General features: G+C 35.6%; 4 protein-coding genes, 1 long non-coding RNA gene, 1 other non-coding gene and 1 pseudogene across 6 annotated transcripts; 3 read left to right on the plus strand and 4 right to left on the minus strand.

The window, feature by feature from the left end:
• Positions 1 to 16,303: 16,303 nt before the first annotated feature.
• Positions 16,304 to 19,954, minus strand: LOC120283789. Its single transcript, XR_005543347.1, has 4 exons — positions 19,757 to 19,954; positions 18,906 to 18,965; positions 18,363 to 18,522; positions 16,304 to 18,251 (listed from the first exon to the last, which is right to left on the minus strand). It is a non-coding gene; the product is annotated as an uncharacterized LOC120283789 (long non-coding RNA).
• A 3,567-nt stretch (positions 19,955 to 23,521) lies between these two features.
• Positions 23,522 to 24,894, minus strand: LOC120284112 (annotated as a pseudogene).
• A 12,396-nt stretch (positions 24,895 to 37,290) lies between these two features.
• On the minus strand, positions 37,291 to 39,875 carry LOC120283698 (kinase-interacting family protein-like). Its single transcript, XM_039290414.1, has 3 exons — positions 39,458 to 39,875; positions 38,803 to 38,964; positions 37,291 to 38,252 (listed from the first exon to the last, which is right to left on the minus strand). The coding sequence occupies exons 2-3, from the start codon at positions 38,888 to 38,890 to the stop codon at positions 37,321 to 37,323; spliced, it is 1,020 nt and encodes a 339-aa protein (XP_039146348.1). The 5' UTR covers positions 38,891 to 38,964; positions 39,458 to 39,875; the 3' UTR covers positions 37,291 to 37,320.
• A 3,531-nt stretch (positions 39,876 to 43,406) lies between these two features.
• LOC120284113 (uncharacterized mitochondrial protein AtMg00810-like) lies at positions 43,407 to 45,242 on the plus strand. The gene is made up of 4 exons (XM_039290916.1): positions 43,407 to 43,519; positions 44,284 to 44,369; positions 44,710 to 44,978; positions 45,057 to 45,242. Exons 1-4 carry the CDS (start codon positions 43,407 to 43,409, stop codon positions 45,240 to 45,242), a joined length of 654 nt encoding a protein of 217 aa, XP_039146850.1.
• A 7,554-nt stretch (positions 45,243 to 52,796) lies between these two features.
• LOC120284114 lies at positions 52,797 to 53,882 on the plus strand. Its single transcript, XM_039290917.1, has 2 exons — positions 52,797 to 53,057; positions 53,172 to 53,882. Exons 1-2 carry the CDS (start codon positions 52,797 to 52,799, stop codon positions 53,880 to 53,882), a joined length of 972 nt encoding a protein of 323 aa, XP_039146851.1.
• Positions 53,883 to 54,316: 434 nt separating this feature from the next.
• On the plus strand, positions 54,317 to 59,661 carry LOC120284115. The gene is made up of 5 exons (XM_039290918.1): positions 54,317 to 54,806; positions 54,909 to 56,761; positions 58,468 to 58,680; positions 58,838 to 58,977; positions 59,115 to 59,661. Exons 1-5 carry the CDS (start codon positions 54,317 to 54,319, stop codon positions 59,659 to 59,661), a joined length of 3,243 nt encoding a protein of 1,080 aa, XP_039146852.1.
• Positions 58,976 to 59,081, minus strand: LOC120250828. Its single transcript, XR_005533162.1, has one exon. It is a non-coding gene; the product is annotated as a small nucleolar RNA R71 (small nucleolar RNA).
• Positions 59,662 to 71,020: the final 11,359 nt, after the last annotated feature.

The raw sequence follows: 71,020 nt of genomic DNA on the forward strand, positions 1-71,020 counted from the left end.
CCACCTTGAGATGGGTACATCATCCTCTGAGACTCACTTTAGATTAGTTTTCTTTGTTCCATTTGTAAATATGACTTATCAAAACTTAGAATGTTTTTTGATTCTAGTGCTAACATCCACGTTTGTGCTGATCATTTCTGGTTCTCCACTTACCAAGTCTCAAGTGGAGGATGTGTGACTCTAGGAAATAGATCAGTACCACACATGCTATGGAGAGTGCAATTGACTTGAAGATAATATTTGGGAAAAGTCCTCATCTTATTAGATGTTCAGCATGTACCTGACATTAGGAAAAATCTTATTAGTTAAATCATCTTGTAATCTCCAAGGGAAATCTATTTGTTGGTAAAGGTTTTGTAATTGGTGGTTTGTTTAGACTCAATGTTTGTGAACCCTCTGATTTATTTTTTAATAAAAGTTTTAATTGCTCCTTTTCTTCATTTGTTGTCTTGAATGTTGAATCCTGTGAAGTTTGGCATGGAAGATTAGGTCATGTAAATTTTGGAACTAATAGAGGGTTAATGAACCTTGACTTGATTTCTACATCCAAAATTGATCAAGGTTATAAATGTCAAATTTGTGTTCAAGCCAAACTACCCAAGAAACCTTTCCAACACATTAACCGAAATTATGATTTACTTGATTTAATTCATAGTGATATTTGTGATTCTTGTAGACCTCCTATTAGAGCTGGAAATCAATATTTTCTCACATTTATTGATGATCATTCTAGATTCAATTATACCTACCTTATTAAATCAAAAGATGAAGCTCTTAGAAAATTCATGATTTTCAATGCCGAAGCCGAAAACCAATCAGGGAAAATCATTAAGAGTACTCTTAGATCCAATAGGGATGGAGATGTTGTACCCTGTCCTGATTTTAGACCTCGGGCCTCTTTAGATTCTTGTGTATGCATTAGGGGTAAAATGGTCATTTAGCATTAGTGGCATCCTTACATGATTGCATAGTAGCTTTTGTGTGAGAATTAGCCAAAAAGCTAGAGGCAATTCAGTCTTTTGGACCTTTTTTCATCTTTTTCTCTATAGGAGGGCATTTTGGTCTTTTCTCTCATTTTAAAAAAACAAGGATAAGAAGCAACCAGCTGGCTTCTCTTTCTTTCTTTCTTCTTCTTCTTTCTTTTCTTCTTCCTTCTTTTAGCAAAGCATACAAAACTTTGAAAAAAAATTCTCCGTCGAGCTTTTCCGGTGAATCAAAGCATCCACTCTCTTCCTCTCATCCTTTTGAGCTCGATAAGGCGTCGATCCAGGGTTTTTCTTTCATATTTTTCTTGTATTTAATCATTTTTGAAAAAATTTGAAAACCTAGAAATACCCCCATGGATTGGGCTGTTTTGAAGCTTAAATTGAAGCCATTGTCATTGTTATTCATTTGTGTGAATGTTGGTAAAAAAAATTTCTTGATTTGGTGACGTAAATCAGGATGAAACTATTGCACAAGGGCCGGTTTTTACTGTAGCATTTTCTCGGTTAGCGTAGTTTACTGTAGCACCAAAAATTTTCATCTTTTTCTTGTATTTCTTTGGTCCAAATTGAAGCCCTTTTTATTTGGAATTCATTAGAACTAGGTTTACTCTAGTTTGAGGTCGTTTAGGTCCAAAATGACGTTTTGCTCTAAAACCCTAGAGTTACATGGCCGACATGTAACATTGCATTCACATGCATTTTAGTTTTTATTCTTGTGTTCATTGGTTCTTGGATTCCCTGCTTGTATCTAGGTGGTCAAGCATCCTCCAATGGGCCGGGGACGAAGACAGGGACGTTGGGGATGCCTTTCAACTTACTCGGATGTCGGGGTCATCCGGGTGAAGTAAAAGTTAGGGTGGAAGCTTACTAAGAAGAGAGAATAGTAGGATGCATGAACACAAGAGAGAGATAGAGAGAGAGAGAGATGGATATATTCACAAGAAAGGGACTTCTTTATTTCATTGTACAATTGGGGAGGGATCTTACAAGGGTGAAGGATGAGATTTGGGTGAGGGATGATATGTGGGGGAGTGATGCCCCTCTTTACAAACTAAGGGGCCTTATATAGGCTGCAAGACTTAAGCCCTAAGGAACTAATAATGGACATGACATAATTGTCATGTCACTTTACAAAACCACTCATAAAACCATGGGCATAAAACCATGAGCAAGCCCAAGTAAAATCACTGTTGCTACAGTGACATACCTATTTTACACACTAAAAAAACAAACATTGACTTCTTTACATAATAAAAACAAACAACACTGCTTCAATTTACCAAAAGATGTGCAATGGTTATATCATCCATTGGGTTGAGTATGGATTCATATGGATTCAATTTACCTAAAGGAAGGTCTTCATCTGGATCTTCAATGATTGGGAGGTAGCTTGAAGAATAATCTCCCAAGTGTTGGAGTGAGATGATATCATTGACGTCTTTGAAGTGTTGTACTGCTGGGGGATTATTGTACTTGAGGTTTACAAATGGAATATCTATAGGGAGTACCTCTTTTCTTGCATAGACTTTCATAGTAGAATCCTCCATTGCTAAAGGATAATAATAAGATTGTTTGATGGAGATGAAGGTGAATGCTCACCACAAGGAGAGTTTTTCAGTGAGTGGAGTAGTAAATAATTGTAGCTCTTCAGTGAATACTTCAGTGGGAATATGAATCTGATAAGGAACGGACTTTATAAATAATTCCGCAGTGATTTAATGTCTTGCGTCTTCCAAATATCCTTCTTCATAGCCTGGTGGAATAGATTTGATAGATAAATTTATAACTGCAGGTAACTTCAACTTCTTGAATATTTTGGCTAATAAATATGAGTGTTTCCAATGCTTCTGAAGGAACTTGATCTGCTTTGGCCTTGTGAGTATTAATCTGCTAATCATGGCATATTGTAGTAATTTTTCAACACTAAGAGGTATTCCTTTTACTTCTTTGTCAATCCAGGAGGATAGCTCGAATAATGCTTTGACGATAAAGAATCTTTTTTCACAATGGCAGTCTTGATGGCGGTGTGCAGTATCTTGATATAGATCAACAGAGAGTGCCATACCATGAGGATGTATATTATCTTTAGCCATTTTTCGGAGAAGCATCTAAATCTGAACAAAGTCTTCATATGCTGTCTTCATGACTTTTTGTAAAATAATTTGTTGTACTTCTCGGATAATTGGTAGGAATCTTTCAAGAGTTTTTTCTTTTTGTTTTTGATTCTGGATCACATGCTAGGACTTTTCCTTATAGTCTTCAGTCATTTTTTGAGTTTTTTGTTGAGTTCTTCTATTTCTTTTTTCTTGACTTCAATTTTTGTTTCCAGTAATTCCAAAGGTTTGATATTGCTTACAATATATTTAATTTTCTGTACTAATTTGATGTTTTCATTATTAAATTTTCTTTCACCATTTTTTATTATATAGAGGTCCAACTAATTTGCTTAGATTTGGTATGAAATTTCTTGCATAATTTAATTTTCCTAAAAATGATTGAATCTGTTTTAATCCTTCCAATTTATCAAGCATTTCTAAGATACTACTTGCAATGTGTTTTTGTAATTCTATTTCTCCTTTTCCAATGATTACTCCTAAAAATTCTATTTTTCTGCATCCTATTTTCATTTTTTTCTCTAATAAGACTAGACCATGTTTTTTACATTTTAGAAAGAATATTTTTAAGTGATTTATATCTTCCTTTATATTATTACTGAATACTAAAATATCATCAATGTAAGTGACAATTATTGAATTATTTCTAAATATATTATCCAGTTTTCTTTGAAAAATTTTTGGAGCATTTTTAAACCAAATGACATGACTTTCCATTCATAATCTCCATTGTGTGTTAAGAATGCTGTCAATTTTCTACTTTCTTTTTCCAATTTTACTTTCCAAAATCTACTTTTTAAATCAAATTTACTATAAATATTTGTGCCTTTAATTTTATTTAATAATGCTTATTTATTTGGTAAGGATATCTATCATCTTATGTGTTATCATTAAGTCTTTTATAATTAAATACCATTATGCTTTTTCCTCTGACTATTTCACTATGTTTATTAACTATAAATGCTCTGGTTCTGTGAGGACTTTTCGTTGGTTCTATTATTTTTAAATCCATTAATTCTTTTATATGTTTGTTAAATTCTTCTTGTTCATATGGGGTTGCTTTTGTTACTGGACAAGTTATTCTGATATCTGGATTTATTATTTCTAATTTACAATCTTCATTTGTCCTGTTTATATTTCTAATTGGATTTTCTCCTATGGTTCCATCTTTCTTTAAATCTTCTAATATGGGTTCAATTTTATCTTTTAAAGGAGATCTTTGATTTAATTCAATATAATTTATAACTTCTATTTCCTCATCTAATGGGATATCTAATTCTGATAAATATTCTAAAGATTGTATTTTTGTTGTTGTTTCTAAATGATTTGCTTTATTAAATCACATTACTTTTTCTCCTTGAATAAATATTCCTCCTTCTTGAATTTTAATAAAATTCATTCCTAATAAGAATTTTATAGAATTTTCATTTGTTATTGGTTTTATCCATGTGTATGGTAGAGTATATTTTTCATTATTTAAGATGATCGAGCAGTCTACCAAATTTTCATTTAGGATTAATTGATTTCCAAAGGCATCACTTACTAATGCTTTTTGCATTATTTTTTCTTTATATTTTAATGGGATAATGTCTTCTATTATGTAAGTCTTACTTGCTCCTGTGTCTATTATTCCTTTCCCTAAGATTTTAAATCCATCTTTGAATTCTAAGATAAAATCAATATTAAGTAGATTATTATCTTTGTAATAGATAGTCATTGCACTTTCTATTGGTATCAAATTATTATCTTGGATTATTACATCATTTTGATAATTGGTTATTTTCAAATTGTTATCTTTATTTTGTTTTTGAATGATTATATTTTATCCTTTTTCTTGTTTTTCTTTTAAATTATTAACTTCTTTTTCTAAGGTATTTATTCTTTTTAATAGTTGTTTTATTATATCTTTATCTTGATTTAATTTATTATTTAAATTTTCTATTTTTTGTTCTTAAAATGTGAAATTATATAAATCTAATACACATCTTCTACATAAAGATAGATCACATTTTAAACATGTTACTCTATGTTTTGTTATATGATATTTATAACATTTATCACATTTTGTTTTATAATTTATTTTGAATGGTTCAAATTTATGTGTACTTTTGTCAAAATTTTCCACTTGATTATATTGTTCTAATAAATATTTTGGATTTATATCTAAATTATATGTTTGATTGTTCATTTTATATTATAAGAATTTTCTGTTTCTTCTAGGAAAAAGTTTGTTCCTTCATTTCCATCAAATATACTACAAATATCACTATCATTTTCACTATCATTACTGTCTATACTTACTATATCAATTTCATCATGGATTTCTAAATTTTGATACATATTCAATCTTTCTTTTTTAACTTATAGATTATTACATTCTCTAGCATAATGTCCTTCTGTTCCACATAAATACCATTTACATTTTCCTGGTGGTTTATGTGTTTTGAATTTTTTAACATGATTTGATTTAGGTCTTCCTTTTTTAAAGTATTAGCTTCTTTTTTAATCCTTTTTGTCTTTTCCATTCATTATTTAGAGCTGGTACATATATTTTACTACAATAACTGTAATTTGAAATTTGTCTATTTGCTTCTACTTCTAAACATTTATCTTTTAAGTAATTAAATGTGAACATTATTGCTGGCCCTATTCCAGTTAAATTTTCATGTCCTCTTTCTATCAAATTTTTTAAAATGATATGATAGAAGTTAACATTTGGCAAATAACTTTACTTGATCCATATTTATTGAAAGTAAAAGCTTGTTTTTGATTTTTGTTGTTTTTTAATTTTTATGATTTTTTGAAAAATTATCTTCCTTTCACCATGGACATTCTCCTTGGCTACTTTAACCTTACCGTCTTAGAGTTACCGTCTTAGAGTGTACTAACCTTTCTCTATCTGCGGTACTAGGGCACCCTTATAGAGTCTCTAGTTTTTAAAGCCTGAGTGTTCCACTTTGCATAATTACTTAGAAGAGTAATTTCTTGCAAACATAATGATTATCTTTTCATATGCGAGAGTTAACCTTTTCCAACTTTCAGAGTTCAGACTTACCTCCACACTCTTTTTCCCCTTAACGAACCTCCTATCCTTCTCATCGGCGGGTACTTTTGGTGCTCTCTAGTTTGTCTTACTCCTTATATTAGTTAGATCAACTCTTTTCCATATAAAAAAAATTCATTTTAAGTTCAATTTTTCTTTTTAAAAAGCAAAACTCATTTTTACACAACTCATTTTTTATATTTTTATAAAAGTTTATGGATCAATAAAGCTATAATACCAAGATAAAACTTGCTATCTATATGTTGGGGACCCTGTTAAAGGTTTTACCCCTGCATGATAAATATTACCTTGTACTCGTTGTTGAGGAAAGTAACTATAGCTCTGATACCACTAGATCAACACCTTCGCTGATGCCGGGGACGAAGACGGGGACGTTGGGGATGCCTTTCAACTTACTCGGATGCCAGGGTTATCCGGGTGAAGTAAAGGTTAGAGCGGAAGCTTACTAAGAAGAGAGAATAGTAGGATGCATGAATGTGTGTAGAGAGAGAGAGAGAGAGAGAGAGAGAGAGAGAGAGAGATGGATATATTCACAAGAAAGGGACTTCTTTATTTCATTGGACAATTGAGGAGGGATCTTACAAGGGTGAGGGATGAGATGTGGGGGAGTGATGCCCTTCCTTATAAACTAAGGGGCCTTATATAGGCTCCAAGACATAAGCCCTAAGGAACTAACAATGGATATGACATAATTGTCATGTCACTTTACAAAACCACTCATAAAACCATGGGCATAAAACCATGAGCAAGCCCAAGGTCTTGCAACAGTAAAATTGCTGTTGCTATAGTGATCAACACCTTCACCGTTGCTGGGGACGAAGACGGGGATGTTAGGGATGCCTTCCAACTTACGCGGATGCCGGGGTCATCCGGGTGAAGTAAAGGTTAGGGTGGAAGCTTACTAAGAAGAGAGAATAGTAGGATGCATGAACAAGAGAGAGATATATATATATATATACATATATATTCACAAGAAAGGGACTTCTTTATTTCATTGGACAATTGAGGAGGGATCTTACAAGGGTGAGGGATGAGATGTGGGGGAGTGATGCCCACTCCTTACGAACTAAGGGGCCTTATATAGGCTCCAAGACTTAAGCCCTAAGGAACTAATAATGGACATGACATAATTGTCATGTCACTTTACATAACCACTCATAAAACCATGGGCATAAAACCATGAGCAAGTCCAAGGTTTTGCAACAATGAAATCACTGTTGCTACAGTGACAAACCTATTTTATACACTAAAAAACAAACACTGACTCCTTTACATAAAAACAAGCAATACTTCTTCAGTCCTCAAAGCATTGAGATCTGGAGTAAAGAGTCTGGAATAGTGAAGATTTTCTAGTCTTCCATCATGTTGGCTAGATTTTGTTCAGCAATTTCATCCAAGCCTTCTGGAGATCCGTCTGGACTTGGTAGCACTAGAATGCGTGCTGGTATACTTAATCTTTAATTATCTCCAAAACGATACTCTCTTGCCCATGAGTAAACCTTCTTCATGTGGAGTTCAGTGACTGCCATTTGTGAAATTAAATTTGGGAAAGATCAGTATATGGGGAACATGTACTTTTCAACATATACCTTTATAACTTTTGTTTCCAGCACCATTTGGCATCTTTGGTTATCAGCAATTATGGGACAAGTTCTCTTCCAATTAGTGGAGATTGCATATGCTCGCCATAACTTCATTTGTCTTTTGATATCTCCTGGAATGACTGTGAGCGTGTCTCGAGGCAGGACATCTAGTTCTGTGAGTGGTTAAATTCATACATGCATAGATTTAATAAGAGTATAACAGTATTTCTCTATATATTTTTATAACATATTTCTGATGACAAATCGTATTTCATTTGATATGTATATTGAGAATGAATTTATTTGGCAGATTTGAACCTAGAATGCTCATGCGTATTTATTTTGCAAGAAGCATGTTTGTATGTGTATATATTCACATGCAAATGGAATATGATTTGATGTATATATATTTAATTGGACATTTGGATGTTGGATTCCTTGAGATGGAATCGGAAAGAATTTTATTTGTATTTGGCTTTGATGGTGACTATGGACTTTAGTTCGACACTGTAGTGGGGTTTCCACTGTTCGACCTGATAGGAGGTGGGGAGATCAACTTTGAGTTTACCTAGGTCAAGAGGTGCGTAGAGCCATTGACAGGGATTCTTTTATGTGAGAAACCCGGGGTCACCACATGGGGATCTCAATAGCCAGCACCAAGGAAGGAAACATTTTGAATTTTAAAAGTTTTAAAACACCTTAGTGGTCCCGGATTTAGTCACGGCCACGATTAGTTCAAAAATTGTTTGAGAGCAGACTGTATTTTGAGCTGTGTTCAATGTTTTGAAAAATGTTACTGACCTATATTATTTATAAATCATTGTGTTAACTATTCTTGGAGCTACTTTTTTCTATTATTATTGTGGTAATTACTATATGAAATGGTTTATTATTCTGTTATATCTATGTTGTCACCACTCACTGGATAACATATGTTGCTCTCTCCTTTCTTCTTTCTTTGACTGCGATGTTGGACTCGGTTGTGTTGGGTAGGCAGTAGAGTGACCTATATTTTCTCCTTGTCTAGGTTAGTTTGCAGTGTGCATGTAAACTTTATGGATCCACTAGACTTGACTTTTGTGTAATGTTCTTGTGTTTTGTATTCTCCGGTTGTATTTGGAACCCTAACTTGCACTATTGTGGATATTGTCTCATTCTTTAGTAAGTTGTGTTAACCGGTTTATTTTAAGCCTTACGGTGACTAGGAGGTGGGATGCTGTAGGGCTCACTCCTTGTTGTCATGGCGATTGTCATGTGTCAGTCTAGGGTCGTGGCGAGACAATTTTAGTGGTATCAGAGCTAGAGGTTTAGGTTGATCTTAGTCCAAATCCTAAACCTGTTGATTTCGCTAATAATTAGTGGATCCAATTACTGATTTGCATTTAGCATATATGCATATAGGAGTTAAGTTTGAAATTGTCGTTCTTTGTTCCTTTTAGTTAGTAATGGCAGCACAACGTCCACGTACGTGTCGAGGAGCTGGTATTCCTTCTGAGAAACCCCCTCCTGTCTAACCTTCTTCTCCCCCTAGGCAATAGGTCAGTTCAGGATATGAGCTTGCTGTGGCAGTATCAGTACATGCTCCCAGAGTCCTAGACCCTGTGTCTCACTGTAACTCCAGGAGTAGCACATTCACCTGAAGTTCTCCAAGGCTTTAAGGCATATTGGGATGCCCAAGGTCACCAGCTACATACCAGGAATACCACAACTTCTTGGGTTATTAAAGTCTGTTCAGGGGATAACCCCATATTGAGCCAGTATCTGTGCCACCACCACCACCTCCAATTCCTTCAGTTCAACAAGCATCAATAAAAGACAATAAGATCAGTCATAGTCTGATATTGTCTAAGTTACTGAAGGAAGCAAGGCAGTTAGAATGTAATGCTTTTAATGGCTCAAGTAACACTCTAACTGCCAAAGAATGGTTGAAAAAGTTACTTGCTACTTTTGAGGACATGGGCATAGAAGATGAGTTGAAACTAAAGGTTGTGATTAGACTTCTGAAAAATAGAGCAAGGATCTGGTGGGAAACTCTCAAGAGTTGTTTAGATGTACCATTAACTTGGTCAGATTTTATACAAGAGTTTGATGAAGAATACTACTTTCGGTTTCATCGTGACTAGAAACGACATGAGTATATGAGGTTGGTTCAAGGAAACAAGGTAGTGACAGAGTATGAAGCAGAGTTAAAGGACCTGGATAATTTTGTACCTGAAGTTATTGGCGGTGAAGAAACCCTATGTTCCAAGTTCAATGCAGGACTGAACCTCAGTATTCGAGAGAAGATGGCAGTTACTAAAAATCAAAGTTTCAAGGAAGTGGTCCAGTTGGCTTTGAGGGTTGAGAAGTTGGTTATTGAAGGTAAGCGCCTTCGTGAGAATCTATCTAAGAGAAGAAACCTAGATTTTTCAAGGTTGTCCAAGCGCAGCAAGAGTGAAGACACTTCTTCAGGTTTTTGTAGGGTGAGAATCTAGCCAAGAGAAGAAACCCAAAACTCAACTACTTCAAAGTAAGGGGATGTCTAGCTAAGGTGAAAATCCCCGACCCTAAGCAAGGAAGATAGGTTCCAAAACCCTTGACATGGTTTTGTAGGGTATGCTCTAAACAACAATGTTGGTAGATTCATAGTTATTAACTCAGAGGTGAGTGAGATAGCTAGGAACACCATCATTGAATCTAGAGATGCATTTTACTTTGAGAATATATTCCCTTTGAAATCAGTAATCTGTCCCACTCCCTCTATACCTATGGCAACTAGCTCCACTTCTAGATCAGTTCCTAATCCTGTAGAGGAGCCTAGAAGGAGTAAGAGGAGAAGGGTTGAAAGGAATTTAGTTGTTGACTTTGTTTCCTTTATGGTTGAGGATACTTCTACAACCTATTAGAAGGCTATGACTTCTATTGGCTTAGTGTTTTGGAAAGAAGCCATAGATGACGAGTATAACTCAATCATAAGCAGCAATACCTAGATCCTTACATCCCTCTTGGGAATAAGCCATTGGGCTATAAATGGGTCTTCAGGAAGAAATTGAGACCTAATGGATCCATTGAAAAGTTCAAAGCTAGGTTAGTTGCCAAAGGGTTTAAATATAAGGAGGGATTAGATTATTTTGACACTTACTCACGTGTAGCTTGCATTACCTCTATTAGGACCCTTGTAGCTATTGCCTCTACCTATGGTCTTGAAATCCATCAGATGGATGTAAAGATTGCTTTCATAAATAGTAATTTAGAGGAAGAGATTATATTGAACAACTTGAAGGCTTTATTATCCTTGGATAAGAGCATAAGGTTTGTAAACTTGTAAAATATCTCTATGTACTTAAGCAAGTCCTTAAGTAGTAGCATGCTAAGTTTGACTCTACAATCATCTCTTTTTGTAAACAACTTTGATCAGTGTGTTTATTGCAAATTGGTAGATGGCAAATGTGTGATTGTGTGCCTATGTCTTGAAGACTTGCTTATCTTTGCTCATGACCTAGATCTTGTGAATGATGTCAAAAACTTCTTGAGTGGTAAGTTTGACATGAAAGACCTAGGGCAAGCAAATGTGATCGGAATCAAGCTTAGTAAATCTGTATATGGTATCATTTTATCCCAATCTTACTACATTGAGAAAGTGTTGGAGAAATATGGATATCTGGATTGCAAACCTATTGCTACACCTTTTGATTCCAGTGTGCACCTTAAGAAAAACAAAGGTGAACCTGTTGATCAAAATCTCTATGCTCAAATCATAGGATCTCTCATGTACCTTTCGAACAGAACTAGACCTGACATTGTGTACTTTGTATCTTGGTTGAGCAGATATACTAGTAACCCAAATCATGAACACAAGACTGCTCTTGAGAGAATTCTTGATTAGTAAAAGGTACCATGTCTTTTGGACTGAGCTATACTGGATTTCCTAGTGTGGTAGAGGGATATACATATTTTAACTGGATATCTGACTCAATTGATCTAAAATCAACCTCAGGCTAAGTAGAAACTCAATGCTAGGACCACCATGAAAGCTGAATTGATTGCACTTGATTCTACATGTACTGAGGTTGAGTGGATTAGAAATTTGCTTTCTGAGATCCATGTTATTCCTTCTCTTATGCCACCCATTGCTATACACTGGTATTCAAAATCTGCAATTGAACTGTGCAAGCGTGGAAGCACTAAAGACAAGATGAAAAAACATATGTGGATTCGTTACAAGTCAGTGTAGAGACATCTGAAGCACAACGTTGTGAGTATTGACTATGTCAAGTCAGAGCTAAATCTTGCAGATTGCATGACTAAAGGGCTATCGAGACTAGTGATAGTTGAAGCATCAGGGAGAATGGGTCTTAACCCATAAATGTCAATACTGGTAGTACCCCTATTTCTTTGAATGGAGATCCTAGGATAGAAGTTCAAAGGGAAGCTATTGATTGGTTGACTGGGAGAGCACCATACATATTTTTGAGATATATATTATCACCCCATTCCTAGGACGTGTACTCTCATATAGTGGTTTAAGATTAAGTTTAGCTCTTAATTAGATCAAAGGCTATTTTAAGCAAGATATTACACTATAGATATCTTTCGAGATCTCATATATCTGGAGATAGTTGTAAGGTCGCAGTTATGAGAGTATTTAGGAGAACTCTCTAATAATCTCCATGACACGATATCGAGTGCATGGTCAAATAACGAGCCAACCCTATTTATTTCAAGTGTCACATGAGATTCTCATTAAAGTTGAATTCTGATTAAAAGGACTATAGTTCAAGACCTAATTCACTACTATTCCTATCAATTAGAAGGTTTAATGGAAGGTCAAGGTTCAAATCTTTAAAGACACCTTAGCTTGATCTTGTAATAATCCAAGGCTCAGGTCATTCATTTATGTGTCTTCTTGTATGTTCATGACTTTGATTCATCTTTTTACTCTATTGTTTAAATTAGTTATGCAACTGAATTTATTTTTTTCAAAAATTTGCTTCAAAGCTTCACGAAAATTTATTGTTGTCTTCATACATATCTTAATTCCTAGGTTGTGGGTGTAGTGGGGGATTGTTGGATACGAGCTAACCCAAGCCCATCTCGTACACCCAAACCTTGTTATAACCAGTATTCACTGTAGCAGTCTGTCACTGTAGCACCCCAGCACTATAGCAGCTAGAAACTATCCTTTAAATCCATTCTTTTCCCTTCTTCTTTCCTTCTCCTCCTTTGCTTCTTCATGTCGGCTGAGCACCTAAACCCTAGAAAATTCCCCGACGAGCTTTTCCTTCGAATCAAAGCCTCAAACTTCTTCCTCTCAAGCTCCTGAGTGTGGTAAGGCTTCGATCCAAGGTTTTACTTTCCTATTTTACTCATATTTTTCTCATTTTCGAAAATCATTGAAACCCTAGAAATACCCCATGGATTGGGTTGTTTTTAGGTTTAAATCGAAGCCCTTGATCTTTTGATTCTTTTGTGTGGATGCTTGTCGAGAAATTTCATGATTTGGTGTTGTAAATCAGTGAGAAACCATCGTTTTAGGGAAGGCTTTACTATAGCAATTTCTTGGTTACTGTAGTAATCCCGAGGGTACTGTAGCACCAAAACTTTTGGTCTTTTCTTGTATTTCTTTGGTCCAAATTGAAGCCCAGGACATTAGGAATTCATTGGTAACCTAAAAATCAAGTTTTCAGCCAATCCTAGGATCGATTTAGGGTTGTTTGATAGAAGTCAAACTTGGGTTTCTTGTTTGGCTTTTATATTAATATTTGTTATGTTTTGTTGTGCTTTGGCAAGGAGGTGAAGCGTTGGCTCGAGCCTAGGATTGAGTAGAGGATTAGTGTTTGGGTAAGTTGTATCATCAAAGTTGTGAGTGGGATTAATTATGCACAATTATACTAGGAGAATCCTATAATTATTCTATATTGCTTAAGTAAAGTTTTATTGGGTATTATACTTGCATTGAGATTTTAATGGAATTGAAATGAGTTATTTATGTATATTTCATACTTGAAAAGCATTATTGTTCAAAGGAAAGGATTTTTGGATTGTTACTTGATTCATAAGTTGTGCCTTGATTTATGTTAAAATCTTTGGATATGCTTATGTTTATCATTTCCATGGAGAAATGACAGATATTTTGGATATTGATTCTTATCCTAGTTATGGACTCCTCATTGCGAGATGCATGTTTACTTGGTTGATGACATCCTACTGCAATAGGTGGTTTTTCACGGCTAGCCTCTTGAGGTGGCGTGGAAGACCAACAGACTTATTGGTCTTGTTCAGGTTTGAGTTAGAACCCTGACTGGGTAGTCATTGGGAAGCGTGGGTCACCACACGGTGGATCGATGAGTCAACGTCAATGACATGATTTCCTTGACTGCTTTGAACCTAGCCGCAGCCACGACGAAGGTTTAGAGAAGTTTCTAGACCATGTTGCGTTCTTTTTGTAGTGTTATATTAAATTTGTGGTTTTGGCGGTGAGTATTTGTTTTATGGATTTGAGACTCATATTATATAGTTGTTCTATATATATATATATATATATTTATAAGTGGAACTGTTATGATCCATTTGCATTATTATAAAAGTTTGGTTTGATGTTTAACTTGTTTTGTAGTACAAACCCTGTATATAGTCTTTCATGGATTGTTTGTTGTAAAACCCTAGTTGGGGTAATAAAAAGCTTTCTTGACACTATCTTTTGTTATATTGAATCGATGATTTATGTTATATTTATCTATATTCTAAATTGTTGGTATTATTACTAAATCATTATTTTGGTGAGTTATACCGTGTATTTTGGCATATTCTTGTAGTATTATGCTAACCCACTCACTTAGTAACTTTAGTTGCTCACCCCTCTTTTCTCCTCTCAGGCTTTTATAGGCAGTAGTGCGGTATTAAAACAGTGTGCTAGGCATCCACTGTTTGTTTTTATTCAGTACCACATTCATGTATGTTATCCTTGAGCATGTATATGTTGTAGTCAAGCATGGATCCATTAGTGTGATTGAAACTCTAAAAGCATGGTTTGTATGTTTGTCTAATCTCTTGGAAACTCCGTTGTACCTGTGATCAGTACAGTTCTTGAACTCTGTTATCTTGTCTTGTGGTTGATGCTTCTTTTGTGTACCTGTGAATTTCCTTATTTTATCCTTGTTTGAGGTTGTTGGTTTTCGGTATTCTATCAGCCTTGCGACAACTCGAGGGTTGAGTTGTGGGGTATCCCTCCTCGGGTTGTCGTTGCGGTTGTCGTGTCCTAGGGCTCGCGGGTCGGGGCGTGACAAACCTAGTCATGTGATCTCCTTGATTTATTCTCTATTTTATTTTGGCAATAATCTTAAATAATCATGAAATCAATCACTTCATTTATTTGACTTGATTTAACATTTCTAATTTATTCTTTTCAAGGATTAATGATGCTAATTAACTCTTTCCTTGGATTGTTGATCATGAATGTTTCTTTCCTTAGATTGTTGATCCTTGATTTATTCTTTCCTTGGATAGTTGATTCTCTCCAATGGCACTTTGTCAAATCGTTGGATGATCTCCTATTATAAAAGGACTGAGAAACCCTAACCCTACTGAGTGTGACTTCTTCTCTTCCTCAACTTTCACATCTCCACATTTTCTAAGATCATTGCTACTTGAGAAGCCTAAACTTTGGTGACACTTGAATGACAGCTCCTCGCCAAACGTGCTACATGACGAGTAGATCTTCCTAGAGGGTTAGTGTATCCTAGCATTGGAGTGAGGTCGTTCCATCTTGCACGAAGGAGGCCAATTCAGTGTTAGGGTAGTGCCTTTGCATGCCTAATCCTAGGCTAGATCGTTTTAACTCTTTTGTTAACTTTAATTAGATTTTGTGTTGACTACTTGCATGCTAATCAATATTTTTCCCAACACAATTAACAACAACAACAACAACAACAACAACAACAACAACAACAATAATAACAACATTACAACATGAAAAAAATTAAGAAAAAAGATCTCTTATATTTTCAACATCACAATAACCATAATAATAATATTGTCATGACTATTAGAAGAACAATTAACAATAGCAATAATAACATTAAGGTTTTGCAACATCATAACAACCATAGAAACAACTAACAACACAAATAATAAATTACAACCTATACAAAAGACAAGGGACAAATATTTTTTTGACATCATAACAACCATAATAATAATTTATAAATACTACAAAATCAACTCATATATTAATTGGATAGTTGATCCAGAATATTGTTCCTAAGTATGATCATTTGTTGAGTGTCATCATTGTTTGGTTGTTTCCATACAAGTGAACTTTCACCATCATCATCCTCAAAGACACGTTATCCTTCTTGAACTTGGTTGATGTCTTCAAGGCTCTCAAGCACATCCAAATCCTTACTACGCTTTCTTCGAATATAATTATAGAGAGCAACACATGACTATATAATTTGGAATAATACCTTCGGTGTATACTTGGTCATATTTTGTAGGATCCTCCCAAATGCTCTTTCTATAACACTCCTCAAACACAAGTGATGATACTTGAATACTTCATTTGGAGACCTAAAAGCATGAAACATTGTTTCTTTTGATTCTTTATCTGAATCGGACAAGAACTTCATTCTAGATTTACACCCTACCTAAACCTCAACAAATGTTTAATGCAATGTTGAATACAATAAAAAAATCAACACATAAAGCAAATAAATAGAAAATAAGTGCAACATATCTAAAGGTACGAAGAAACAAAATCAAATACAAAACAAAAGTTTAGCATAAAACATAGGCATACCAAAAGTTTAATAAAATATTCAACACATAAGTTCAACATGTAAAAAGTTTGACACAATGTTGAACACATAAATAAAAGGCATAACACACAAGTTGAGGACATAAACAAAAACATAACAAAGAAATTCAAACATTCCCAAAATAAATGAGCATTCATCAAACTCAAAGTTGAGTGAGGTCGTCCATGCTGAAAGTGTTACATCAACCGGTAGCAAGTGATGGATCTTTTTCCACTGGTGCCACAAAAGCCTCCCTATGATATTTCCTTGCAAACAACCTCAATATGATAAAGTAATGTGGACTTCCTTGTTCAATCCCCGACATTGTGTAAAATAAATCCACACATTTGGTTATTCTGCAACGATCATCATTCTTAACTCTTACATTACCAATATAAACATATTATCCATCCCATAGATTAGTCAGTCAAATGATTTTTGTGATTTCTCATTTGCACTTTTTTTCAATTCTCTATGTAGACATGGCCATTTTGAACCAAAACCGTGGAACCGAACCGGAACCGAACCGCCAAAAACCATAATCGAAATCGGAAAAACCATAACTGTCCTAAAACTGGAACCGAAGCCTTCATATAAGGTTGGGTTCAGGTTTCAAAATTTAAAAACCGTGGAACTGGTGGTTCAACCGGCACTTCAAACCGCCGGTTCCACTTGAATCAAAATATTCAAAATATCAAATTACTTAGTTACATTTATGTTATTATATTATATAAAATAATGTTATGATTTATTATATCTGATTAGGTTTGACCGTTTAAGGCTTTAGGTCATGTGAATAGTCTGATTAGGTTAGGTCTGGACACTTGAATTAAACCAGTTAATTAAGTTTTTATTTTATTGATTTGTTCTCTCTTTTGGCCGACCCTTTCTTGAAATCTTAAAAATCCTAAATCCCCTCTGATGAAATCCTAATCCTAGATCTCTATCTGAGGGTGGCGGGATGGATCAATCTATAGATGTGGAAGCCTGACCTGATGGTGGAGAAGGTGGGGAGGAGCAAACTCGAGCGGAAGAAAGATGGATGGGAGTTCATCTTCAATGGATTATTGGAGATGGTTCTTCCTTAGCTCGATCTTAGATATCTTTGACGTGATAGACAAGGTGATCATCGTTGCTGCCTCCGATCATTATAATTTCTAAAGAGTTCCTTCTAAGATGGGATGGAATCGTTGTGACTTTCTTCGCTCATCGAACTGTGGAGGTGAACGACATAGACAAAAAAAATGGCCCGAACTGTTTGAACCGTCAAACCGGAACCGTTGAACAGTACCTACAGAACCGAAACCAGAACCGAAATCGGAACTGAACCGCTAGGAACCTTGCCTAGGCAGTTTGGTTCTAGTTCAAAGTTTTTTGGAACCACAACCGACAATTTAGGAACTGTAACCGGCGGTTCCTGAACCATGGCCATGTCTATTTCTACGTGATGTTTTTTTGTCACTTTTTATCTTGTGTTGTACTAGTTTCTTCCATTGTAACATCATTATATTGTTGAGGATTATTATCATCATCATTAAAGTTATCTAGCTCTATGTCTACTTCATTCATCCAAGCATAAGCATTTTGGTTAGCAACTTCATTCTCAGTTGATGGGTCAGCATATGGTTCCAATGCCATGTAGCCTGTCACCACTACATCTTGAAGCATATCTCCATCATGTCCAAGAACTTTGGACAATCATTTCTCCATTTCAAATACTCTGGGCTTTCCTATTTCAATTAAATTAATAAAAAAAAGACAATGTGTTATTATTTTTTTGAAATAAAAATTACAAATTAAATAAATGAATACATTATTATATAAATAGTTCATAGGCTTACTTGTCATTTTCTTTCCCACCAATCATCACTTGCCAAAACTGTCCTCTTAATAGTGTCCCAACTAAGCCTTATCTGGTGCTCCACTAACTTTGCCCATATAGCCAACACTTTCGGATGGTAGTTTTGAAGCCATGTTCAAAAATATCTATGATCTTGAGCCCTTAGTAAAAAATAGCATAAGGAAAACAACCTTATTTAGTAAATAAAAAAATGATACAAAACAACCTCTGTAGTAAATAAAAAAAAAAAATACTAATCGTAATATGGTTTGTGTCTCAATTTAAATTTTAAAAGCTATGTTTTCTTAAAACATACATACTGTGATAACAAAAAGCTCTGTCTGAGCATATTGTTTAAAAGCTCTGTCAGCTATGTTTCTTACTTATTGATAATTATTTGACAAAAAGGTTCTATGTGATAACAAATGGTAACAACAGAGGATTACACAGCATATATCAAGATATTAGGTTCAAAAAACTAAAATAAATTTATGTTTTAACATTAAAAGGCAATGAGGTATATTCAATAAGAAAAAGTTAATACTTATCGAATGATGCAAATTATTGATTTGAACAATGTCATTGTCAACAATGCTAATGCATCCTGCAAAGAGAAAATCATAACTTTAAAACTATTCCAAGGAAAATGTCAAAGGTACCAGCTACATAATAAAAAAGACATCAAGGAAAAAAATTATAGGACAATTGTGAAATAAATAAAAGCAAAAAATTGAAATTCAATGAACTAGAGCTAATAATTTCAAGAGACGAAGAGCATTGAACATGCACAGCATTGCCAAAACCAAAAACTCCAAAGTAAATCTAGTGCCTGATAATTAATGGATCTCCCAATTAATGATAAGCAATAGCATGTACATTCTCTTTAAACAATGATTTTGAAAAGAAACTAATGCCATGGCATTAATACACACACACATACATACACTTTGATATGCGGGCAAATCACCCAAATAATAGTCTTTCGAGTAATAGATAAATTGTTGTGAGATAAGGCAAACAAATTTTAAGTAGCAATAATTAGAAGCTATAGCTAATACACAGTAAGCATTAACATTAATGGAAATTAGATAGCATTAGTTTTTCTTTAAAGAGCAATAATTCATCAACCACAACCTAAGATCTACATCAATCCAACCAAAATCCCTCAATTTTATCTCTTCATTCCACCAAGCACAAATAAAAACTAAGAATCTCGTTTGATATGTGAGGCTAAAAACAACCAGAAGATCTAAAATCAAAGAATCAATGAGAAGAGAAAAGCACGAAGCAAAGGAGCAAGATCCTGAGAAGCAACACCACTGACATCCCATTTTAAAATTGATCTCCAATCAGAGATCAATCAAAGAAGTAAAAAAGGGACTTAGGATTCCTCACCTGAACCTAAAGATGAGGGAGAATGCAAGCAATCATGGGCCATCAGGATCCCATGCAGCACCATAAGAGATGAAACAAATGGCATCATGCTTTTTTTGTCCCTCACTTTCTTCCTTTCTCTATCTTTCCTTTGTTTAGATGAAGGGGGTGGAGGCAAGAGGTAGGAGAAGACTTGGAAGGGAGCTTGGAGATAGCGAAAACTATAAGGATTGTGAAAAGGCTGAATGTGGGGGAATATAAAAACACATCCAATTATTTATTTCATAAGACCAATTTAGTAACTTTTTAACACCCAAAACAACTTCTAAAAGTGCTTTTCCCAAAAAGCACCACATGACCATCTTATGAAAAAAATAGTATTTTAGATTTTATCATCTTCTGATTTTGAAGAAAATCCAATACAAATAAGTTTTTCAGAACCCAGAAGTGCTTAACTTATAAAAAAAACACTTATGGGTTTTGTAGAAGCTAATCAAAACAAACCCTATGGTGATAAATGTAATAAACTGGATGATTTATATTGTGGTTTTTATTTACTCTATGGTAAGCATACTTCTTGTATCATTTTGCTTTGACAAGAATAGGTTGGGTTAGGACCATCGAAAAACTAGATATCTAATTAATTAATTTCGCAACCAATTTCGTATAGGTTTTTCAAAACCCGACAGATTTGGGTGGGGTAAAAATTTTGGGTTCAGCTCGATTACCAAACTTATGTCCACTCATACTTGGTGCACTTCATTATTTTCTGAACCAAATGTTGTAGACTGATAAAGGCAGACATACATCATCCTCATTGCCATTACTGGCAACAACCATTAACATCACTTGGTGCATTTTATCATTTTTTGAACCAAATGTGCTAAACATGTCCAATGCTTTTTTAGTGGTTCTTCTAAGTGGATAGATGGACTTTTTGAATAAATCGAGTAGTGAGAAAGAGTTGTGCAAATAATATCTCAAGGTTGGACCATTGCTCCGGTTCTTGAGGCTTCATGTTATCTTCCCACAAATGGTTTCACCTACTCTATATTTGCCTCTCTAGAGATTGCCAATGATTTACATACGCCCCAAGTGAATAGCTATAGTGCATAAAGTTGTGATTGCTCTAATTGCAAACCTATCCATCAGCTAATTCGGTTAATCTAGCAAGGATGTCAACTCTCGGAGTACCTCAATCATGTGTCAGAAGTACCTAAAATGAGGAAGACAAAAAAAAAAATCAATGGAAAGAAATAGAAACAACAAATAAGAGTAAAAATGGCTAAAATAGCGAAAAATTAAGATTTCTTAATATTTTGATCGTTGGCAATAACTCCATAAATTTGATGTACACCGGCCGAATGGTCATGCCTACAAGTACACGGGGTTGCTCAAGCAATAAAGTGGTGAGTGTGTGTCATATCCCTCGAGGACCAAAACTACTGCTATTGCTCTACACTCATTATCTAGCCTAAAGATTGTGGTCAACAAGAACTAATTGAAAAAGCAAAAAGATAGTGCTCCACTAACTGTATATGAGAGCTTAAAGGAGGCTACTATTGGATGAGAAGCACACCTGGATATAACTGCTCCCTGGGCAGGTGACAAGATTAGATCTAGAAGGGCATGTAGATTGAAGTATTGGACCAAGGAAATTCCTTAGTTATGTGAAAGTGTCTTTCCTGTAAATCGACCACAAAGGTTGGGAAGAAATAACTTTATCACCCAAATTACTTTAAAACCTATGAGGGATTAGGAATTTGACTCGTGGAGCGCCGCTCTTGCATCTCACTTTATAGGAAGAGTTTTGACACCCTATCTCTAAGTGTGCTACTAAGTCCCTCTACTTGCGTCGTATATTCGGTGAAGTGCTTCTCACCTATAACACATACAATCAAGGGAATTCAAGCTCTCACTATGTTATTTCCACAATCAAGCATCACAAGTAAATCCAAACTAACAATGCATAGAAAAAGAGAAAATAAAAGATCCAATACAAAGTCATGAAGCCGTAGGCTTCACCAGAATCTATTTACCCAAATGGTTTTATGCTATCATTTTTGACAAGTTCAACACATGGATAATGATTGAAAACAACAAAGGATGCATTATAAAAATATCCCTTGTGCTTCACTATTGATAATAAACTCATTGTCTCCTCCTCCTCCTCCTCCTCCTAAGTCCTCGCCAATGTCAAGCTAAAGGTGCGAAATATCACCATTGATCTGTCACACAACCTTGTTGAAGCAGCCTTGCCCAATGGGTCCGGCTTCCCCGACGGTGACAAGCTAATACCTCTTCTGTGGCTTAGGTAGCAAAAGTCCCCTTCAAAATCATGTAGTGGCCTTTAATATTTTCCATAGCTTAATGATACACTGAATCTATCCACGACCCCATGGATTCAGGTGAGGATTATTCAAATGTGCCTTTAAGAAACTACACGAGCGTGGTCCGACCATTCATGGGTGATCTATTGATGTGGATAACCTAGTGGATCTGGTATACTTCTACCTTTTGGGTCCTGATCGTCCTTCTTCTCCTATGTAATCCATGAGTGTTGATGGCAATCCATGAGCGTGGACCTGCAATAGATGCTAACTTTCAGCTTGTACTTGCCAAAAGAGTGTCTGTTTTCCACTCCTTTCTCTCCCTTAAGATGTTTAATACCTGCTACCAAGGAGTGCAAGTAGTGAAGGATCTTACAAGTTCTCCAGCAACTAGAAGGAGCATATGTGAATGTTTGGAGTTAGAGTTGGCTTCAGCTAGGAGTATTAACTCTGCACATGCCACCGCACTCTCCGGCATTTGTCGCATCGCCATCAATATCATTCCTTTAAGCTCATCTTTTAATTGCAATAAGTAACAAGTATATAGTTTGGTTATGATGTTATGGATATGAATGAATTTGGATCAGTTGATAGTAGGTGTTATTTTTGTTGTTTCTTTGTAGGTTTGCATGAATTTGGAGAAAAGGGTGTAGTAACCAGTTGCTTGAATGCTTATGATTGAATGAATAAGATGAAGTTTATGGAATTTGAATAAGATCTTTAAAAAATCTCAAAAAAATAACTATTTGAAATCTTTAAAAATCTCTCCATTTTAGAAGATTTTTTTCTCACCTACATTCTAAACAAAAAAATAATGAATACTAAACAGAGATGAGGAATACTATAAAACTATACTAAAGAATAAGAATGAGAGCATAAGATTATGATGGGACCAAAGACACAAAGATATTGATGGACTTATCCATTTTCAGGGATTAATAAATGATTTCAGGCTTGTCTCACGCTTTTCATTCCCAAAAGCCTTAGTCCAATGTTTAATTTGGTTATATATTTATTATTGTTTGTGTAGCTGGACATTGCTTTTTCATATGAAAGGTAAAGACTCCTTGGATGTCTTTCATCTTATTTTCAATTAGATGATGAAATTTTCTCTTGTCCAATGTGACAATTGCTAGTTGAATGTCATGTTCAAAACATTACTTTGGCGGTGCCTCATTTAATGTTTAACATTTGGGTATGTTTGTTGCACTCAAACAGCAGATTATTGTTTATTTATAGATCTACACAAATATGATTTGCAGATGAACATTCACAAACACACACACACAAAAACAACCTAAATGCATAATCTCATCATGGCATCTGATCTCTAAATGGAGATATCTCTTCAATAACAGGAATCAAATGGAGACCATTCTCCCAGCAGGTGCTCAATTCTCACGATTTCGTCATTTGTGGTTCTTTGGCATCATGTTAACTAAGAGAAAAAAATTTGTCATTGTATCTCATCCATCAATTCCTCTATTCTTTTCAGGGTCCTGCTATCATCCAAATGCGGTAGTTTCCCATGGAGGATTTCCTGCAGTAAACTCCAATTTTCATCAAACCGGGCCTGCTTCATGAGGTAGAGAGCAAGGTTGAAAGCCTTGTTGGCATCGGTATCGATCATTTGTGTTTTCTAGTACGCTGCCTCCACTGCACTATAATTGGTTTGTTGCATGTATGCCCAGCCAAAGTTCCCCTAGGATCAATAAGTTAGATCACTTGTCTGCTATCAAGGTACCAAATGTCTTTAGAATCATTCAGAAATATTTATTTCATTCACACAAAACCTGCATGCATTTATGTTAATTGACTAGTAAAAATGTTGAAGCTTACCGGAAGGCAAGATATCTCTTGATGGATGGTAACTTAAAATTTCTTTCCATGTCAGCGTGCAGCGCAGTCTTTGTTGTCTTTCCACTGAAAGTCTCCCCCAGGTATATCTTCTGTAGCTTTTGCTTTAACAAGTCTATTTGTTCCGGTATATTTCCACATTTCTGAGCACCAAAACAAATGGTAATTATATGAATATTTGGCAACCTATTTGTTCTAGTGTTTCCACTGAAAGTCTCCCCCAGGTATATCTTCTGTAGCTTTCGCTTTAACAAGCCTATTTGTTCCGGTATATTTCCACATTTCTGAGCACCAAAACAAATGGTAATTATATGAATATTTGGCAACCTATTTGTTCTAGTGTTTTCAATACTAAGCTACATTGAAACTACTAGCTTATTGCTAGAATTGAGAATTTTAAAAAGAAGAATGTTTGAATTATATTTTTAGACAAATACATCTTGCATTAAGGCAATGAAATATTATCTACAGATTGTTAGACTTGTTTTGGACCTAAACTTTTGTGTCCACACTAATACGATTAGATCATTTCAGATTAAGGGTTCATGCTTGACTTCTATCCTAGATGAATATGTGTGTCTTTTGTATTACTAGTATTGACATGTATTTTTAGATAAATTAATATATCTTGCATTAAGGCAATGAAATATTATCAATAGATTCTTAGACTTAGATAAATACCATTAGCTTGTTCAAATTAAAGGTTCATACATGGTTAATGACTTGTATCCTAGATGAATGATCTATATATTGGAATACCTTGTAGAGGTCAATGAGAATGTTATCAAAGGGTTCTTGAGCTTGTTTGGAACAAAGATGGCGAAAGGACTTGATAGCCTGCACAGCTTCCTCTGCTCTGTCTTGTTATTTCATGACTACAGCCATGTCCTTCAGTGTACTGTCCATTCTATCTCCTGTACTTATGGCATTCCAAAACCATACTATTGATCCTTTTGATTTATAATTTAACATTTAATTGTTCTTTATTTGATTTTAATTACAATTATAGCTCTTTATTTGATAATTTTTGTTTACTTATGTAGGAGAATTCATGGTTAAAGATTGAGAGGGTTGAAGATTAAGAGGATACTCGAAGATTTTTATTTTGTGTAATTAAGTAAAAAATTATTTTGTAATAAAAATAAATAAAAATGTAAAACTCTTTATATTTTGTTATTAATCAAAAGGCATTGCACTTGAGCTCATTACTTGTCAATAAAAGTCAATGAAATTAAATTTAGAATACTTTTGAATGTTTTAAAGATTTATGTTTTTAATATGTAGGTTAAACAAATTTATTTATTATTAATAGAAAAATAAATTAAAATTTAATTCAATTAATGAACAAATTTAGAGGCGGTTATAACCACCTCTAAAAATATGAATATATTAGAAAAATAATAGTTTTTGAGGGGATTATAACCACCTCTAAAACTTTTGAAGAGTGATAAAAATTATTAGATATGGAGGCGGTTATAACCATCTCTAATACCATTGAGGAGGGATAAAATCACCTTTAAAATAAATTATTAGCTATAGAGGAGGTTATAACCACATCTACAACTATTTAAGAGGAATAAGAAATTTTTAGTTATAAAGGTGGTTTTAACCGCCTCTAAAACTATTAAGGAATAAGAAATTATTAGTTATAGAGGCGGTTATAACCACCTCTAAAAGTATTGAGAAGGAATAAGAAATTATTAGCTATAGAGACGGTTTTAACCGCCTCTACTCTTATTATTAAAAACCGCTTCCATATATAAAACTTACCCCAATGGTTGCCACAAACCTGCTCTAAAACATAGAGCCAGCTTGATATGAGGCAGTTTAGAGGCGGGTGAAAAAACCAACGCTATAGCTATGGAGGCGGTTAAAACCGCCTCTATAGAGCTTGAAAACCGCCTCAAAAGCTCCATTTTGGTGTAGTGTCATCTACTCGATAAATGGTATCGATAACAATGGCACAATCACAAAATATTCAATCAAGGCTCAAATTGCGCATCTTGCATTACTCCAAAGCCAGCTGCATGGCAAAATCTTTAGCAAGCCAGAGTTAATAGAATTGGGTTGCTGAGTTGAAGAAAACTCCCTGTATGGCTGCTTCCATTTCCTGGAATATTCATAAGCAAGACTCTAGGCTCTCATCTTAATCCTGGAATATTCATAAGCAAGACTCTAGGCTCTCATCTTATCCCCATTTAAATTAGGAGCAACGTGATTAGAAATTAGATTGTAACGGGTTTTCCAGATGAGCCAATGAGTAATATCAATGATAACACTGCCCATATTCTCCAAGCAAGAGTAGTTGATGTGCAAGGTAAGCCAATCCCTAGAACAAGAGATTCTATGAAATTTAAATGTAAACCCAAGGAAGTCATAATAGTATTCCAGCAAGTGATGATGCGCGAGCATTCCCATAAGATATGATAGGAAGTCTACGGAACAAGTTTCCAAAAATGGCAAAGTGTGAGGGGCCAGAAGTTGAGGTTGTAGAAAACATCACAAGTTAGAAGCTTAGAATGGGCAAGCTTCCAGATAAATGTTTTAACCCTAGGAGGGACTTGAAGCTTCCAAATATTTTTTCAAGCATCCCAAGCAGGAGTGATAGAATGTCTCTTGCTAAGATAAGGATAAATGATAGGAACCATGGAAAGATAGGAAGAATTGGGCCACCAGATCCAATTGTTCCCCTCAGATTGGTCAATATGGACTCTGAGAAGCCATTCCAGATTTACATTTGGGCCTAGAAAATATTCAATAGAAAATAAGTCCCAATGGTCATCCAGAATGAAATCCTTAAGAGAAAGAGTGCCCAGGGGAAGATGCATATTGATAATAGTTGGTTTCTTAGCCAAATAAAATTAATGAAGCCAAGGATCTAACCATAAATCAGTCACATGAGGATTACAAACATTAATCTTAAAATTAAAACCAAGCGAGATGGAAGTCTGTGACAAGGATTTGAAGAGCCAGGAAGTAGAATTAAAGTGTTGATTGGAAGAAAGGCTCAAATTTGGATATTTGATATTGATAATATTGACCCAAATCTTATCTGCATGATTCAAATCTAAAACAATATTTTTAGCCATTAAAACTTGCTTAATGATAAACAAATCTCTAATTCTAAGACCCCTTCAGTCTTGCTTTGAGTGACCATTCTTCAGCCAATAGAATGGAAGCCTCTTCTATTCGCACCAGCACCCCAAAGGAAATTCTTGACAATTCTGGAAATATTTGTAAGGGTGGAATCAAGAATGGAGTAAACTGAAAGGAAATAGTTAGGGATATAAAGGATATTACTTTTAATCAGTACCACCCTGCAAGCCATGGAGAGAGAAGAGTGATTATAGGAGTTAATAGCATTAGCAATTCTATCCACCAATGACCAACAAAGGGAGACAGTGAGTTTCTTAGGAGAGATGGGAAAACCTAAATAGTAAAAGATAAAACGGTCAAGTTTAATGTTGAGGATCTTGGAGATGGAATTGGTAAGACTCTTATTACAACAAGAAGGAAGGAAGAGGGTTGACTTGTTGAGATTGGGCTTTTGACCTATGAGCTTGCCATAAATGTCCAGACATCAAGAATATTCCTAGCAATTTTTGTAGAGACATTGGTGATAAGAATAAGATCATCCGCAAACATGAGATGGTTAAATTGGATCTAAGTCTAAGATCAAAACTAGAAATCATGTTAAGAGAAAGAGCATGATATAGGATAGCAAATAGATTTTGAGAAACCAAAACAAACAGAAGAGAAGAGAAAGGATCTCCTTGACGAGTACCTCTAGAGCTAGGAAACCAAGAGGCGTGAGTGCCATTAATAATTAGAGAGAAAGAAGAGGAGAAAAGACATTCTTGAACACAAGAAATCGATATTTACGGGAATTTCATTTTGTGCAGAGTGGGTAGAATGGCCGTCCATTCGATAGTATCAAATCCTGGGGAGTAAGAGGAGGGGGACTTTAACTAGGTATCAAGAGAATGGTTTATTTCTTGAGTTGCAAGAATATTATGGAAAGTTGAGCTACCAGGAATAAAACTACTTTGCCCATGGCTAACTAAGTTATGGATCACCAATTTTAAATGCAAGGCAAGAATTTAAGAAATAATCTTATAGGAGATATTGCATAAAGAAATGGGGCGAAAATCCAGAACACGTTAAGGTTTGTCAATTTTGGGAATAAGAACCACAAAGTCCCCCCTTTCGAGGATTTTTGAGAGTTTGCAAGAGTTAAAAAAAATGGAAACATCACGAAAAAATATGGTCCCCAATGACGTTCCAATAAAAAAAGTAAAAATCCATAGTGAACCCATATAGGCCAGGGGATTTTCCCTTCTTCTGTTGACTCTTTGCCTTGCTATTTCCACTACGGGCAATAGCTTCTATTTTAATCTCTCTCTGGTACTAGAGTAGAGGCATGTCATCATCAAGCTCCATGTCAGTCTCCAAGCCTTCGGAGTCATCTGTCTCCATGTCTGCATCTTCTTCAACTTCTAAGAAGGTGTTGCTACTAGGAGATAGGAGAAGGACTCCAACAATTCTCTCCACCATCAAGGAATGGGAAGTTGGGTATGGATCCTCTCCATGAACAATCCGAGAGATGGGGAGGGAGGAGAGAAGAGAAGGGGTATGAGCAGTCCCATCTTTATGGTCTTTGGGATTTGAGGTGCTTGTTGGGAGAGATGTTGTCGCTTCGCCGAAGGGATGGCAAATGGGATCGGACAAAAGAGGGTAGCTAGGAGAAAGAGAGCCAGTCACTTCACTATTTCAAGTTTCGAGAGAAGTGGGTGGCTGATATGGTGGGATTGGGAAATGTAAGGATATCTCCCCAAATTCCCAGACATCCTTGCCTTGGAAATCGACCAATACTGTTTTTTCTTTTGAATCAACAGCCTGATGGGGTTCCACATGTCACGAAGTAGACATTTCTCCCCTGCCACACCTTGGGAAGCTTCCATTGGCTACATGGGAAGGGGTCAAACTTGCCACCTATCATTTCAGAGTCTATACAAGAGGCCATGCATCATAATCAGGGACATCGTTTCTACTAAAGCCATTAACATGAGCTTCTCCCTGCCCCCGCAGGTTAGGACATCGATAGAGAACATTAAGCCAGGGCCCTAGACCATTATCTTCAGAGTTTTCAAGAGATTGAGAAGATTCCTAGACCGAATGGGTTCTATTTCCTTCATTACCCTCGATAGAAGCTCTATTGTCCAACCCAACCTCATCAATAAGCATGTTTAATTCCAACATCACCGGCTCAGTAGCATAAGCCATTGAGGGCATCACAGAGTTATTAACATACATATGATTGCTAGGTTTTGGGCAATGAGCCTCTCCATGATCGATGACCCTTCATTTGAAGTAGAAAACAGGTAGCTTCTGGTACTGAGACAGAGCCAGGATGGAGTTCTCTCCATAGTTAACCCAAACCCTCTATTGAAGAGGAAGTTAGAGATCCATCTCAACACAGGCTCTTGCAAATTAAGTTCAAGATCGGGTGAGAGTATGGTCATCGACTTTAAGGACCTTACCGAAATAAGAAACAACTAGATCAAAGGTCTCTCCATTCCAGAGTTCAATGGGTAGATGGAACATTTGGATCCAAACTGCAACAGATGACAGATGTTCAAAAGCCGGTTGAAATCTTTCTCACCAAGGAGTAAGTTGTAAAATCTAATTAGTTACCATTCAGGGCCAGTCGTATAGGAGCTTAGCTTGAAGATCTTCTAATTCACATTCTATAAAGTAAAATCCATTGGGGAGATTGGAGACCTTGAAATTTCCAAGGTCTCTCTAGGCATCCTCTAGCTTGGCTTGGTCCAATGGCAGGGCCTTAAATTCCGCATAGAGAGAGGTGTGCATACTATCCCGAGCTTGGGTCCATGACTCCAGATCAATGGTTACATGGCCCCAAACATAAGCTTTTGCTTTCTGGAAGTGCTCCAGTGATAACAGAGGGAAAACATCGTATCTAGAATCCTGTGCAGGAGAACTCACCACCTTCACCCACAAGGCTCCTCCTTTGGCTCCGAAAGGAGGTTTGGGAGGAGGGGCTCTTGGCGCCATATCCTTAGAGGGAGGGTTTGAAAGGAAGCTTAGAGTTCAAAGCTTAGCAAGGATGTTAGTGAGAAAATAAAATGTTAAGAGAAAAAAATCTGCACTAAGATGCAAAAAGCTAAATAGCAAGGATATAGAGGGAAAGATAATAAGTAGTGTGATGCAAAAGTCTTAATCAATTAATTAGTTCTTAAATTCTAACCATATTTTTTGTTAGTTTTTTCTTCCAATTACATAGTGCTTACATTATATAATTACATAAACTATGCTACTGTTTCGTTTCCTCTAAAAAGTCACTCTTCCCTTAAAATATTAAAAAATTTAAATATGTGAGAATGGGGATTTGAATGACGGTGAGATCACATTATTGAGAGCCGGACTTTTTATGCCCAGACATGGGCATAGGTCGAGTAACTTGATCCATTGGGCTCTACCCACAAGGTCTAGTTCATCTAAATCCTGACCCAAGCGCCAACTCACCTCTTAAGCGGTTATGCCGGCCAGGGTCGATTCGCTAGAATCATTGGGTAGAGCCATAAAATTGTTTTTTTAGAATAAAAATAATTTAAAATTTCAAAATATTAAAAATAATTCTTATTAATCGTATTAATTCAAAATAACTAAAAATAATTCAAAATAATTTAAAAAAGACAAGGGTTTGTAATTAATTTGTTTATATGTTGATTTAAGTTACCTACGTATACTCTTGGGTATCTATAAGAGAAATCAATGCCCACGTAATTCTCTTACCCTAAATCGCAGTTGTCACCCACTTACCTATTTGTCATTTTTGGGTTCTACCTTGGAAGCAGTTATTGTGCTCAATACGTTGTTAGGGAAAAAGAAATCACTAGCTTCAAGGCTTCTCATCTTTGTTTCTTATTCCTAGGACAACTGAGACCATGTTCTGTCTAGCATGTTTCCACTTGCATTGAAAATCTGCTTGCACACTATTGTAGACATAAGGCACAAAAATGTCTTTTACAACTAACGGAATAATGAGGTACATGCTTTTATTATATGACAACATTAAAGGATGTTATAGTTCATATCTATGTTGATGTTCTCGATGAACCGGAAGGTCATGTTTAAGTGCTGGTCAACCTTTGTATGTTGCGACCCACCTGCCTTCTTCTTAACTTGCCTTTGTCAGAAAAATTCTTTTTTGCTATTGCTAGACTGTCTAATTACCTCAGTTGAAACCTATGCTAGGAGTAATAGTTCTTATACAATTCAAAAATTTGTAACCTTATATTATTAATAATTGCTTTAATGTCCACAATAAAGTCGGTCTCCAATGCATACCATTGAGTGTCTAACTCACTCATGGTTTGCAATTGTGAATATGGTCTCTATTAAACCCTAGAAACTTATAATAAGCACACAACCTTCGAAGTTCTACCTAGGATTTAGAAGAAGTACAACCAAAGCAATAAGAGTTACATTTTTATAATAGCTCAACCACTTAGCCTTCATTTCTATAAGGTCCAAAACTAACTGAGAATCAAATCAATTTCTATAGCTATTTAGCAACATCAACAACATAAAAAATTAAATTTATAGTTGGAAAATAAACTTGCAAAAATAAATTTATGTATGAATTAAAGACATGGTAATCTTATAACTCTAGTAGCAATATTCCACTAATATTCAAAAACATATAATACCCAAGCAAATTTTCATTAACAAAAATGGTCAATAATGCCTTATATAAAAATGTGACAGTAAAAAGCTAGTAAATAGAACACCATCGAGTTCTAACATCTTTAGCCAATTTTTTGGCCCTCATGTTGTTTGCTACCACATCTTTAATGCCTTATACAATGCGACCGTTGTTTCGTATTTCTTCCCATGTATGCTACCACATCTTTAATTAAATCTACAAGATTTTTGTGGACTTCAATATGCATGGTTTGCACACATAAATTCCACACATGGCAAGCACATTTAATATAAAAATATTTGCCTACACATGAATACATCAAATATTCTTCTAACGGTCTAATTAAGGCCGTATTAGCGGAGGCATTATCAAAAAAAAATTGAAAAGATTTTAAATGTCAATCCATACTCTTCAATGATTCTACGAATAAGCCAATAAATATTATTGATGGTATGGGCCTTGTTAAATACCCTAAGGGGTTGTTTCGTTCACGGTAATGAAATATTAACACGTAATGAGATTGTTGTTGTAATGAGATCGGGAATGTTATATGCCTAGGAATGTTGTAATTTATGATAATCATGTTTGGCTGAGAACTCATATTATATAGTAATCAACTTGGTATTATTTTAAATTTCCCAGAATACTCTTATACCTACAATTTTGAGCAAGTTTACATTTAAAGTAAAATAAAATTTGGGATCAAAATAATTAAATTATAACATAAAAAATTAAGCTTTGCACATTCTTCACAAAATAACTTTATATCTAAAAAGTAAATGAAAAGTTCAGATAAAATAAACTTTTTACATGAAAAAAATTAATTATAATACAAAAAAAAATAAATTTTCGAAGTTAAAGATATTCCCAAATTAACATTATCCAAAATTAATTTTTTTTATCCAACGGGTAAATTATGTCATCTTTGAAAATTATTTTTTTTAAACAAAGAGCATATTTGTTCAAAAAAAAAAATTCAGATTACCACCCACTTAGTAATCTAACATAGCCACATGTTTTGGTGGTAATGGGATTACCAAGTTCTTTGGTAATATTCTAAGGTTGGTAATCACAGATTACCATCAATATTACCACCGCCACCAATCCAAGCGTGGTAATCTTTTCAGATTACCACGTAACAGGTGATAATGTCAAAAACATTATAGTGAACCATACAACCCCTAAAGTAATGGCTCACTTTCGGATATTCCATGAGGCATCAATTCAATGCCCCATAATACTCATAAAATAACTTTTGTGAAATACTTGATCTATATAAATCGTCAAATAAAGAAATAGAAGAAGTACATAATACTCACAAATTTACTATATTTCTATTGTTTGAAAATTGTTCTTTGCACCATTCTCCTTGAAACCTTCTTATATGCTGATTGCAATGTCTCACTTATGCATTTTTGCCCTTGATATCACTCCATGAAGTTGAATGGAAAGTTCTTGACAGAAATTGTTCTTGCAATTTTGTCCCTATATCTTGGTTGAGCAAATGTAAATAAGAAAGAATGAGAACCGAACCTTTGTTCATGGCGAATTGGATTTGTGATTGTGTTTGATAATGTCCAAACTTATCCAGATGCTTCTTCTTTATATGTCTGACAAATGTGCTATGCCCTTTTCCCTTATTGTGCTTAAATTATAAAGCCACAATAGTTACACTTAACATGAGTTACTTGGACCACCATCCTTATAATTTTTTGCAAAATGAACGTTAAACATAAGATTTATGGATAGATTTTATTGTGAGGTTTATTGCTCTAGTTTGTGATGGTGCACTAGATGGTATAAGTTCCTCAATTGGATTTTTGATCTCATACCATTGACTGCTCTCCTAAGTAGTAGACAAGGAAGCTTAACCAACAATGATCTTCCCCTTGAGCTTTTCACCGCGTGATGTCTTTTTTTTTTTTTAAGTCTATGATAAACAAGGAGAAATACAACAACTAACGAGTGAAGTAAAATAATTAAAGGAACATTTAGTAAATAAAAAAAAACCTAGAGAAACATTTAGTAAATAAAAAAACTAGAGTGTAGATATTGTACCCTAGAGAATTATAGGAAAAATTAAAATAACAAACAAAATAATTAAAAACTTTAAAAGTAAATTAAAAAAATAAACAAGGGTAGAGAATTAAAATTTAAATGCGAAATTAAAATAGAGGAAAAAATTTAGTTGACTATAATTAGTAAATAAACAACTAATGGAGTAAAATTAAAATAATCAAGTAAATTTAGCAAATAGAACAATTAATAGCATATAATTTAAAATTAATTAACCAATGTAAATTTAAAGCTTACCTTATTAATTAGATATTAAAAAAAGCTTTGAGATCCAAGAGAACTTGTAAGAGTGCTTAGAACATTTAGAAAATTAACAGAATTGAAGAATTGAGAAAATTTATTGTGGGATTTGTAGGGGGAGAAAAGAGGTATATATGAAATGAAAAAGAATGAAAAATGATTTTTTTTTTTAAATATAACGGTCCTCCCAACGGCTAGTAGGTTACTTTTTTAGCAGTTGGATTGGCCTAAGATGTGTTGGCAACCTGGCAGGTTCAAGTGGCACGGCGGGCTAGCCTGCCAAATCACAAGATGGGAAAAACTCAACAGTAACTAGAGCTACAATGTGAGTTGGTTATTGATTTCCAACCTAGCCACCGGAACCTTGACTCAATAGGCTTTTGTTGGGCCGATTCCGGTTTGAAACCCTGTCTGTAGCCACCTCTAATTGTTCCCACCAAGCTATTCTTATTAGTATATTTAATATAACTTTTTATATATTTGAACCATTGCATGCTCCTTTTTACTTCCAACTGCTTAGATTTCCTGTAAAAATTGTTTAAATTTTCAAGCCCAATTAACTACCAACACTTTCCTTTGTTTCTTCCAAGGGCTTAGATTTCAACCCAAATGTTTGCTTACTCTTTTTTAGAGTTTTATGTGCTTGCCTGGTTTGTGTATATGTGCTTCCAATGCAAGCCCTACTAAGATTTCATCCCACCAGTACGACTTTAAAGTTTAAGTACCCTAACACATTCGCAGTAGTAGAACGAAGAAACATTTTGATACAATAAAGAAGAAAAAAAAGGAAAAAGAATGATGTTTGAGTGGAGAAAGGAAAGAGGCCACCAGTAGTGGAACTAAAAACAAAATTAAAGAAGTGCTAAATTTATTATTTTTTTTTTTAAATTTATAAATATTTAAAAATTATATTAATTCAAATTTGAGATTATAATAATCAATATTTCAAAATTTTGGGTTTTGTTTTGTAGTGCTTGCTTCAAAAAAAAAAGGAAAAATATTCTCAGTTCATAACTTTTGGTTTAGGTGTAAAAAACACTCTCCAAATCTATATAATTAATAATTAGCCTAACTAACAATTAAGAATCAAAACAACAAATAATGCAATTAAAAAGCAACTTAACACAAAATCACAATCAATTATTCAATACAACAAATTTTCAACAAATAATCCAATGAATAATCAAAACATTCACAACAATTAAACACTTTAAATTATGTATAAAAAAAAAAGTTTCTACAATAAAAAATAAAAACATAAACTTTTGAAAGATTTAACAACTAGAGAAAACTCAATAATCAACAAAACTTGCAAATAATCTAAAGTTGAATCTCACTATAGCACTACCCCTGTGTCATAGTCCTATAGATGGGAGGTTATCATCACCAATGACTTAGTTTTTTTTTCATTTGAAGGACTATGATAGCGCAACGCCAGCCTATGTCTGTTGCAAGCCAAGCTTCACCTCGTCACAAATGTCACTAAGGCAAGCAAAAGCAAATAAGAGTGCACACAAAGATAGTCATCCCAAAACTTAGACTTTTATTGACTACACTTATTCAATTCTCCATCTCTCTCTGATGCTTACAAAATTGACGGCCAAAGGCCTTTTAATGTCAAAGTCCGAAGAGAACATGGTAGTTCCAATAACCAACCACTAGGGAACATGGGTTGAGAACCGCTCTGACACTCCGCCAAGCGGCCAAGTCCAAGAGAATGTGGTTCTACCGCCCGGTGCAACCGTCCGTGTGCCTGCACTCGATCAAGACCACTCGCTATGTTCAAAAGTCACCCCGCATGTCCCTCAGTCATGTGCGCACAGGAGAAAAGCGTTGACCACTTTTCCCACGGGTTTCACCACTTTGGCAACCACTTGGAGCAACCATTCCTGTATCAATCGCCCACGTCTTTTAAATGATTGTTCTTGTCGCTTAATTAAAAAATAAAAAATAAAATGAAACATGGGGAGAGGTTAGTGCACAAAAAAAACAAAAAAACAAAAAGACAAAAAAAACTTGGGGAAGAAAAGAATAACGAGAAGTAAAACAGGTAATTTTTATATAAAAAAATTAATGAAAAATAAAATGAAATTTATAAAGGAGGCGGCTCTCGGAAAGACCCTAAAAAAAAAAGAGACCTGCTTAGCAAGCCATTTACCCTAAGATTTCCTATTCCAGTGGTTACTAAATATTAATATGAATTATTACCATATGACAAACAACAAAATAATCTACAAAATTATCACTTATTACAAAAATAAATTCCATGTGACACACTGAGGGTCCGTTTGATTCGTTAAAAGAAAGCATGCAAAGCGATACAGATCAAAGTACTAAATAGTTAAAAGTACAGCATGAGTCATTGTCTGTTCTATGTTTGATTTTCATTGAACAGTACGAAACACAAAATAGTAAATTACGATAATATCTTTTTATTATTCAATATTTATTTTATAATAAAAAACATACAATAATATTTTATGAAAATCTTATCAAATTTTACAATGCCCAATAATAACAATAAGTTAAAATTTAAAAACATTTAATCCACAACAAACAAACTTTCATTAATATCTAAATCCTAAAATATAAATAAATAGATAAATAAATAAATAAATAAAATTTTAAATAGATAAATAAATTAATAAATAAACAACTAAAATTTAAATAGATAAATAAATAAATAAATAAAATTTTAAATAGATAAATAAATTAATAAATAAACAACTAAATTTTAAAAAGATAAATAAATAAATAAAACAAAATAAATCATGTTATCACTTCTTAATGAGTATATAATTTTTAATTTTAAATAGGGACAATTTTGTCATAAATTGTCCCTGATATTACTAGAAATTTTTGTCACAGTGGTTTTTAGCGTGCAGAAAAAAATTAGAAGTTGTCTTTATCTTGATTGGGTAATTTGTGCTGTACTCCCGTCTCATTTGTAAATCAAACGCATTACAATAGAAGTTGTCCTGTGTTATCCCTCAAAATCTTGCGTATCAAACGGACCCTGACCCACTTTAGAAAATTAGTTTCCGAAGGAAGGTTTAATTAAAACTCACATAAAACTATTAATATTTACTTCTGTGCTCTTAATACTCCTTACAAAAAAACACGCTTCTGAATGCAAATATAAAACTCAAAAAAACAAATCACAAAATTCACCCAGAAACTTCTTAATCCCTAATCAGCCCTAACTCAAAACACCAAATTTCACTACTAACAGCCAAACCACATAAACATTACCATGTAATAATAATAATAATATATAATCCACATCATCATCCACCAAAACACAACCCACCATATATAATAATAAAAAAGTTACAAAAGACACCCTACAAAAGTCACCAACAATAACACCCCAAACCCAACCCCTTCTCCACGTCAGCATCACAAATCGGGCCCCACTCTACCTTTCTCGCCTGGGCCCACCATCTCCACACCTTCTCCCACCCAGCTCCCTTCACCCTTCTCCTCCTCCCCTTCGCCTCCTCCTTCAACCTCCTATTCTCCTCCTTTAACCTCTCCATCTCCTCCTTCTCCTCCCCCTTCTCCACCTCCCTCTTCTTCATCGCTTCATAGCACTCCCCATTCCTCCTCTCCAGCGCGTAGATCTGAGCTTGCAACCCCTCGATCCTCCTACTCAGCAAGCACACCCGATGATCCTCTCTTAGCTTCACCACCGCCCGCGCCAGCTCCCCTGCTCGCCTTCTCATCCACCCCACCTCCGCCGCCAACCCTCTCGCCTCCGCCTCCGCTGCCGCCGCCCTGAACCCCACCCTCGCGTTCTCTCCCGCCAGCACCTCCCTCTCCGACTCCAGCACCTCCACCAAACTCCTCTGCAGCTCCATCCTCCGATCCGCCTCCATCCGGTAACGATCCGACTCGTTTATCTCATTCACTAAGATCTCTCTCTCCACCCCCGTGATCACCAGTTCCGCGATTAAGAAATCGAGGTCGGCTTCAATGGGATTGAGGTTAGGGTTCGGGTTTTGGTTTGGATTGAGGTTGTTTGGTTGGAAGGAGAGGGCGCTTTCGGCTGCAGAGGAGGTGGGGGAGTCCGGCGGTGAGATGGACGGCGATGGGGAGTGCGTGCGGCGGAGGAGAGATTGGGAGTAGCGATCAGCGAGTTGAAGGTATCGGTGGTGGAGGTCGTGGAGGAGACTCACGAGTTGCGGCCGTTTCTCGTAGTAGAACTCAGCCCGATCCGCAAACGAGTCGGACTCGTCCTTTCCCGGCTGAGACAACGCCACCTCGTTGACCCGTTGCTCGATATCTGCACATTAAAAATTACGAAAATACCCCCACCACCGATTAATTGATAAAATAAATTAATTAATTAGTTTTTTTAATTTTCCTTGGGATCCAATGATGGTAAGTAACATCACGGGAAATAATAATTTCCAACCTTTTTTGGTATAATGATAGCGAACGTAAAAAGAAGCAAGAAAAAGACAATCTTCTAAAACATAAAAGTTATATTCGAATTTGAAATTTGAAATTTGAAATTTTTTAGGCAAGAAAAAGTGATCACGGGCCGAGAAAACATATCGTGCTTTTTTTGTTGTTATTTGCTACTAAAATCCACAACATATACATATATTCTGGAATAAAATCAGAAAAATAAAGATAAGATGGAAGAAAAGAAACAGAAGTAAAAACTAAGAAGATAAACATCAAATCTATCAGGCTTTACTTTTTCTCCTCTTCTTCTTCTTCTTATTATTATTATTATTATTTTTCTCTATTTCCAAAGTTTTGCAGCCAGGTGAGTGACGTATGAGAGACATAGAGAAGCCAATAAAGGATTGCAGAGAGGCACGGACCTGCAAGCGCCGCTTGAAGCCAAGAAGGGCATGTGGAGGTCCGACACAGCTGGGGACATGTCACTGCCGCGATGGGCGTCGTCGCCATTCCTGGCTCTCTGTCGATCTACACTCTCTTCAACACTGTAAGAGATTCCTTCACTCAATTAAGTTCCCAGTATTCTGCCATCAAACCAAACAAAACAAATACATTACTTTTGCTTTTTACCCCTTGTAAAACTTTAAATCTATCACATTAAATTCACTAGCTTCTAGGAGCAATTTTAGGATTTCTAAGGGGGTTTATTGACATTAGCATAAGTTCCGGATCCCAACGAGTAACGTGACACAGCGGTGAAACAGTAAAACTGCAGCAGGAACGAGAACTTATTGAAAACGTTTGGTTAGTGGAGAGAGTGAATGAGACTGAAGGAAATTTCACAAGCTTGGAGACAACTTGGCAGGAGAAACCAGACAGTAAATAATAAAAAATATAAACCCCATTTAATGGATAAGAACTTATTAATCATTCACATTTTAATTTTTTTTTTTAAAAAAAACAACCATACACAACCAGCAGCAAAAATCATGACATGAAGGTTCTAATACTCAACTACGTTGAGTATTAACAAAAACTAGAAAGCTAGAATGTATACAAAGGAGAAATAACACTTACCAAGCAATGAAGTGACTCAGCTCGCCGGTGAGATCGCCGGCGGCAGAGGCGGCGGAGGCGAGCTGGAGTAAGACCACTGCGAAAGAAGAAGAGTGAAAACGGTGGAGTAAAGAGGGAGGGGGGATGAAATAAAGAGAAGAATGGGGAGTGAATTGAAGTAGTAACGAATGGGAAGTAGACACGTGGATAGTTGTTGTCGTGTGTGGATGGACAGGGACTTGGTAATAAATGATAATATATAAGTTGTGTCCTTAAGTGGGTACGGGTTGGATCATTTAAGGCCCTTGCCTTTTTCTGTGGTTTCTTTATTACTTGATGGGTCATAATATCTGTTTTACTACCTTTGCTTTGTCATGGAGATTCTGGGTGGTGGGTTTTTATTAGTCCGTTTGAAGGGACAGTACATCTGATGATATAGGTATGGTGTCCGAATTTTATTTTATAGAACTGGAAGTCTTATTTTGTAATGGTGTTTTTTATTCATTGATTTATTGTTATGGATATTTGTTTATTTATTGGTCTACGGTCAAATGTGATTTCATTCCGGGAAATTGTTAAAGATTTCTTGAAAGACAAAACATAATTAACTTTTCAATTTTTTATAGACAAAACATAATTAACTTTTCAATTTTTAATTAAAAAATATTTTATAGATAAGTATTCCTTCCAGCTCTTTTTACTCCCGTACTTTTATAATTTCTAATAAATGATATTTAAATATTTAATGACATTTTATTTAACTATATTTGAAATTATTGTATATGGCCCATATATACCATAAACAGGCAATCGCGGTATGATACATGGATATTTTAAAAAATTATACCAAATAAGATATATATATATATTCATATAATATGCAACTATAATTAATTTTCTAATAAAATAATCAACAGTCGCTCTGCTCCCGAAGACATGGCATATTCTGCCAAACTTATTAAATCTCATATCTTTTGTGTGATTATTTTTTATTTTTTATTTTTTTAAGTCGTTGTTCAATTTCTCAATCGAAATTAAAATAATTTTAAAAAATTTTAAAATGTAATTAATGTATTCAAATATTTTAAAAGTACTACAAAGAATATAAAAGATTTTTACTGAAATAAAAATTTTTGCTGAAGAAATGGACAAATCATTGGACTCATGATTGCGAGAGAAAATTGAATGCTTTACTTTTGAAAAAAAAAAATTACCATCTTTCTATTGTAGAGCGGATATTGTTTTAAAAAAAATTATAATATTATGTTTTTAAAACACCAATTATTGTCAACTGTAAGGGAGTAAGATGAATAAATCATGTTACTTAAATTTTCTAAGCTCTGGATATATAATTATAATTATAACTAAAATCAAGAAAGAAAAAAATTTGTGAAGGAAGAGATATTATGTACCAAAAAAATTATATTAAAAATACATCCATAAAAGTGGGATAAAAACCCTCCAAGGCTCCAACAATGATTAATGAGAAGGAACAAAACCAAACAACATCAACATCAACATCATTGTGGATTGGGTTAGGTATGGGTCGGGTTAGGTATTGACAATTTGACAGAAAATTTAAATTCATATCATATAAAATGAAATTTCAATGAAAATTGAATAAATAAAATTAAACATTTTAAAATTGCATCTACAAAGGAGTCTAGTTTAGTCTAGTTCCTTATCGGTTTGAGTTTACATTTAAAAGAACTAAATGTGATTTTTAATTATTTTTAAAACATTAAATACAACTAAGTGTCCCTTAGATGTGTTTATTTCTTAATTAAAATTTTATTTCTATAATAAAAATTATGCACACAAAAATTGATATTGTTTAGATGAGTGTGCGAGTAATTTTGGTTCTTTAAGTATTGTTTGGTACATGGGAAGTTTGATACTTTTCCTAAAAATTAACATAGGATAATTTGTCTACATATTTGGTAAAGTATTTTTTTGAAAATTTTATCGTGGGAGATAAATTTCATCAAAATAAAAGAAAGTAATTTCTTCACAAAATAGTGAGAAAGTTGGATTCCCATGAGAAAGTTAGCCTACTTATTTTTACCAAAAGACCCTCAAACTTTTTCAAAATTACTTTTCCCGATAGCTTTTTCTTAAACATATTAATATTTAATCTTATAAAAATATTTGATATTTTTTTAAATTATTTTGTCATTATTTAAAACATATCATTATTATTATTTTTATTATTTAATATTAAAAGCATTTTATACATTTTTAAAAAATCATTATTATTTTAATATTATTATTTATTATTTTAATATCAAAAGTATTTTATACATTTGAAAACATTCTTTATTATTTTAATATTAAAAATTGATTAAGTTATTGATAAATAAAATACCATCATTTATTTTCTCATGAATTAAATTTCATCACAACTTTCCCATAGTAAAACACTAAACTCAACCGTAGGGAATCTACTAAAAAATTCAAAGTAGTAGTAGGATTAAAATAACTACTTAGTTATTTTTCTTTCAAGCAAAATAAGTGCAACTTCTTGTATTCTTATGAAGGCTCAAATCCATCTTCCTGCATTTTCATATCTTCAAACGATCTAGTCTTTTATTAAATATGGCTTTTCACTCTAATAGAGCTTTAATGAGGTTAATTTTCATGTGAAATACCCAACTAGCCCTTATAGAATAGATCTGAAATGCAAAATTATGGATGCTACCATCATACCCTTGAAACTTCTCAACCACTAGCTATATGCCCGATCGATAAAGTTATTTGAAAATCTTGCTAAGGTCCTCTTATCCATTTCTTCAAAGGAATTGTCTAAAAGAATAACTATATATATGCTGGAGCATTTAGTGCATTGTGAAAGAGTTTCCACAGTGAAAAGTCAATCTATTCACTCCATGAATGGCTAGCTACATCCCTGATAATAACTGGTTGTTAGTGGAGTTTGCTGTATCGATAGAGTTACTCTTTCTCCACTAATAAAGAAAGAGAAAAAAGGCTTAAGGGAGTATTAAGAAAGATTATAAGGAAGCTGATCAATTCATGGATGGCATTCATAATTATGAGAATAATTCAAGGGATTGTATGGAGACTCAAATCATGTCAAAATAGTAAGTTGAAACAAGAGCAATTATCTCCTTCACTCACGACAAGTGGCAGACAAAAATAATGGCAAGTGACAATCCAAGATAGGAATTGATTGATTCCAATTTTATTTTTCTATTCTTTGTATGATTGATTTGAATTTTCTATTTCCTTCCTTTCCTTATATTATCTTTTATTGTAACAAAGTCTATAAATATAATAAAAGTTGAACTCTCTTCTCACGTTGAAAAGAGAATTCATTGTTTACAAAAATCTTGTTCATTTTCAATTTTTCTTCATGATACCAGAGCCACTTGTGAGATAAGAGAGTTCTATTCCGTAAAACAATGGCTTCCACAATTTCCTTGAATGTTGCCAACTTTGTTACACTCAAACTTACTGCTAGAAAACTATCCCTTGTGGCGTGAACAACTACTCGCTCTTGCAGAAAGTCAAAATATGGTTGGGCTCCTCACAAGTGAAAGAGATAAACAAGCCATGTACAACAATACCACAACAGATGAAACTTCAACCAATGAAGCAAAAAAGGATCTCAGAAGAATACCTCAAATAGCAAAAAGAAGATTGTCTCCTATGTGGGTGGATTATCGGGAATCTCACCGAAGATGCTTTAGGTCTCGTCATTAGCCTAGAATCATCACAATCAGTTTGGCATGCCTTGAAAGAAACATATGCTCAAGATTCCCAAGAACGAGAATTTACTCTTCGACAACAACTTACATATCTCAGAAAAGATCTAAATCAGCCTTTGGCAGAATACTTAAGGAAGCTTAAAAGTATTTGTGACAATCTTGCAGCTATCGGAAATCCAGTACCTGACAAGGCAAAAGTTTATTCCTTACTTGCTAATCTAGGTCCAAAATATGAGTCTTTTACAATGGCAATACTCAAACCTCCCATGCCGTCTTATTCTGAAGTTGTGTTACTCCTACATGGTTCTGAACAACAAAACACATGGTTTGAAGCCTCTAATTCACCAGCATATGCAATGTATGGACCACACAACCAAACCAGCAACAAACTTACGACAACCGTCATAATGTTTCGATCCAAAAACTAGCAAGATGTTTGTCTCTAGACATGTCTTGTTTGATGAGAATATGCTTCCTTATAAAGCAAAGGAGTCGTTTTCACCTTCTAATACTTGTATAACAGATTTTCTCAATCCCTCACTTCCTACTTCAACATCTCAAATTGTTCCATCAACCACTATGGATCTAACATCTATTTCACTACCATCCAATGTTTCAACTAAGCCATTAATTGTACTAGAACACACAGACTCAAATGTGTCACTTGAGTCACCTTTTAAATCATGATAGTGATCACACTCTGAAACCTGGTGCCCTCGATGTCTTATCCCAAGATCATGACATGACTCTTGTGACCTCTCCTACCATAGTGAACAATGATTCAGTGAGTCAAAATTTGATGAGTGAAAACTCTAACACTTCTTATCCTTATGAACAGGTTTAGCCAACATCTCATCCTATGGTTACAAGAGCAAAACACGGCATTTACAAGCCTAATCCACGATATGCATTAACTCTTGAATGTGGTGATATACCAAGCGAGCCATGATTTGTCAAAACAGCATTTCAACATGATGGGTAGAGGAAGGCCATGCTCAATGAACTTGATGCTTTGCATCAAAATCAAACATGGACCTTAGTTCCTAGAAAATCTCATATGAATATTGTAGGATCAAAATGGGTGTTTAAAACCAAATTAAAAGCTAATGGCACTCTTGATAGGTTGAAAGCTCGGCTGGTTGCAAAAGGCTATCATCAAGTTGACGGTATCGATTATATTGAAACTTTTTCTCCCGTTATAAAACTAGGTACTATCTGATTAGTTCTTAGTTTTGCTTTAATTCAACAATGGGATATTAGGCAACTTGATGTTAAAAATGCTTTTCTCCATGGTTACATAAATGAAGATATTTACATGGAGTAACCACCAAGTATGCATGATCCTTTGTTTCCCTCTCATGTTTGTAAACTTCAAAAAGCTCTTTATGGCCTTAAACAGGCCCCTCGAGCATGGTTTGATCATTTTAGTTCCTTTTTTTATTATGCATGGGTTCTTTTGTAGTTTGGTTGATCCATCTTTGTTTATTCTGCACTCATCACATGGCACATTGGTCTTACTTCTTTATGTTGATGATATGCTTTTAACAGGTTCTGATTCAAAGTTACTTTCTGACATTATTACACTTTTGCATTCTGAATTTTCTATGAAAGATCTTGGACCAGTGCATCATTTTCTTGGCATAGAAGTTCAACGATCTACCAACACTTTGCATCTTTCTAAAACTCAATATGCTCAAACTATTCTTGACAAAGCTCAAATGCTAGATTGCAAACCCATGACTACACCAATGGAATCTAAAACCAAGGGTCTTCATGATGATACTCCACTCTCTGATCCTACTTTTTATCGTAGCCATGTTGGTGCTTTACAATATTTAACACTTACACGACCTGATCTATCTTTTAGTGTTAATTATATTTCTCAATTTATGCAGTCACCAACTATTGCTAGTATGAAAATGGTTCGGCGTATTTTAAGATATGTTAAAGGGTCTATTACTTTATGTTTGCATCTAACTGGAGATACTACATTTGATCTTTTTGCCTTTTCTGATGCAGATTGGGCAGGTTGTCCTACTACAAGAAGGTCCACCACTGGCTATTGCACATTTTTGGGATAAAACATTATTTCTTGGTGTGCTAAGAAACAATCAACAATCTCACGCTCAAGTATTAAGGCAGAATATCGTGCTATGGCCAACACATCAGCAGAATTAACTTGGCTCACGTTTCTTTTATGTGACCTTCGAGTTCCGCAATCCCGTCCACCCATCCTGTTTTTGTGATAACTTGAGTGCATTGCACATGACTATCAATCCCGTCTTTCATGCTTGTAGTATACACATTGAATTAGATTACCATTTTGTTCATGAAAGAGTTTTAATGGGTCTCTTGATTACTCGTCATGTCTCCTCTACTTCTCAATTTGTGGATATTTCCACAAAACCGTTATGCAAGGCCACTCTATATTATTTCGGTAGCAAACTATGCCTCTAACCTCGGCATAGCTTGAGGGAGGATATTAAGGAAGATTATAAGGAAGCTGATCAATTCATAGATGTCATTTCTAATTATGAGAATAATTCAAGGGATTGTATGGAGACTCAAATCATATCAAAATAGTAAGTTGAAACAAGAGCAATTATCTCCTTCACTCACGACAAGTGACGAACAAAATTAATGGCAAGTGACAACCCAAAATAGGAATTGATTGATTCCAATTTTATTTTTCCATTCTTTGTATAATTGATTTGAATTTTCTATTTTCTTTCCTTTCCTTGTATTATCTTTTATTGTAACAAAGTCTATAAATATAATAAGAGTTGAACTCTCTTCTTACGTTGAAAAGAAAATTCATTGTTTACAAAAATCTTGTTCATTTTCAATTTTTCTTCTGGGAGAAGAAGGAAGGACCAGTCTTTTGTAAGGTATAGCACCTCCCAAGCCCAAGAGGTATGAAATCCATGTGGGTTAGAATGATCAAGCACTATTTATATATATATATATATATATTCTTGGAAAAAGATGTTACATGTTCACAAATGATTTGAGTGGGATGTATTATATGCCATGAATTGATTGTTTTGGTCATTAGAATGTACCCCTATTTTCACATTTTTGAAATTAGGTTTCATTGTGTTTTAGTACTTTTTGCCAAATCTGTTGTGGTAGTCAATGCATTAATAGAGTTGCTGGTTATCGTGATCAAATTGTTTGCATTATTGTATAATGTTGTATTTATTGAGGAAATATATACTTGGAAAGTGAAGTAAAATTAAGATTTGTTCATCATTTTGACATATATTATATATACAAAGTGGGATATGTTCAAATTCTATCAAATTTATTGATTTTGTTAAAACATTTATTTATTTTCTATAATTATTTAGTTAGATTTTAGTATAGTACCCATTTTTTAAGTAGTTTAAAAAATTGCTTTTTAGAGGAAATGGTAGTATTTTGATATTTATATTGGTTTTGTCTAAATTTATTGTTAGAACGTGAGGGTATACAATTGTAATCCCTGCCACCAATTTGAGTTCTCATTTTTGAATTGTATTTTGTTTAATTAAGTTTTTTATTAGTAACAGTATAACATGTGTTCCTATTATAAGCTGCTATTTATTATTTTAGTTAACTATGTACTACAAACACTGATCATTTATCATGCACTTTTCATTTTATTATTCATGTTTAGTGAAAATCTAATATTGTTTAACATAAGTTATAATGGTTATTATATAATGGAATTGTTTATAGTATGCGGACTTTCTCTGGAGGTTTTTTCCGATAAGTCAAACATGGCTGGCCAATTTAGGAATATCCTTGGGTTGTAACTGTATCGACCCATTGTGATTTCAAGAAGAGAAACCTCGAGTACACTGGGAGCTGTTTTGCAATACTCTATTTGTTCCCTTGATGAATATGAAATCTATAATTGAAGAAAGAGAAGCTCTAGATGTATTGATGTAACTATTTGACAAGCCCAAAATAAGTGATGGTTACCTAACTTTTAGGATTAAAGATGCATCAATGATACTCGGACTGGGTTGCTAAAGAGATGTTGTAAATTTTAACTAGAAAAAACATTGTGCATTCAATTGGATAAATTTTTTGAGGCAGTACTAAATTATGGGCAATTTTCAATTTGGGATTCAAACTTTAATTTGAATCAAAATGGTTACCCATCTGTTATTATGTTTCACATGATGGTTATCCAGGAAATTCGGGCCAACTTATGCTAGCTGGACATCAGAAAGTCTATGTCATTAATTAAAAAAACAAAGGTTTCCCCAGTAGGCAAATTCACATGAGCTAAGGTTGCCTACGTCATCAGTAGAATATTAAGTTGGACTTCCCTCATGTGCGAAGAAGATGGAGGTTGACTTCTTCTGATCAAGAGAGAAGGGGCTTAGATGGAGGTTGGATTCTTCATTTCAGTGAGGAGGAGATAAATCACCAATTTTCCAGTGAAGGAGGCCGTGGTCACCGACCGGTAAACATGCCCTAGCTATCTGTCTGTCCTTATTTTCTGTATTTTTGCCTGAGGATGATGCCCTAACAGTCATGAGTTGTTTGTTCGAATTCACTGGGATTATTTTGTTGTAAAGATGCATTTTGTAAATGGACAGATTTTCATGTTTTATATACAGACTTCCATTTCAAATTTCATTAGGATGCTTTCATTGATTTTGCAAAATCATGTTGAATAACAATGCGGAGATGAGACTATCAACTTATTGAAGTTCACCCTCATTTTTCTCTTTTGTATATTATGCAGAACTGTTAAATTGAATGCTCTCTTTTCTGGCACATTGAATGCTTTATTTAAGTAGAATGTTATGTTTCTACAAAAGTATATTGTCTATCATTGTAGATTTTCATGAGAATATATTATTTGCATATTTATCTTTACTCAATATTATGAGTTCAACTTAAATAATTCACTTAAAAATGTATGTGTCTCAAATAAAAATTAAAGTGTTCATTCAAATGCACCCACATATGAGAAAATAGCTGAAAAACCAGTAAGGAAAAAAAGGATGAGACATAAAATGTATACATCCATTGATGATACAAACATCATTTTACAATAAACCCATACATGATGTTTCAAAAATAATCCCAGTGAAATCCAACAAACAAATCATGAAAGCTAGGGTGTCATCCTCAGCAAAAAATATAAAAAAAAAAGGGAGAGAGATAGCTAGGGCATGCTCGCCGGCCGGTGACCACGGCCTACTTCTTCACTGGAAAATTGGTGATCTATCTCCTCACTGAAATGAAGAAGCCAACCTCCATCTGAGCCCCATCTCTCTTGATTTTAAAAAGCCAACCTCCATCTTCTTCACATGCGTGGGAAGTCAAACTTAATATTCTACTAATGATGTGGCCAACCTTAGTTGATGTGGATTTGCCTACTAGGAAAACCTTTTTTTTTTAATTACTAACATAGACTTTCCGGCGTCCAGCTCAGCATATAATCTTTATGTATCATTAAAAATAGATATAATTTCTTTATAGATCCTAAACATCCTCTCAAAAACATAGCCTAGAGAGGACTTTCCATTAGCATCAACAACAAGAAGTAGCTTAACAATTGGAGATACTATTTTCACCTTAAAAAAGCAATCTTTTCAAAATTTGTTATCTAAAGCAATAACACCTCTCTAACCATGGTAGATTTGGACAACTTATAAAGAGTATAATGTTTATCTATCATCGAAGCTTGCAAATTATGTTTGTGGTAATAAATACTTTTTAAATTGTTCAAAATAGTAGCAAAACAAGTCGCTCCTAGAAGCATAATTTCTTCAAACATGTTTTTTTTTAAATCAACTTCATAGATAAATATCGTTATACATAAAAATGGTTACCTTAGAAGCTTGTGAGTCAAAGTCAACCATATGATCCATCTTCTGAATATATTTCAAAATCAAGTTTAGGCAATGTACGACACTAGGAGACTAGTAAATATGATTATATTTTTTATTTAATATCTTTTTTGCAATAATGGCAAATTATATTATAGAGAAGCATAGTTAAAATAAACTTTCTATCCAAATTTATTAGCAAAATAAACACAATATTCAAACAAAAATAGTGAAAAGTACATAGTTGCAGTCATATAATCACTAGCATTATCAATCACCAAATGTACAACATTTTACAATCTTCAAAAATTGATCAAATAAAGAATATACCAATGGGCCAATATACCTAAAAATTGATCAGATTTCTTTGTATTTGATCACTAGAACTATCACACATTATTGTGCATCTAAAACTAGCTCGAGTACTTTTATAGCTATCAACATGTAATTGACATTCCTTTTATAGCTATCATTATAAGATGGACCTCTATGTCTATATCTTATCCCAGTAATGGCATCCAAAGCTCTTTGAAAGTAAGGTGACATCAATGCATTAAAAGGAACCCATGATAACCATGCAAAATTCATATGTGCCTTTTGAATTGGTTGTTTGTTGGCAGATGCACTCTATATTCTTGGATTAAACCCTTCCTTGGTATTGCAAATTTTTTTTTATAGAATCCTTAGCTTTTTTTTTTTTCTTGTATATTTGTTCATTCTTGTATCTTTTGATATGACTTCATTGAAGGATTTAGATCCTGCATATTATCCTCTTTTGTTTCCTGAATAAGTGATTTTTTTTGGGGCAATGTGGATAAATCACCCCAAATACACGTATATATTTTTTTTATTATTATTATCCCTCAATCAAGCATTTGGAGAAAAAGTTGACCCCTCAATCTCCCGCATAAGAGTTAAGTGCTTTAACCACTAAACCATTGCCATGGTGACTATGTAAGTGATATTTTAAAAAGTTAAGATAATATTTTAGTTTGTTACTCTAACTTTTCTTTATTTTTATAAAATAATTGTTTTCTAATCACCAACCAGCTTCGTCATTTATAAGGTGAGAGATTGATGGTACGTGGGACAGAATTAATGAATAATAATTGATAGTATTTTTACTAAAAAAAATATATTTTAGTCAAATGCTCATATAATCTAAGCTATTAAATAGTTTTTTTTAATCTTAATGTTAAAACCTTGGATTCCAGTTATTTAGAAAGGAGGGAATAATTCATAAAACATTGAATAAAGACAATTAAACAATATATAATTTCTCTTGTCATTCTAAAATGTTTTAAAAATATCTTCAGTGGCTATAAAATATCATTTTTAAGTATCATAGTTGTTCTTTCTTTTCTTCCTCACAGTCACAAAGTTTATAAGAAGCAAAATTCAAGAGAGCTAGAGTAAATGATGGATTTTGTTTTTATAGTATACAAATTTAAAAATGCATATGAGAGAGCCTTTCTAATTTTATGGATTTTTTTAAAAAAATTTAAAACTCAAAATTAATTAAGTTAACAAATCAATTCAAGTATTAATAATACTAGGATCTTGCAAAACAAGTGAAGTCCTATTGTATAATGGATAGAATTTTGAATAAAATCAATTATATATGAACTACCAATTTTATGTATTTCTTACGAAAATTCATAATTATATTTCAATTGATCTTTTGAAGGACTTAACAACCTATATATCGTTTGAAGAGTTAATTAATCAGTATCTTATAGTTCAAACGTTTCTATAATATAAACTAATGACAATTGAGTAGGATATATTGATATAAAAATGATCATGACTTGAATCAATATCTATATATATGGAGCAATTTAATCGGTTCATATTGATAAATTTCAATAAAGAAGTTTTGTTGATAAAAAAATAATAAACTTTAATATTTTCTAAAATGTCTTGTTGAAGTATAATATAAATTAGGCAATGAATTAAAAGATTTGGATTATCAATGATTTAAAAGTGTACATGAATAACAAAAACCCTGATTTTAGACAACTCTATGTTCTACTACTGTTGTGATATGGAAATTGATGTCAGAATATTTTCAAAATAAAAAATTGTGATGAACTAAAATACACTTCAAATTAAAATTTGTGTATAAAAATGGAAGGTTACTTAAATAAATCCAAAATTAAAAGATATTTATAAGACTTGTTTGTAACCATTTTGATGTACAAAATGAAAAGAAGCCTTTCAGTTTTATGTTGTTATGAAAGCTATTTAACCCTGGTTGTGCTTTGTGGCCCACACAAGCATTGGAGCATGTGGTTTAATTCAATGCAAAGCGAATAACCTTACTAGGGCTTGACATGTCATGAATCCTTTTGAAAGAAAGGAATGATCTTGAGAATGCGGACATAGGTTGTGCATGGCTATCGTCATTTCGTGCGACAAGATATTGGGTTAAGTCATTTGATATTATAATTGCGTGCAAGGTGAAGTTAAACATTATCTTCGCTAGATCCTCAAAGTTATTTGTGCATTTTTATGTACATACCCAGTGATAAGGGTGAAATAACTATTGAAGTCAATCTTATTGTTTCTCTTTGAATTCCAACACCATTTTTCGAATAAGTATGCATCATCCCTTCTTGAAATGTCGATTTTCTTGCGGCACACACACACACATATATATATATATATATATTTATATAAAGTCAGTTTACCTTCATCTTTGATGTCTCTTATTACCATAGAATCATTTTGAAGACTCAAACCTCTTGGAGGGTTGAACTATGATTTAATGTTAGTGATGAATTTAGAGATGATAAAACCCGAGCTGATAAGTGGTTTCTAATCCTATCCAGGGCGGTTTTTTCTATTGGAGAGCGGGGCACGAGACAGGACATGGTGGGGATTTTTTGTGAGAGGTGCGGGTAAGGCGGTTTTGGTTTTGGTTTTAGTTTGCTATGCCCCGCCCTGATAAGCATTTATTTATAATTATATACCCTTATATATATATAATTTAATGTTTTCTTAATTTGCAAATTAAAATATCCACTTAATAATAATTATTGTTTGTTTTAATTATTTTTTTTTTGTATTTTCATGGTTTAGCTTTGATGTGGTCTAATTTAACTTCATACCACGTAATACCCCATTATCTCACATCACACCCACGATCTCCCTCTGCACCCACGATCTCGAATACGTGAAGTTTTATAGAATGGTTAACCATATATCTATAAATAGCCTCCTTCATTTAAACAAGGGAAGACTTTTCAGGAAAAACATCCAAGAAAGAACAAAGTTTATTCTCTACTAATTTAGCCATCGGAGCGTTTGTGGGGAATACTTCCCACACTGTTACAGGCCTAAGCATTCAAAGAAGGAAGAGACTCCAACTCCTTTTGTTCGATCTCCAAGTTCGAAGTTCTACAAGTTCAAGGTCCTCAACAAATTTATTGTTGTATTCGGGCAACAACAATTGGTGCCGTCTGTGGGAACCTGATCAAAAGGCCATCACAGAAGGTTACTTTCGTGTAGTCTCTTCAATCTACGCTAATGGCACCAAAGAAGTGCTAGACGTCACGCTATCAGATTGCTACTACTCAAGATGAAATGATTCCTCAAAGTGAAAACCTTCAAGAACAATTAGAGGTTCCACCTGAGCCCTCAAGAGATACAATGCCAACGATTCCTTTAAGCGAATATGAAGCGCTTAAAAAGAAGTTCGATGAAAACAACAAAAAGTTAGATAATTTAATGCTCTTTGTCCAGCAAGCCCTACCTCAAGAAACGCTCCCCTCCAACCTACATCTTAGGGGAAAGCAATCTATGGAACAACAAGAGCAAGGTGATCCACATCCTCATAATCAAGAGAGGGTTGAACCTCCAGAAAAAATCCAAGAGGTGGTAGAAAGCACCTACAAAGGAGAATCAAGAGCATTTGAGAAAGATGCGGAGGAATCTACCTTTAGCATAAATGAGGCAGCTAATCTAAAAAAGATGATTGAACATGTTCTGGAACAGAAGAAACTGGTTCCTATTGAGGAAACACCACAAAGAAGCAAGGTTCTTTTCATCAAGGAAATCATGGTAAAACCTCTACCCAAAAAATTCAAGATGTCACAACTAACAACTTATTCTGGAAAGGGTGACCCTTACGACCATATGCAAAACTATGAGACGTTGATGCTACTTCATGGATAGGAGGACGCAATTATGTGCATAGCATTTCCGCTTACCTTAACTGAGCATGCACGTATATGGTTTAATAATCTGAAAGAAGGATCAATTTCAAACTTCAATCAGTTGAGGAAGGAATTTATAGATGCGTTCCTCATTAATGCTAGAAGAAAGAAGGACGCTTCATACCTTTTGACTATTAAACAAGATGAGAAAGAGAGCCTGAAGGACTATGTTGAAAGATTCCGTGCCGCTACCTTAGAAGTACAAGATCTTCAAGCCACAGTAGCAGTATCAGGAATGCTTCAAGGAACAAGATCAAGAGATTTTCAAAAATCTCTTTCCCTAGATCAACCCCTTACTCTTGGAGATCTATTCAATCGGGCTAATAAGTTTATCCTTTCAGAGGATGTCATGAGGCACATCAATACTGGAAACAGAGATAAGAAAAGAAAAGATAGAGATGAAACAAATTTTGAAGGGAGAAGGACTGGAAGAGGAAATGAACACGGACAAATTCCAAAACTCAAATTTGAGAACTTCACACCATTGAGCCAACCATGTTCTACCATCCTGGCAAGCATAGAAGGATCTGGGCTCCTTACCTTTCCTCCTAAGGCAAACAAGACAATGGGCAAGTTTACAGACCCATACTGTAGGTTTCACAAAACCCATGGATATTCAACTGATAGATGCAGGGAACTGATGAATGAGATTGAATCGCTAGTACGCTAAGGAAAGCTTAACAGATTTATCTACTCAGAAGCATGGAGAAACGAGAAACCGTCTTAGTCAAAAAAGGAAAGATATGAAGATAACAAAGGGATGAATGATAAAAAAGATTCCAAGATGACTGAAAAACCCCCCATTTTAGACAACAAGCCAATTTACCCAGCAATACATGCTATTCTTGGGGGTGAAACCTTAGCAGGTGAGACTTCTTCATCAAGGAAGGCATATGCAAGGCAAGCTTATGAAGTTAACAACATCATGAAAACTCAAGAGAATGAAGAACCTATTACTTTTACTGCCGAAGATCAAGGAGATGTAGTCATGCCCCATGATGATGCAATGGTTATTTCCTCAACTATTATGAAGTTCCCAGTAGAGAGAATTCTCATTGATAATGGGAGCTCTGTAAACCTTATCTATTAGAACTGCTTTAGAAGATGAATCTATCGTATGATAGATTGAAGAAGGTGTCATTCCCACTATTTAGCTTCTCAGGAGAATCAGTTCCTATCATGGGATCAATCCAGTTACCGATCACGCTAGGTGAGGAACCACGTCACATTACAAGAATGGCTAATTTTATGGTAATCAAATCCGTGTCACCAGCTTACAGTGCAATCCTAGGAAGGCCTTTGCTCAATGACATGAGAGCTGTGCTCTCTTCTAGTTATTTGTTAATGAAGTTTCCAACCTTAGGAGTAATAGGGCAAGTAAGAGGAGATCAAAAGAAAGCTTGTAGCTGTTATGTATCTTCCATCAAAGGGAAACAATTGTTAAGGGATGAAACCTTGGCAATCTTAGAAGACTCAGTTGATAAGCCAAAGGCTGTGGAAAAAGTAGAACCTGTGAGGTTAAAAGATCATGATCCAGATGATATGCCAGGCATTAGTTTGGAGGTGATTTTTCATCACTTGAATGTGGACCCAAGTATAAAGCCAATAAAGCAGAAAAGAAGGACTATGGCACCTGAAAAACAACATGCTCTAGAAGAAGAAATATATAAATTAATTCGAGCTGATTTCATTGAAGAGGTCCAATACCCAGAATGGCTTGCCAATGTTATAATGGTGAAGAAATCAAATGGGAAATGGAGAGTATGCATAGACTTCACTAATCTTAACAAAGCTTGCCCAAAAGATTCATATCCTTTACCAAGAATCGACAAGTTAGTGGATGAGACCTTAGGCTATGAGTTGCTAAGCTTCATGGATGCTTTCTCAGGATATCATCAGATAAAGATGAATCCCTCAGATAAAGAAAAGACTGGTTTAATTACTGAGAAAGGGACGTATTGTTACAAAGTAATGCCTTTTGGACTAAAAAATGCAGGAGCAACCTATCAAAGAATGGTGAACAAGGTATTCAAACACCTTTTAGCTGACACTATGGAAGCTTACATCGATGATATGATCGTCAAAAGCAAGGTAGGTGAGTCTCATACAAAAAAACTCAACCAAGTCTTTGATGTATTAAGGAAATACGACATGAGACTTAACCCCAACAAATGTACGTTTAGGGTTCAATCTGAAAAATTTCTTAGTTACACGATAACTAAAAGAGGGATAGAAGCTAACCCAGAGGAGATGCAAGCCATACTAGAGATGAGATCTCCATCATCTATGAAAGAGGTGCAACGCTTAACTGGAAGAATTGCAGCCCTAAATAAGTTCCTTTCCAAGTCAGCTGAAAGGAGCCTTCCCTTCTTTAAGACTTTAAGAGGTGGGAAGAATTTTGAATGGACTTCAGAATGTGATAAGGCTTTTGAAGAGCTAAAAGAATACTTGAAGCAGATACCTCTTTTGACTAGACTTGAGCCTAAAGAGCAATTATTTGTATATTTGGGAGTTAGCAAGATGGCTTTAAGTACAGTCTTATTGAGGAAGGAAGAAAAAGTGGATAAAACAGTGTACTATGTCAATAAAGTACTTCAAGGTGCAGAGTCTCGATACCCTTTTGCTGAAAGGGTAGCATTAGCACTTGTGCTGGCTTCCAGAAAATTAAGACCCTACTTTCAAGCTCATCCTATAGTTGTCTTAATAGATCAACCTTTACATCAGATATTACAAAGACCAGAATATTCTGGAAGACTTACAAAGTGGGCGATTGAACTAGGAGAGTATGATATTTGCTTTGAACCTAGACAAGCAATCAAAGGTCAAGCTTTAGCTGATTTCATAGTAGAATGCATTGGAGAAGAGGAGCTAAATAAAGTAGATGAACACATATGGAAGATGTTTGTGGATGGAGCATCAAGTTCATCGGGGAGCAGAGCTGGGGTAGTTCTGATCTCTCCTGAAGGAGATATACTAGATTATTCATTGCGCTTTGCCTTTTTAAGCTCAAACAATATTGCAGAATATGAAGCACTTATAGTAGGAATGAGATTAGCCATGCAACTACAGGTGAAAAGATTGATGGCACATAGTGATTCACAATTAGTGGTTCAACAGTTTCATGGAGAGTATGAAGCAAAAGAACCAATTATACGCCAATACCTTCACAAGGTTAAAACCTTGTCTCAGGAGTTTGAAGAATTCCAATTATTACAAGTTAATAGGAATTCAAATAGTCATGCAGACGCTTTGTCCAAATTGGCCTCATCAATGGAAACAAAGGGAAGGATTGTACATCTCGAAGAACTTCAAAGGCCAAGTATCAAAGAGAAGAACATAGCAAACATTAAAGATGGGAATGATTGGAGAATACCCTTTAAGAAATTCTTAAAAGATGGGGAGCTACCTTCAAACACACTGGAAGCCAAAAAATTAAAGATGAGAGCAGCTCGTTTCATGCTGATAAATGATGTGCTCTACAAGAAGGTGTTTGCCATGCCACTTTTAAGATGCCTCCATAAACAAGATGCAGAATATGCGTTAGCTGAAGTCCATGAAAGGATATGTGGATAACATATGGGAGCGAGAGCATTAGCAGCCAAAGACTTGTGTGCAAGATTTTATTGGCCTACCTTGAGAGATGATGCTTCAAAGAAGGTAAAGAAGTGTGATAAATGCCAAAGGTTCACACCTATCCAAAAAGCTCCTACCTCAATGTTCAAATGTGATATTGAACCAACCCCATTTGCTAAATGGGGATTAGATCTCTTGGCACCTTTCCACCAAGCAACTGGAGGAAGAAAATTCTTAATGGTGGCAACTGATTATTTCACCAAATGGGTAGAAGCAAAACCATTGGCAATAATAACTAGCAAAAAATAGAAAGTATGGTTTGGAAAGACATCATCTGTTGATTTGGACTTCCCAAAATATTAATCATAAATCGAGGAAAGCAGTTTGACTGTGACTCGTTTAAGGACTTTTGTGAAAAGCTCCATATCCAGCTTAGCTTTGCTTCTGTGGCATACCCCCAAGTGTTGCACTTACAAATTTCATTGTTATCTCATGCATTTAGCTAAATATCATGCATTTTTCCTAGTTTTCATAGTGATTTCCCCTCTCTTTTTGTACAAACTACTCTTTCTAGTTGTTTTGATTTCAGAAAGCAAGAATTGGTTGAGAAACCCTGGAGACTGGGAAGAAACACAACCTATTTGTGGTCTGTGAGAAGTACTTGTGGTTTGTAAAGTGACTGGGGCCTAGCTTTCATCTTTGGCTATAAAAAGACCAGAAAAGGGGCTTTAGGGTAAGAAGAAAGTAGGGACTAAGGAGCTGGCGGCTGGAAAAAGAAGGAAAGGAAGTTCTGAAGGCTGAAAAGAAGCTGAAGAAGAAGAGAAGGGCTGGGAGACTGAAGATCAGATCCTTATAGCCATTATAGGGAGTCTTCTAAGCCCTGTTGTGCTGTGTCTGGCATACTCTTGTTATTCCTATTTTCACTTTGTAACTGAGACAATCTGTGTGTAGAACTCTTCTTAGGTTTGGGATCAACCCAAGGTGGTATTTGTTTGATGTGTTGATACATTTTGTATGGATCTTTTATGCTTCAAGGTAGATTTCTTGAGTTGATTTCTGATCTGAGTACACAGCTTGTAATTGCGAATGCATTACTTGCCTACCTTAGAGATCTAGGTTAACTGAATGGATAACCTGGGTCTTGGAACCTCATTAATCACCCTGAACTTACTGAGAGGTAATTCTTGAGGGTCTTTTGCTTAATCACCGTGCTTATTCAGGTTTTGTTACCTCTTGAAAGAGAGTGACAAGTAGCTTAGGATTAATGCCCTTCAAGAGATCTACCCAAATCTGGTCTAGATCCAACACATTATTCATGTTACACCTTATGGTGGGTTCCCAAACCTAAGTCTATTTTAACCTGAAGTGTAATCCATAACCCTGTGTTTCTGTAGCCTTGATTGTGTTTTATTCCCTGCTTCTTGTTGTTCCCAATTCCCACCTTTTTAATTGTCTAGATAACCCTTGTTGCAATAGGTTGGTAATCATACTTGGTCCTCATGAGATCGATACTTATTTACTACTTGGCAAAACCGTGCGCTTGCGGTTGTGCAACAAGTTCTTGGCGCCGTTGCCAGCGACCATAGTGTGATATTAATTTATTTGCAACCTGGTTAGACTAGGCCATTTTATTCTCTGTTTTTCCCATTTAGTCCAACTCTCTTAACTTGTTTTCTTTGCAGGTCAATTCTCGTTCTATGAAAAGAAATCAAAGTCTTGGAAGTCTATTAGAACCAGATCAAGAATTTGAGAGGGATTTCCGACTTCAATATCAAAGGAAAGCTAAGCTTAAAGAGTCCTCACAAGCATCACACATGAAGGATAATAGTAAAACTTTGAGGGAGTTTGAAGCCCCAAGTGCTCAAGGATTGCATTCCAGTATTGCAATGCCACCTGTTGAAGCAAACAATTTTTAGCTCCAGCTAGCACTCATGTTATTAATTCAGCAAAATCAGTTTGGAGGTTCACCAGTAGAAGATCCACACCTCCATCTCTCTGTTTTCCTTGAGTACTGCAACACTGTTAAACTCAATGGAGTCCCACAAAATGCAGTTAGACTCAGATTTCCTTTCTAATTGCGGGATAAGGCTCGAGCTTGGTTACATTCACTGCCTAAAGGCTCTATCAAAACATGGGATCAATTGCTCCAAGTTTTTCTTTCTAAGTATTTTCCGCCAAGAAAAACAGCTCAGGTGCGGAACCAAATCACTGGTTTTTATCAAAAGGGTGGTGAATCACTGTATAAGGCTTGGGACAGATTCAAGGATCTTATGAGACTGTGCCCATACTATGGCTTAGAGAAATGGTTGGTTGTGTAAACCTTCTACAGTGGATTAAACTACAACTCTCGCATTTCAGTTGATGCTGCATCAGGAGGAGCTTTGATGAACAAAATGGTGGATGACGCTTATAATTTAATTGAAGACATGGCTCTCAACCACTACCAATGGACAAGTGAAAGAAACACCACTCCAAAACCTGCAGGAAGACATAAAGTAGAGACCTTAAACCTAATTTCAGCCAAGGTGGATGCTCTAACTCAAAAATTTGACAAACTGAATGCAAATGTTCCAAGTGCCGCCAATATCACATGTGAAATCTGTGGGTCCACAGGACACCTAGCTACAAACTGTCATTTGATCGCACCCCCTTCTTCAAAACCATCAATGGAGCAAATGAACTATCTTCACAACTTCAGTCAGAGAACTGTCAATGATCCATTCTCAAACACCTACAACCCTGGTTGGCAAAATCATCCTAACCTTTCCTACAAGAGCAACCAACCACATTTCGAGCAAAACCTCAGCTCTAATATACCTAGACAGCCACCAGGATTTCAACAGAGGATTTCCAATCCACAACCAGTACAGAAATAAAATTTAGAGGCCTTGCTAAAGAGTTTTGTTGCAACACAAGCTAAGCAGAATGAAGAGTTCAAGCAACAAGGTCAAGTTATGAATGAAGCAATTCGGCAGCTTACTTCCAAGGTTGATTCCTTGGCAACCCACAACAAAATCCTGGAAAAATAAATTGCTCAACAAGCAAGTTCTTCATCCAGACCCCCAGGAATGTTTCCAGGAAAACCAGAAATTAATCCAAGTGAACATTATAAAGCCATAACTCTAAGGAGTGGAAAGCAATTGGAAGATCCAAAGTCAAAACAAGTAGAGAATGAAAATATTGGGGTGAATCCAGCTGAGAAAAATGATACACCACAGCAAACGGCTGAACACAACAGTAGAGATGCAGAAAAGGTTGATGAAACACCAAGGTATATACCTCCAAAATCTTACATTCCACCTATTCCATTTCCACAAAGGTTAGCCAAGGCCAAGCTGGACAAACAATTTGGAAAGTTTCTAGAAGTTCTCAAGAAGTTATACATCAATGTCCCTTTCACAGAAGCTTTGCAACAAATGCCATCATATGCAAAATTCTTGAAAGATATTCTATCCAACAAAAGGAGATTGGAGGAGTATGAAATAGTGGCATTAACAGAGGAGTGCAATGCCTTAATCCAAAACAAATTGCATCCAAAACTGAAGGATCCAGGCAGCTTCTCGATTCCATGTGAAATTGGGGTAGCAAGATTTGAGAAGGCTCTATGTGATCTAGGTGCAAGTGTAAGCTTGATGCCTTTGTCGGTGTGCAAGAAACTAGACATGAGAGAGTTGAAGCCGACAACAATTTCCTTGCAACTTGCAGATCGATCTGTCAAACATCCAATAGGTATTCTTGAAGACATCCCAATCAAGGTCGGTAAGTTGTTTGTACATGCTGATTTTGTGGTATTAGAAATGGAAGAAGACACTCAAATTCCAATCATTCTTGCAAGGCCTTTCTTGGCAACTGCAGGAGCACTTATTGATGTAAAAAATAGCAAACTTTCTTTAATTGTTGTTGAAGAAAAAGTGGAATTTGATTTGGCTAACTTTGTTAAATGCTCTTTTGTTGAAAGCTCTTGTTTTAGGGTTGATCTACTTGAACGAGCTATCAAAGATGAGTTACTAAAATACAATTCCAAAGATCCCCTCCAGCTGTGTTTGGTGCATGATGAGCTGGAAGATGATGAAGACAGTGAGTATGGGAATTGTGCACAGCTACAACAGTCCAAGAAAGTTCTGTAGCAAAAACAGGCCAGAATTGAAACTCTGGAACCAGTTTCCACAGTACACAACCCAGAAAACTGCAAAGCTCCAAAGGTAGAACTAAAACCTCTCCCACCCACTCTCAGGTATGAATTCCTTGGACCCAATTCCACATACCCTGTGATTATTAATGCTGATCTAAGTAGGACAGAATCTGAAAAACTTCTCAACGAGCTTAGATTGCACCAAAAAGTCATAGGGTACACAATTGATGATTTGAAAGGAATACAACCTTCAGTTTGTATACATAGGATTTTACTTGAATCTAATTACAAACCTTCCATTGAGCACCAAAGAAGATTAAACCCCAATATGAAGGAAGTTGTTAGGAAAGAAGTACTCAAATTGCTTGATGCCGGTGTGATTTACCGAATTTCTAATAGTGAGTGAGTCAGCCCTGTGCAAGTAGTTCCCAAAAAGAGAGGCATGACCATTGTGAAAAATGAAAGTGATGAATTAATCCCAACTAGAATGGTCACGGATTGGAGGATGTGCATTGACTATAGGAAATTAAATAAGGCAACAAAGAAAGACAATTACCCACACCCTTTTATAGATCAAATGCTAGAAAGGTTGGCTAAACACTCTTATTTTTGTTACTTAGATGGATTTTCTGGTTTTTACCAAATTCCTATCCATCCTAGTGACCAACAAAAGACCACATTCACTTGACCTTATGGCACTTTTGCCTATAAGAGGATGCCATTTGGTCATTGTAATGCTCACGCCACCTTTCAACGTTGTATGACAGCTATATTCTCAGAGTTTACTGAAAACATCATGGAGATTTTTATGGATGACTTTTCTGTGTATGGCACAACCTTTGATGAATGCTTAGCTAACTTGTCTAAGGTTCTATACAGGTGTCAAGAAATGAACCTCATCCTTAACTGGGAGAAGTGCCATTTCATGGTACAGGACGACATTGTGCTGGGACATGTGTCGTGGCATTGAAGTAGACAAAGCAAATGTGAAAGTCATAGAGAGAATGCAGCCACCGACCATAGTTAAAGCAGTCTGTAGTTTCCTAGGACATGCAGGATTCTACCGGCACTTTATAAAGGATTTCTCAAAAATTGTAAAACCTTTAACTAATTTGTTAGCTAATGATGTTCCTTTTAATTTTGATCATGACTGTTTGGATGCATTCTGCAGGTTGAAAAAGGCATTGATCACTGCACCAATAATTCAACCGCATGATTGGGAGTTGCCCTTTGAAATCATGTGTGACGTGAGTGACTACGCGGTAGGGGTTGTGCTTGGGCAGCGAAAGGAAAAGAGGTTGAATGCAATCTATTATGCAAGCAAGGCGTTAGATGAAGCCCAAGTTAACTATGCCACAATATAAAAAAGAACTCCTTGCAGTTGTGTTTGCTTTCAACAAATTCAGATCCTACCTCGTTGGCTCCAAAGTGATAGTATACACAGATCATGCTGAGATCAAATATCTTTTAAGCAAGAGGGATGCAAAGCCAAGACAAATTAGATGGATTCTCCTCCTTCAGGAATTTGATATTGAGATTCGTGATAAGAAAGGTGCAGAAAATGTAGTAGCCGACCACCTCTCAAGATTGCATTAGGTTGTAGATAAGATGGAGAGAATGAGCTGGCTATTAACGATGCATTTCTTGATGAACAGCTGCTGAGAATTTCCACAATTGAAGCTCCATGGTATGCAGATTTTGTGAACTACCTAGTTTGTGGTATTCTGCCACCAGATCTAAAATTCCAGCAGAAGAAAAAGTTCTTTTCAGACTTGAGACACTATTTTTGGGATGAACCATTTCTTTACAAGCGATGTGCTGATGGAATACTTCGAAGATGTATCCCCGAAGAAGAAGCAGAAAACGTTATGTTCCATTACCATTCTTCATCTTATGGTGGTCATTGTAGCTCTTCAAAAACTACAGCCAAAATACTTCAAGCTGGGTTATATTGGCCTACACTTTTCAAAGACATGAGGAGATTTGTGCTTGCTTGTGATCGTTGTCAAAGAACAGGAAACATTTCAAGGAGACATGAAATGCCTCTTAATTACATCCTTGAAGTGGAAATCTTCGATGTTTGGGGAATAGATTACATGGGGTTGTTTCCATCTTCATGCAACAATAGATATATTCTTGTGGCTGTGGATTACGTTTCCAAATGGGTTGAAGCAATACCATCCCCAACAAATGATGTTCGGACTGTAATTAAGCTCTTCAAACAGGTAATTTTTTCAAGGTTCGGAATTCCTAGAGCTGTCATAAGTGATGAAGGATCACACTTTATAGAAAGACAATTCGAAAGCCTCCTTAGAAAATATGGGGTACCACAGAAGATCTCCACACCATACTACCTTAGTGGGCAGGCTGAAATTTCAAATCGGGAGATCAAGAGCATACTTGAGAATTTAGTCTCGACAACAAGAAAAGATTGGTCACTGAAACTTGATGATGCCTTATGGGCATATAGAACAGCTTACAAGTCCCCGATTGGCATAACACCATTTCGTTTAATTTATGGCAAGGCTTGCCATTTGCCTATTGAATTGGAACATAAGGCATTCTGGGCAGTCAAGGCTCTCAATTTTGATATGAAGACAGCTGGAGAAAAAAGGAAACTTCAACTACAAGAACTGGAAGAATTAAGATTGGATGCCTATGAGAACTCAAAGATGTACAAGGAAAGAGCCAAATTATGGCATGACAAGCAGATTTTTCGTAGAGAATTTAGAGAAGGAGATTTGGTCTTGCTTTTTAATTCTCGATTCAAGCTTTTTCTAGGGAAATTAAGGTCAAGATGGTCAGGACCTTTTAGAGTGACTAAGGTCTTCCCGTATGGCGCTGTTGAAGTTCGCAGTGAAACAACAGGAACTTTCAAGGTTAATGGGCAAAGACTGAAGCATTATATTGTTGGAGAACTCATCAAGGAAGGGAGGACGTATGCTCTCCCAAACCCCTCCCATCACTGAATAAATGAATAAAAAGGGGCCGTGCTCGTGACCTTAAACGAGCTCTTGTTTTTCTTTTTTATTTTCAGTCTTTGTTTTATTTTGCTTATGGTTGTGTTACAAATTTTCAATTATGTTAGCTGATTAAAGTTCAGATGTTTTCTGTAGGTTCAGAATTGTTCCAGAGCTCCTTTCAGCTTATTTGATGTTTAATTATACAGATTAGATTACCAGCATCCAATGCAGAATCGTCAGGTTCACCTGGCATGAAACACAATCAGAGTGCGTCAGGGAACACAGGTATGGATCGTACACAGACTAGAAGAGTCTAGAAATAGTTTTCCTTCCAAATTTCCTAGTCTTCTGCTCCTGATCCTAATGTCCATCATCCACTTTCCACCCACCCCATTACTTTTTCTCTCGCCCCAAGACTGACCTAAACACTACCTATGCCTTTCCCCATAATCTTCTTGTCCTTGTCTTTACTCCACATTGCCTTTTTTCCTACAACCAAGACAGCCTCATAACTCTCCCATCCCATCAACTATTCATCTTCCTATTCCCTCATCCCATCTCCAGCACTGACTCATTTCAACACAATCCCCACTTTTCTCTCAAAGATCAAACAATCAACCTGAAAACTCCATTACCAACCCCCCATTCTCACCAGCCTTTTTCACCACCTCACCCTGAGCTCCGCCGGCAGCACCTTCATCATGCAGACAAGGAGAACTAGACGCACAACCGCTGTAACAAGCTCCCAAGACCAGCTACTCGACGCGTCTACTCACAACATCATTTTCCGAGATGCTTTCAAAAAGAACAGATACTGGGTTCTTTCTAAATGGAGAATCATCCGAACAAGGTACATCGATGGCAATCTCCTCCGCACCTTGGGTATCCTTGATGATGTCTATTGGATGGTAGGTAACCTTGGGTAGACCGCATTCGTTAATATGAGATTCCCCACTTATGAATGCCTGACCCTAGAGTTCTTAAGCTCCGTTGATGTCCATGTCCTCTACGGTCCAAGTAGTGAGGAAGGCAAGATCACATTTAGACTCCTCAACCAAGATTTTAAGCTTAATCTAGCCCAGTTTAACCAAATTTTTGGTCTTCCAATTGGTGGTGACCGTCGGACACCCAAAGACTTTGATGCCCTTGATTTTTGGCACATCCTCACCAATGAACCCAAATACGAACTTTCAACTGTTAGGGTCACCAGCCTTAGAAATCCTTGTTTCTGATATATCCGTCGTATTATGGCCCTTTCTTTGTTTGGTCGTGGTGAGTGTGAGGCCATTGTTAGTCAATCCGTGCTCATGTTTCTCTGGGCAATGCTCCATAACACCCCTTTAGACACTGGTGCACACTTGGCTCATCAATTTGCCAAAGTAGGCAAGGCTTCCTCGGGTGACATTGTCTTTGACGGTCTCATCACTCCTATTGCCTTTGCTTTTCACTGTGACCTATCTCCATTTTAGACTATCCAAGGCAACAATCGGTTGGACATGGAAGTTTGCATCGCTATGAAGATGATCGTCAAAGAAGCTGATGTCTATTACCTCATTCTCAAAGGGACACCACGTTATCTCCTTACCGGCCCCGAGCGGACCACTGTCCATCGCCGTGAAAATTAGGGATTTCCTGGCCTGAACCCTCCTGCACCACGACACGCTAGAAATCCTCCTGCAAAACAAGTTCCACAACCCCTGCGGTAAGTTCCACAGGACACAGATAATCTCGCGCACATTATGACTGCCCTCGACACCATTTCTGCTGAACAACAAGCACAGCGGCCAATTTTAAACCAAATTCAGCAGCAAACCAATTCAATCTATGAGTGGCTAGTCGCGCAAGGCCATTTCCCTCCTCCACAGTAGCCCGGTCAGTTCCATACTCCCTACTTGCTTACTTTTCTCTATTAACTTCTGAACATTGAGGACAATGCTATAACTAGGCTTGGGGGAGTTAGTGAGTTAGTTTGGCAGTAGAATAGTTGCATACATTCCTTCATGCACACTTGCATTTGCATATTTTTCTTGATTTTATCTTGACAAAAAAAAAAAAGCAAAACAAAAACAAAAAGACTCTTGCCATCAGAAATCCTATGATGAATTGTTCAGCATGACACAAAAAAAGGACATGGGGTAGTTGTTGCTATCTAATAGTGATTAGACTGTACATCTTGCATTTGCATGAGCTTAACTTTGCTAATCTCATTGTTTGTGATCTTGCAATTTAATTTAGTATATACATTTGCAATGGATTCTTCTTGAGATATTGTGACCCGATAGCATTCTCTTTGCCTAAGTTAAGCTCTTAAATAAGAGGGAAATGATATAGGTGATCTTCTAAATTTTGAATTGGAAAAAAAAAGAGGTCTATGCCAGCACTCCTCTGTTTTCATGGGCTATTTGCTATCGAGACATGAGTGCATCTATGTAGGATTGTAACAATTAGAAGGGTGGCTCTTGTGCCTAACCCGCATGTGCACCCTTCAAAAAAAAAAGAAGAGAAAAGAGAAAAATCACCACATCCTATGTTAGTCGGACAAAAAAAAAAAGGGTGAATGAAGTGTTAAAGAAATCCTATTAATCCCTCTAATAAGCAACTTGGCTAATGGATTGTGCATGGGAGTTCTATGAAGTCTCTAAGATTTATTGCATCTATATATCCTATCTTAAATTTCAGGACCATTTGCATGTGAGGTGAATCAAGTTCTTTTGTGATGCTTGTGTACAGTCTATCCTATGGAAGAAGCTGAATTACTCCATGACCTTTATGCACTTTATTCGTAAGTTATGCTTGTGTCCTGTGCTAGATAATGTCATCGTTTGAATTCTGCTAACTTCCCTTGTCATGTTCTTTAAATGTAACATTGCTTGAGGGCAAGCAAAATTCAGGCTTGGGGGAGTTTGTTGCACTTACAAATTTCATTGTTATCTCATGCATTTAGCTAAATATTATGCATTTTTCCTAGTTTTCATAGTGATTTCCCCTCTCATTTTGTACATACTACTCTCTCTAGTTGTTTTGATTTCAGAAAGCAAGAATTGGTTGAGAAACCCTGGAGACTGGGAAGAAACACAACCTATCTGTGGGTTGTGAGAAGTATTTGTGGTCTGTAAAGTGACTGGGGCCCAGCTTCCATCTTTGGCTATAAAAGGACCAGAAAAGGGGCTTTAGGGTAAGAAGAAAGTAGCGACCAAGGAGCTGGCGGCTGGAAAAAGAAGGAAAGGAAGTTATGAAGGCTGAAAAGAAGCTGAAGAAGAAGAGAATGGCTGGGAGACTGAAGATCAGATCCTTGTAGCCATTATAGGGAGTCTTCTAAGCCCTATTGTGTTGTGTCTGGCATACTCTTGTTCTTCCTATTTTCACTTTGTAACTGAGACAATGTGTGTGTAGAACTCTTCTTAGGTTTGGGATCAACCCAAAGTGGTATTTGTTTGATGTGTTGATACATTTTGTATGGATCTCTTATGCTTAAAGGTCGATTTTTTGAGTTGATTTCTGATCTGAGTACACAGCTTGTAATTGTGAAAGCATTACTTGCCTACCTTAGAGATCTAGGTTAACTGGAAGGATAACCTGGGTCTTCAAACCACATTAATCACCTTGAACTTACTGAAAGGTAATTCTTGAGGGTCTTTTGCTTAATCACCGTGCTTATTCAAGTTTTGAAAGGGTTTATCTACCACGAAAGTAGAAGATGGCCCTACCAAGACCTAACTTGTTACCTCTTGAAAGAAAGTGACAAGTAGCTTAGGATTAATGCCCTTCAAGAGATCTACCCAAATATGGTCTAGATCCAACACATTATTCATGTTACACCTTGTGGTGGGTTCCCAAACCTAAGTCTATTTTAACCTAAAGTGTAATCCACAGCCCTGTGTTTCTGCAGTCTTGATTGTGTTTTATTCCTTGCTTCTTATTGTTCCCAATTCCCACCTTTTTAATTGTCTAGATAACCTCTTGTTGCAATAGGTTGGTAATCATACTTGGTCCTCGTGGGATCGATACTTATTTACTACTTGGCAAAACCGTGCGCTTGCGGTTGTGCAACACCAAGCTAATGGGCAAGCAGAAAAAAGCAATCGAACTATCTTGGAAGGTCTAAAAATGTGTTTAGACAAGGCGAAAGGAGCATGGACAGAAGAGCTTCCGTCAATCCTTTGGGCGTATTGGATAACGAGTAAGGTCTCAACAGGAGAAACACCTTTCAACCTTACTTATGGAACGGAGGCGTTAATCCCAATAGAAATTGGGGCAGCTTCTCCAAGAATGGTTGAATTTCATGAAGAAGGCAACTCAGAAACAATTAGAAATAATTTAGACCTCCTAGATGAAAAAAGAGATCAAAGCTGTATACGTTTAGCAGCTTATCACCAAAGGGTGGCTCGTTACTACAACTCAAAGGTGAAAAGAACGACCTATTGTTGAAGGTGATCTCGTGCTGAGAAAAACGTCCATCACAAATACCCTTGTAGAAGAAGGGAAGCTCCAGGCCAAATTGGGAAGGACCCTATCGGGTGAGAAGAATGATTGGTCCGGCAACATTCAAGCTAGAATCCTTGGAAGGAAAAAAGATTCAAAAGACTTGGAACACCAATTATCTGAAGCTCTATTTTCAAAGCAGATACATTTTGTAAATTGTAAGTTATATATCAATAGAAATAAATTACACCGTAGTTACGGTCCCATGGTTTTCCCCCTTTATTGGGGTTTTTTCCACGTAATTATCGTGTGTTTTAATTTTTCATACCAACGGGTTTTCAAGAACAAGAATGACATGGTCTCACTTAAGAACCTGATCTTCTATAAAGGAAGAGATGAGCGGTTCGCACCTTAGATTTTCATTCTACGGGGGAATGAAAGTACAAATCTTAAGAACCTGATCTTCTATAAAGGAAGAGATGAGCGGTTCGCACCTTAAACTTTTATTCTACGGGGGAATGAAAGTACGTATCTTAAGAACCTGATCTTCTATAAAGGAAGAGATGAGTGGTTCGCACCTTAAACTTTCATTCTACGAGGGAATGAAAGTACATATCTTAAGAACCTGATCTTCTATAAAGGAAGAGATGAGTGTTTCGCACCTTAAACTTTCATTCTACGAGGGAATGAAAGTACGCATCTTCAGAACCTGATCTTCTATGAAGGAAGAGATGAACGGTTTGCACTTTAGATTTTCATTCTGCGGGAGAATAAAATATGAATCTTGAGAATATCATATTCTATAGAGGGTTCGTATCTTAAACATTCTACACATCGAAAGAGATAACACAACAACAAAATATTATGAAAGAAAACTATAAATAATCACTTTTATTGAAAGTTTACACATCATCACTAAGAACTAAATAAGGAAACTATAAATAATCATTACAGAAGAAAAAAGATTATTATGGAGCAGGATGTACAGGTTGTTCATGACATACAGGGGAAGGCATCTCATCAAAAAATTTGCTCCTCATCCAAACCCTGCAAAGCTGAGATCTCATCATCATGTCTTTCTAAGGAGACACCATTCTTCCCAAAAAGCTCCCAAGGGCCAATAAGATCATCTAAGTCATCGTGAAGGCCGGAGTTTAAAGAGATAGTAACATCCTCCTTAGTGGGATCAAAACTCCTCCAAGGTAAAGACTCAACAATGGAGCTAGTCTTTGAAAAGACTAACTCGGGAAAGCACGACCATGTTCCTTCTCAAGAAGCTCTCGAGCAAGATAAAAGCCAGTCTTACTGAAGGTAACACCAACAGCACATTTCCTTTGATAACAATTTAAAGACTCACGGTATTCTTGAACAGCAGTAGCACAGATAGATTGTCGCTCAGCATCTATTGTCTGACAAAGGGAAGATATCTCATCCTTCAATGCAGAAGTAGCTTGTTGTTCAGAAGCTAAATCTTTCTCAAGAGAAGTGATAGTCGAACATAAAGATGAAACCTTATCTCCAAGTCTCTTGTTCTCATCATTCAAGGTGGAACATTTGGATGCATACCCTCTCAAACTAGCAAGTTCCGCTTCTGAAGTTTGAAGGTGGGTGGTAATCTCCTTGTTGTGTTTTCGAAGGTCCTCAATAGTCAATTGCAACTTCTTCTGATGAATGTTTAAATCTTCTAAGCGTTGATTCAAGGATCTCATCAATCCAAACGGCAAAGAAGAACGTTGAGCACCCTATCTCCAATAAAGAAAAAGACATCAAAATTAAATTATCTGTAAGAAAAAGGTAAAACAAAAGAGATAAATACCTCAACCAAAAGACGTTCAGCAACATCTATATTCTCTAGCATATTGGCAAAAATAAGATTTCTCATCTCGTGGAAGAATAGAAAAATACATTAATCTAGAAGCCAGCTTAGGTTGAGTAATACTGTCTATATCAACTAAACCAGGATAAAACCTAAAAGGTTCCCCTTTTAGAGTACTCCTAAGTTTAGTATGATACTTATATATCCGATGAATTGCTTGAGGTGGTTCCATGGGTGGAAAGGTGAGATTAACAGCTAAAAGAGACTCCAAACGCAGCTCCCTTCTTTCACGATGTGAAACCACAAGGTTTTCATATGATAATAAGGGGTTAGAACCTATGATGCGTCATTGTTGGCTTTATTTAGAGGGTTAGGACCCTTGCAAGTGTCAAGGTTAGAACCCTTAAAAACATTAAGGTTCAAACCTTGTGGAGCATCAGGATTAGGGTCAGAACCCTTGGAGGAAGCCTTAACAACTTCAGAATCGACAAGGTTAGCACCTTTGGATGTAGGAGACTTCAATCTCTTTGGAGGAGGAGATGCACCTAACGTAAGAATATGAGCAGATCCAGGTTGAGAAAGTTTCAAAGTCTCATTATCTCGAGCACGCTTTTGTTGACCCGTTTGGAGAGCAGCAAATACAGAGTTCTTGGATACCATATCTATTAAAAAAAAATATTAAATAAAAGTATTAAAACATATGCTAGAGGTCATAGTCAAATATATTCTAAAAAAAAATCACCATGGCTCGAATTAGTCTCTTTGCCTATAGCATCAGCATGAGAGGATGAAAGATAGGAAGAAGAATAAGAGGACAACGAAGGAGAAGGTGCAAGAACTCCCCACCCTGCTACTCTTAGGGGCCGTTTGGTTGGCGGTAATGTGAAAAACTTTACCCTTTG

This window comes from Dioscorea cayenensis, chromosome 19 (assembly GCF_009730915.1).
Source record: "Dioscorea cayenensis subsp. rotundata cultivar TDr96_F1 chromosome 19, TDr96_F1_v2_PseudoChromosome.rev07_lg8_w22 25.fasta, whole genome shotgun sequence".
Taxonomy (NCBI): domain Eukaryota; kingdom Viridiplantae; phylum Streptophyta; class Magnoliopsida; order Dioscoreales; family Dioscoreaceae; genus Dioscorea; species Dioscorea cayenensis.

Excerpts from the sequence above, each read along its gene's own strand:
- LOC120283698 (XM_039290414.1), bottom strand. The coding sequence starts at position 38,890 with ATGGCGACGACGCCCATCGCGGCAGTGACATGTCCCCAGCTGTGTCGG. Across the intron at positions 38,253-38,802 it reads GCTTCAAGCGGCGCTTGCAG|ATATCGAGCAACGGGTCAAC; the intron begins GTCCGTGCCTCT and ends TTTAATGTGCAG.
- LOC120284114 (XM_039290917.1), top strand. The coding sequence starts at position 52,797 with ATGGAACAACAAGAGCAAGGTGATCCACATCCTCATAATCAAGAGAGG. Across the intron at positions 53,058-53,171 it reads TTTTCATCAAGGAAATCATG|GAGGACGCAATTATGTGCAT; the intron begins GTAAAACCTCTA and ends CTTCATGGATAG.
- LOC120284115 (XM_039290918.1), top strand. The coding sequence starts at position 54,317 with ATGAATCTATCGTATGATAGATTGAAGAAGGTGTCATTCCCACTATTT. Across the intron at positions 58,681-58,837 it reads CCAGTATTGCAATGCCACCT|TTAGACTCAGATTTCCTTTC; the intron begins GTTGAAGCAAAC and ends CACAAAATGCAG. Across the intron at positions 58,978-59,114 it reads CGCCAAGAAAAACAGCTCAG|TGGATTAAACTACAACTCTC; the intron begins GTGCGGAACCAA and ends AACCTTCTACAG.
- LOC120284113 (XM_039290916.1), top strand. The coding sequence starts at position 43,407 with ATGGCAATACTCAAACCTCCCATGCCGTCTTATTCTGAAGTTGTGTTA. Across the intron at positions 43,520-44,283 it reads AATTCACCAGCATATGCAAT|GTTGAAAGCTCGGCTGGTTG; the intron begins GTATGGACCACA and ends CACTCTTGATAG. Across the intron at positions 44,370-44,709 it reads TTCTCCCGTTATAAAACTAG|GTTCTGATTCAAAGTTACTT; the intron begins GTACTATCTGAT and ends TGCTTTTAACAG.